General features: G+C 36.9%; 1 protein-coding gene and 1 long non-coding RNA gene across 3 annotated transcripts; both read right to left on the reverse strand.

Moving 5' to 3' along the window:
- Positions 1-16698: 16698 nt before the first annotated feature.
- On the reverse strand, positions 16699-27199 carry LOC123622677. Its single transcript, XR_006729588.1, has 5 exons — positions 27138-27199; positions 22359-22434; positions 21233-21428; positions 20070-20298; positions 16699-16777 (listed from the first exon to the last, which is right to left on the reverse strand). It is a non-coding gene; the product is annotated as an uncharacterized LOC123622677 (long non-coding RNA).
- A 257-nt stretch (positions 27200-27456) lies between these two features.
- LOC123622670 (putative coiled-coil domain-containing protein 144C) lies at positions 27457-45527 on the reverse strand. 2 transcript variants are annotated; one of them, XM_045529217.1, is made up of 4 exons: positions 45381-45527; positions 42131-42353; positions 39724-39766; positions 27457-27482 (listed from the first exon to the last, which is right to left on the reverse strand). In XM_045529217.1, the coding sequence occupies exons 1-4, from the start codon at positions 45515-45517 to the stop codon at positions 27472-27474; spliced, it is 414 nt and encodes a 137-aa protein (XP_045385173.1). In that variant the 5' UTR covers positions 45518-45527; the 3' UTR covers positions 27457-27471. The 2 variants fall into 2 exon arrangements, with proteins under 2 accessions (XP_045385173.1, XP_045385172.1); XM_045529216.1 differs by lacking the exon at positions 27457-27482 and adding an exon at positions 38308-38489.
- Positions 45528-72001: the final 26474 nt, after the last annotated feature.

The raw sequence follows: 72001 nt of genomic DNA on the forward strand, positions 1-72001 counted from the left end.
CAATCAACAAACTAAAGAGATCCTCTGCGACTCTTTACAAATTTTAAATTACTAGTAATAGGTACTGTGGTAGGCAGAATAATGATCCTCCAAATCCCTGGACCCTGAGAATGTTAACTTACATGGCAAAAGGGACTTTGCAAGATATGGGTCAAATGATACAAAATTTCAGTTAAGAGGAATAAGTTCAAGAGATCTAATGTACAACATGATGACTATAATTAATAACAATGTATCATATACTTGGAAATTACCAAGAGAGAGGATTTTAAGTTTTCTTAACACCAAAAGGAAAAAAAAGAAAACAAAACTATGGTGAGGTGATGCATATGTTAATTAGCTTGATTTGGACATTACACCATGTGGACATATATCAAAACCCATCATATTGTACACCATAAATATATACAAATTTTATTTCCAATTTAAATTGATTAATTAGTTAAAAATTTAAAGAGACTTTACACGGTAATTGAGGTTATTTTGAGATTATTCTGGATTATCCAGATGGTTGTAATCTATCATACAATTTCATAAAAACAGAGAACATTTCCTGGATGTAGTGAGCCAGAGATGTATGACTAAGGAAATATCACAGAGACATAGCATTGTTAGCTTTGAAGATGGAGGAAGAGGTCACTACCTAAGGAATCCGGGTAGCCTCTAGAAGCCGGAAAAGTTGAGGAAAGATTCTTCCCTAGAGACTTCAGAAAAGAACACAGCCCTGCTGACACCTTGACTTTAGCCTAATGAGACCCACGTCAGACTCTTGAACTACAGAATCTATGATGATAAATTTGTGTTGTTTTAGCAAGTAAATTTGTGATAATTTGTTATAGTAGCAATAGGATATGAATAAAAGCGCTGACCATTTAATTTTCATTTATCATCGCTTGCTAGCTAGAAACACAAAAAAGATTCTATCAAAGCATTAAGGAAAATCATAAGTCAGTTTTATTTTTTCTACAGATAAAGCACATGCTAAAAGGCTTTTGAGAGCCTGTTCGTCATTCAAAATATGTGGTGCTTTTATGACATTATAACTAAAATTAGTGACTTTCTTTCTCCAACTATGATTGTAGACACCCTCTTCTTATATATATATATATCCCACAAATCTTTCCTATGGAATACACAAGAGTACATATTTCCTGTCTCTCTCTGGAATTTATTGAGGCTTTACTCAATGAATGTGTCGAGTTTTTCTATTTGATGTATCTCTTAATCTTCAGAGCAATCTAATACTGATCATTCAAAAGACCCAATTGGACCTCTGATTAACAGTCTGATGGACTAACTGGGACTTGGTTGTCCTAGTTTAGGGTCCTGCAAACAGACTGTAAGACAAGGATTAGGGTGCAAGTAGTTTACTGTGAAGTGTTTTTAGGAAGAGTGGATAAGTTCAATGAGAAAGAGGAAAAGCTAATAATGGGTTTTTTTCATAAGAGTTTCTGCTGAGGGCAACAGAGCCACAATTCCATTGGGAACTCTTGAGAGATTAGACCTCAGAATTGCACCATAAATAGAAAAGACATGGGTGGTGTTTATTCTATAGATTCTGTTGAGGGATGCTCTCAGGGATGTAAACTCCCCAGCGTATCTGTCTCACACTGCACAGAGGACAACTCATGCTCAGAGAACCCGCTAAAGCATAGAGAGATACAGAAAGCGGCTAACACATCAGGGAACTCGGGGACCTCCCAGCTAAGCCAAGAGGGTATGGATGTACTTAGTCTGCTACGTGCGTATGATCTATTTCAGGGTAAAGGCATGTGATGTCAAATATGTACTATACATGGCTTTTCCAATCACAATAGTGCACAAAACCCAAAGGTATTAAAACTAAAATTAACTTGATCTTGATTAAGAGTGATAATTTCCACATGATATCAGACAATTGACATGGTCACTTTCTGGGTTTTCTCAGACAATTTCAAGGACTTCTTGGTCAATTCAGATTTAATATTTGGTCACATGTAGCTAGCCTTCTTGTGTCATTGTTTATAACCTACTGATGAGACAAATATTTGGAGCTGAATTGTTGCTACTAGGAGAATTTTTCCAGACTGAATTCTTCAAGAAATTTAAGTACTTCCATGTAGACCTGTCAGTACATATTGAGATGTCATGATTTTTTGTACCTATTTAATAGATTGCATAATTTTAATAGATCAGGAAGGCAAAATAAAATATTTGTATTGATTACTTGGTCAATTCAATGAAATCTCACAAAGCATAACAGTTCTTATTATTTCTTTTCTTGATGGTTCTCAAGTCAACAGCTGAAGGAGAGGTGTTACGGTGTTAGGGAAAGGGGACTCATGCTAGACCCAGAGATTCTTGAGTTCTTGACCTACTTCTGCCACATATTATTCTTGTGGCTTTGGAAAAGTCACTTAACCTGTTGTAACTTTAGTTTTGACATCGGCATCACCCTCTGTTAGATAGGTAAAAATTGGGACACTGAGAATGAATTTCTATACACTATACAATTTTTACCATTTGTTTTGGTTATATCTTCCCTTTCCTGCCAACTCTCTATCCCCAAGTGTTCCAATGGCTTTTTCAGAAAACATCAAGCATCTCAACATCCCTGTCTTGCTGACTTCTACCCTGCTACCTCCTTTGTGTTTGCTCTATCAAAAGAGGAGCTGAGAATTAGACCTGGCATCTGGGCAAAAACACCACTTCAGAGAACACCACAGGGCCATTGCTAACTAATTTTATCTTTTCCTTTAATGTATTAACAGACAGATGTATTTTTATCTTCGATAATGAGATATCTTGAGTAGAAGATACACAGGTTCTGCTCTTAGTTCTATGTGGGTGGAGACTATATTTTCTTCATTGCTATAGCCAAAGCCTTAGAAACTAAACTAACACATAGTAATAGTTATTCAAATATTTGTTGAGTTTGCCAGTTAACCTGAAATCTATTTAGTTATTCAGAGACACCAAATCTTGCTCGATATTTAGTCTGTGTTTTAGTACTGATCCAGTCTTTAAAGGTAAATCTAGCACTCACTCAAACTGAACTCCACATTTATTTCTACTGGAGATGATGTGAAGCAATGAGCCACTGCTGCCTATGAACACCAGCAGTGCCTGTGCTGAATGGTTGGTGCATTAGGATGATTTTGAGCACATGACAGCAATGCACATATCTCAATATGGCAAATAAAGCAGAAAAGCTTCGAGAGTGAGAACATGCAGCAGATATTTCCTGAAAGTCTACCTGTGATTATCTACCCTCGGCAATTGCAATTAGGGAGAAAAAGAAGTGAAGCAGAGTTCAACTGTGTTTTGAGATGTTTTGTCTACACACAGTTTTTGGGCCCTTTTAAAAAGAAAATACACAAGAAGAAAAAGAGGCCAAGGAATAACGGTGAGAGGAAAGAGAAAAAGAAAAATGTGAAAAGAGGAAATGGAAGAAGGAAGAAGAAAAGAAAAGGAGAAATAGAGGAAATATCTAATGTTCAGAATTTACTTAGTTTTCTCTCAAAATCCTTAATCCCAAAACAGCTTTGTATGGGGCAATAGGGCTTAATCAAAATAACATGGTGTCTTCAACTTGTCTTTCTAAGCAACATGAGGCATTCGGGCCAATAGTCATCAGTGCTGTCTCCTGCCTTTTCCACTCTCCACTCTGTAAGTCTTAGAAGGAAATACACATACACAGGTTTACGTCCCAACTGCCAATGTAATAGCCATGAAAGAGAAAGACCAGTGAAAAGCTATTAAATAGCGCTGCTTTGATGACAACTGACAACAGTTAAAAGAAATGTGGCAAAAATTTTGAGCTTGAGACACAGATTCGGCTGGGTGCACTTGGTATTAACTCCATCTCTTCACTTAGCCCAAGGACCTTGTCTTATTCCTCCAGCACTCCCTGGGATGGAAAATATGGAGACCCTCAATGTATGCAAATCATGGTTATGAGCAGCATTATCTTGTCCTCCTCTGAAAGCCACATCATTCTGGAGTGCAACCAAACCCTGCCCAAGGGAGCTGGGAACCAGGAAATGAGGCTCTGGAAATAGAGATCATTTCTGCCTTTTTGCTTTTGTGTGTTTGTTTGTTTTTGTCTATTACTCCAATAAATGGGTTTCTTTTCTGTGTGCCTGATGTTAAAGAAGTCTTGCTTCAGGAAAACCAGGTGGATGGGCTTGGGAAGACTCAACAGACTGCAAATGATTGACATTCTCCAATACAGCATGTCCCCACAGTGCCATTTGATGGTCATAAGATGAAACAGACCTCTGATGATCGGTTCATTGAGGAATAAGAGTCAATGAGTAAACCAGCCATGGTGGGTGAGGACTGGGACCCTGCAGTGGCCATCTGCATAACAGCACACGCCTCAGTAACAAACCCACACCACAGCATGACTTTCCTACCACCCCAGGAAACATCAGTCCACCAAAATGATTCGTCTCACTTTGTAGGTGGAAAAACTGAGGCATAAAGAGGGTAAATGGCTCCCCCAAAGTCACTTGATAAAGATAATGCAGTCACAATGAGAAACAAAATCCATGGTTTTACTGGAATTCTTGATGGGTTAGTAGCCCTCTTTGTATCAAACGTTATAATGTGAGTTGGGTTTTAAATGCTGTTTGTTATTTTATCATTTTTAAATCATGGAATCATTTTTAAATATCCAATGCAGCAGCATTAAGTACACTCACATTGTTGTGAAATGATCCATCACAGTAACTTTTTCATCTGCCCCAATTGAAACTCTGTACCCATTAAAAAATAACTTCGCTTTCCCCCACCCCTCTAGCCCCTGGATATTATCTTACAGCAAAATGATATCAGGGCTTCCGAGCTTGGCTTACAATAAAAAAACATAATTACATGCAACAGAGAATGAGCAGAGGAAGAGGTCAATCAGAACTGACTGTACTTAGAAAACTCTGTGTGTGTGTGTGTGTGTGTGTGTGTGTGTGTGTGTGTGTGTGTGTGTGTGTACAATCTCAATCATAAATCCAGATGTGAGGGCATCAGAGGTGCTAGTTCAGGACTCTTCAGGAGGAAAAGACCTCCTACTGTTTTATGGATTTTATTCATTCTGTTCTGGAGTTGGCTGCTGCGTGGAAGCTACAACATAGTCATTTTCCTAAGGAGTAATTATCACTCAGGGCCTTGGCAGGACACAGATGGATACTCGCTGTAGCAACAAAGGATGTTTAATCAAGGGACTATTCACAGATGTGGGGCCTGGTTGAAGGAAGCCAGTCAGGGTCAATGGAGCACCCCAGGCTTAGCAGCAGTGGGAAGCCACTGGAGAGGCTGGGGCAAGAGGGAACATTGTCAGGTGCTAGGGAGAACCATAGGAGAGAGGCCGCCCTGTTGTGGCTGTGGTGACCCCAGCCTCTCTCTTCCCACCCAATGATCTCACATCTCTAGTGGACCCAACAGGAAACCAATGAGCAACAGCGTCCAGAGGGTGTGTAATCTGTCAAGGTCAGCTTCCTAGGGTCAAGGTAGGGGAAATAATGGATCTGGAGGAACAAAGGAAACTCACTGGCTGCCTCAGGCTGGTTAATTCTCTGTCGGAATCATCAGACTTAGCTGACTAAAGGGGACGTGGTTGCCCGAGCAGCAGAGCTACAGAAATATATGAGGTCGTCACAGCGGCAAAGAGCAGGATGTAAGGGCAGAATGCTGGGGAACATAAACCCCCCTCCAGCAGTAATGCAAACTGCAAGACACTTGGCAATGCTGAAAACAGGCTGCAGCCATCTCTAAATTTTAAATAGCAATTCAGGATGGATGTTTCCTGTGCATTGATATAAACCGTCTTTCTCTTCTGCTCTAAAGCTGTAGAAGGCCCCAGGGAAATTGCAAAATAAAAAAAGTTTTAGGTTCTTGAGTCATCTGCCAATCTCCTGGCAGATACCTTTACATCTCAGAGTTGACCCAGAGCAGTAGCATTATTTATATACATGCATACATAAAGAGGCATAAAAGTAACACAAATATAGAAATAATGCCATGGTCCATCAGCAGTGTGGCTCATCTGTAGGGTTATTCCACCCACACTGTCCATCTGCACTGGCTCCCGTCTCAGAGGGAGCTTCCAGACATAAAGTGGACAAAGCAGCCTGAGATCTTCAGACTCTACACAACGGCTGTGACCTGCACAGGGAATAAGCCTTTCTCCCAGGTAAATTAAATGCTGTGAGAGACAAAGAAAATAATCTCCCCAGACCCATGAGGACAAATGAAAAGCACTTGAGGTGCTAATTATATAAATGTATGTATGTGTGTGTGTGTGTGTGTGTGTGTGTGTGTGTGTGTGTGTGTGTATGATATATATCTATGGTCCCCAACCTCCGGGCTGCAGACCAGTACCTGTCTGTGGCTTCTTAGGAACTGGGCCACACAGCAGGAGGTGAGTGGCAGGTATTTACAGCTTCTCCCCACTGCTCACATCACCGCCTCAGCTCCGCCTCCTGTCAGATCAGCAGCATCATTAGATTCTTACAGGAGCTCAAACCCTACTGCGAAGTGCACATGCGAAGGATCTAGGTTGCTGCCACTTATGAGAATCTAATGCCTGATGATCTGCAGTGGGGCTGAGGCTGTGATGCTAACGGTGGGAGCGGCTGCAAATACAGATTATCATTAGCAGAGAGGTTTGTATGATTATTTCATTATGTATTATAATGTAGTAAGTATAGAAATAAAGTACAGAATAAACGTAATGTGCTTGAATCATCCTGAAACCATCCCCCCTACCCCCTGTCCATGGAAAACTTGTCTTCCTTGAAACCAGTCCCTGGTGCCAAAAAGGGTGGGGACTGCTAATATATACTATATATTAACATACAGTTGTAGTATATGTAGACTGTACACACACACACACACACACACACACACACACATATGGAGAGAGAGAGAATTAAAATGCAGCATAATAAATGCCAAGAGGGGAAGTACAGAGTTCTCTGGGACATGTTACAGGGACCCCTAACCCTGCCTTCGAGGAATATATATACATGTGTGTGTGTGTGTGTGTGTGTGTGTGTGTGTGTATAAACATATAAAATAGGCTAGAAAACATATATACATAAGCTTGAAACAACAGGCTTTCAATAAATAATTGCTGGCTTGTTCATAGTTGTTGTTACATAAACTAAGTATAAAATAAAGTGCTAAACTGAAAATGCTCAGGTGTCAAATTCACAGAGTAGGAAACCTCCATTGCCTGTAATCCTGGGGCACAGAACAAGGAGGAGGCGACCTGGTAAAGTATGTCCAACACTTCTACAGAGACAGAGACAACTGACAGACACGAATGGTGGCCTTTCCCTAACAGCATTGCCACAGGTGGTGACCAGAAACGTGCCAGGCCTCTGCCATAAGATCAGGGTCCACCCAGGCCAGGACTCTGTCCTGCTCTAATGACAGTCCTTTGTTCCCAGGAGAACATGAAAGCCTCCTCCACTTTGATTGCATCCTATCACACTGATCACCCTGAACCGCAGATGCTCAGTGTTTTCCCAGGGCTACATGTCACTTTTCTTATTTATTTCCCCTTCTGTCTCCTCTGTGAACCATCTTCCATCTGTGGAAATGAAACCTGCATTGAGAGAATAAGGGAAGACTGGCTTTTCATTATATGTCTACTTTTTTTTAAGTTCTTTTTTTACTTTTTCCTGTGTGTTGTATAACATTTTCAGTTAAAAAAATGAGTTTGACAGAATAAAACTCTACATGTTGCCATCAACCATTCTTCCTGCCATCATTATAATATTAGCAGCAGCTAGACTCAAGCGAGACTTGCAGCTGGCCAGGAAGATTTGCTTTGATTCCAGCCTCTGACTCAATCCCATTTCTGCTGTAAAGTAGGGCAGTGAGATACAGCAGCAGGACTGGCCTCTTGCGCTCCATTTATTCCAGTGCTGCAAAACTATTTGACTTTCTTTAACTCCAGAAGGGCCAGTGCACAGGATGCAGCTCCCTGTGGCCTCCCTGGTGAGTTATTCTCTGAGCCCCTGTCAGAGGTTGGGTAAGAGAGAGAGACATGAAAAGGGGAAACCTACTGTGTAGTAATCCTCTTACCCAATATATTGGGTAGAAAGAAGCACAATGCTAACAGATAGTCAATTATTATACGATAACCCATTCTTTCATTGATCTAGAAGTTTCACAGTGGCTGACACTCACAGGACTCCAAATCCTTGCGTTATTCCTTCTTTGTGCTTTTACTAGGTGTCTCTGCCTCCTACTGTAAGTGCCTCTTCCCCTCCCCTAGCTCGTGACCTCTCTGCTCACTTGGCTTCTTTTCTCTCCAAAACCCAGCTCTGTTCTCTGCTTTGGTGCTTAGCTACCACCTCTGCACCGAGGACCACGGAATGAAAGAAAGCAGGATGGATGGTTTGGAATTGGTCACAGGAAGCCAGAAGAGAAAATGAAGGAAAACAAAACTGAAAGGAAGGGAAGCAAACATTCTCTCCCGCTGGCAAAATATATTTTAGGAAAATAGACTCTAATTTAGTTGTGTGAAGGCAGGTCTCACCTTTCACCGCAAAATCATGGCCATCTTCTGAGAGTCAAACCAATTGAAGTTGATTCCTCTGGTCATAAAGACCTCATACGGACTTGTTTTTATATAAATTTTTTTTTTTTTTTTGAGACCGAGTCTCACTCTGTTGCCTGGGCTAGAGTGCCGTGGTGTCAGTCTTGCTCACAGCCACCTCAGACTCCTGGGCTCAGGCAATCCTCCTGCCTCAGCCTCCCAAGTAGCTAGGACTGCTGGCATGTGCCACCATGCCCAGCTAATTTTTCTATATATATTTTTAGCTGTCCGCTTAATTTCTTTCTATGTTTAATAGGGATGAGGTCGCGCTGTTGCTCAGGTGGGTCTCGAACTCCTGAGCTCAAATGATCCGCCTGCCTCGACCTTCCAGAGTGCTAGGATTATAGGCATGAGCCACCTCACCTGGCCTATATAAATATTTTTAATTAATACATGCCTTCATCAAATACAAGAAGGATTAAGCTTTACCAGTCACCAGAGACCCTGAAATTAGATTGATTGTCTGCATCTTAATTTGCTTTTTCAACACCACTAATTCATTTTTACTAGGTCTCTAATTAGCTTTATCTATTTCTCATTCTGCTTGGCAGACTCAAATGCCTGCAGCTCACCAGTCAGCCTCTGCAACCTTTAGGTACTGCTCTCTGCACAGTATATTAATTTTTAAATTATCTAGCCCACTGTGAGGAAGAACATCAATTAATTTCCATATGAGAGCCAGGCTAACACCTCTTCTTCCTCCCCACCCCAAGAATGGTGAAATTTAAATGAAGGAAAGGGACAATATTAGGGAGAATTGAACCAAAGTCAAGAAGTTTTCACTCATATTACAGAATCTGCTGCCCTTGAAACACCTTCCATCGGAACCAGTAGCTTTGACATCATTACTGTAGTGAATAAATGCTCCCCTGATGGTACTTGTTAACCAGGGAGTGACCCATGAAACAGTGGTGAATGGAAGGCAGGAACATTTAATATCATGTTTCTTGATGTATCTCAGGCCGCAAGAACAGTACCTGGATGTGGTAGGCAATTGATAACAACTTGTTGAATGAATTTATTATAAACACTAGATTTTGCATAAGGCAAACACTGCTAATGCTCCCCAAACTGAAACGTGTAAAATAGAGACAGAAGACAGGATGGTTTGCAGCAAGTAGAAAAGACAAGCAAAGTCAGAGAAAACACTAGCTAAGTTGTCATGACAAATGATTGAGAAGCAGATAATTCTTACCTCCTTGCTGGGCAGCTGTTGTCTATCAAGAATATCGCTTCCATATAGACATATCCATATCACATAGCAGATGAGGTGATCAGAGACATAATACGATTTATGTGGAGAGAGTAATTGTGAGAGCCTATTCTAGGCAGACCACATGTAAAGAATTGGCTTAATTCTGAGCCCTACAATTTAGGCAGGACATTGACAAACAGGTGGCCTTCAGAGGGACAGATGGAAACGGGAGGGCATGTGAAGAAAGGCTGTAGTATCTGGGAATTTTTAATCTAAAGCAAGTATCTGAAGGGCTGGTAGCATCTGTATTAAACCAGACGGAAGAAGCGGATCAATGAAAACAGATACTTAGCTCAGCATAATAATATTTAAAGCAAATAAAGTGACCCCGGCTGCCATTCAAGCTTAGGCTTTCAGTATTTCTCACCTGTATAGGTGGACTAGTCTCTTTATTGAATTCCCTACCATCTGACTTCCCCATCCCAATCTGTCCCAATGCATCCCTGCCAATAATGCCAGCCTGGCATTTCTAAAGTGCAACATTCACTGCATCATATCTAAGCTCAAAATCTCTTTAGTGGCTTCCAACTTTTCCTGTTGTACCTGATTCAAATTTCTCAGTCAGGGAGGATGCCACAGTAAGGCACAATTTACCCTTCCAGGGATCTTCCATGTACCCCACAGGCACGCTATTCTCCCAGCTAAGCAAAGCCTCTCATTCTTCCTCAAACCAACATTACACTTGCAAATGTCAGTCCTGGTTAATCTCTCTCCATGTGACATGATTCCTGAGCATCTCTGTCTGCCAAAAATCTCACCACCTTTTAAAGGACCCTTACAATTCCTTCCCATTTTTGATGAGATGAACAATTTATTATTCAAAAAATATTCAAAATCTCCCTCAAAGAGAAAGTTGTCTTTGTTTTGGAAATCCCCTTAGTAACTTCATGAGATAGGAAGAAAATCGAAACAGCAGAATCCCAAACAAGAAAGAGGAATGGTTAAGTGTCTGCACATGGGGAAAAGAGGGGACAAAAAACAGAGTGTGTTTTTCCTTTTTGCTAATACAGAGGGGTGGATACAGGAGAAAGAATGGCATGGAAAGGATTTTTGTAGGGTGAAACAGAACTGTGAGATTCGCCTGCTAGGATCACCACTGCTGTGTGGAGCGTGGATTGAGGTATGAGAAGGGAGGGCAGTTGCATTGATCTAGATGATGATCATGATGGCGCCACAGCCAAGGGCATGGTAAGTAGAGACGGTGAGAAATGATCCGGTTGAAGACATTCACTGGGCAGATCCACCAGGATCACTGATGATCATATGTGGGGAGGGGACGAATCACAGTTAAGACCTCAACCTCTGACTTGAGCAACTGGGCGGTTGGTTGTTAGAGCCAATACTGAGATCAGCAACAGTGGGGTGGGGGAGGTGGAAAACAAACATTCCATTTTGGATGATTATGTCTCAGGTGTCTGTGAGATATACAAACGGAAATAGTAACTAGGCAATTGGATAAGTAAGATGAAAGGCCCAAAGGAAAGATCTAGCTTAGAGAGATAAGTTTGGGAGCTATCATTATGAGGTGGCATGTAAAATTATTAAAATTGATTAAATTACCTAGGGAAAGGAAAAAAATGGGAGAGAAAAGAGGCCGGCCTAGTTCCTGGTCTTTGGAAATCCCAAAATTGGGGTTGGATGAAAGAAAAGGAAACTTCAATGCGGACAGAGGAAAGGCAGCCCAAGGGGAAGGGGCACACACGAGGGGTAATGCATGTAGGCAAGATGACCGGAGACTCACCCAGGAGCAGAGAATGCTAACCACATCAGTGTTACAGAGAAACCAAATAACAGGTGAACATAAAGTCGATTTCACCTCCATAAAGCTGCTAATTCCTTTATTCCTACTGAATGCATGAAGAGATTGGATGCTGAACTTTTGAAGGCAGGAGACTTTGATAAGAGCGTGAACTCTTCCTCTACGATAGCAAGAGCAAGAAAAATATGGATACACTTAGAGATTCCCAAGTCTCCACAGAGCATAATGTCCCTGCAGGCAGCAGCTCTCTGAGAGAGGAAGCAGCTAATGATCTCACCTCCGCAGGACTCCAACACCTGCAGTCCCCTTAACTCTGAACTCCAGCAACACGACGTCAGTATGCCTTTCACAGCAGCAATTTGTGGATTTGCCTGCAAGAATATAAATTCCTTGAGGGTATAAACAATGCTTGTTTGCGTTCTGTGTGGCACCCAACACAGTATCTAGTTAGAAGTCTTCAATGTGTACTTTGCAATTAAGATCATAGGTTTTTTTCCTTTGAAACATTGCTGGAAAGTTCTTAGCATCACCAGTGTATTATAAAAGATAGAAGAACCTGACCCAGAAATTAGTAAAATCACAAATGACTTAATCTATAAATATATTACTTTTCCAATTTAAGAGAAAATCCTCACATGAGCTAAAGAAAAATAAAAAGGATTAATTACACAAGCGACAGGGCTATTTGATAACATATTAGGGATCGGGTAAGAGAAAAGCTCAAAGCTGAGTTCAGTATTTCTTCTGAACTGAAGATTGTAAGAGGAGCATGCCAGAAACAAAAGCCATAGTGTTTGCAGAAAATGTACTTTAAAATAATTTACTCCAGGGCTTCAAATTGCAATGTTCACTCACAACCCAAGGATCTGGAGTTCCAGGAGTGGGTTATGCCAGATGATGTTGCTTTTATGTCTCACACAGAGTAACCCACCATGGCCTTTCATTCAGAGCATATTACCCAGTTTACAGTCTTAAGAGACGGGAAAAGTAATCTTGGGATTTATAGAAGAGGCTTATGCAAAATAAGTGAGTCCAGAGGTAAGAGGAATTTTTAGGGAGAAGGCTAGAAAGAAATAAGAAAAAGCAGAGGTGAGGTTAAGCTATTTTTAAAAAGTCTTGAATAAAGTAGGATGCGGTACTCTGTGCAAGTAGGAAAGGGAGGTGGGTGCATCAGAGAGGTGACAGAGAAGTTACTTCCGTTGCTGACCACAAATCTCACATTTTTATGTTTTCTGCACGAAGTAACTTGCAATTAATTCCTTAACTCAATATTTTTGAAACAATGGTAATCTGAGCCCTCAGATTCTCCAACCAGAGCAGGACAAGTCTTTGCCACTATTCCCCCAGTTTTTAACAGAACTTCCAGATAACGCTATTGGTTTTCCAGGATGCTGGGGACCATCGGAACCTGCTCTGCCAGGTGGGTTTGCAGGCTCTGTGGACCACTTCAGCTGGTCTAATTTATCCATCTTGGAAAAGATCTCACAAACTACAGAAAATGCTTGAATATTAGAATCCAGAACCTTCCTTCCAGAACACACAAAAGCCTTAGTCCAACTTATTCATTTTAAAAAGGAGAAAAATGAGACACGGAGATACTATGTGAATTGCACAGCTAAGACAAGAACTCCAGCATGATACCATGAATAAGTTTCTGAACTTGCGCGTCAATTTTTTCATCTGTAAGTATGATGATGATCACTTTGCTGGGTGGTGAGAGACAAAATAACTGAGGTATGTAAAATACATAGCACAATGATCAGCTTGATTGACACACAGCAGATGCTGAATAAGTTGGTCTCTCTCTTTCACGCTGTCTTAGACCCAGGACATGATACTTTACCTAATGCTATCAGAAACAACCATTAAATCAAACACAAAACTTTTTCTAGTTTCAAGTGCACCTAGAGAAAGGAATTTTCAGGGTCCCCTTCTTATTCCAAAGGAAGCATGTTTTTTCATGTTGCACCCACAGTTAGATTATTAAATACCTTGGACTATTTAAAGAGATTTATGTTGCTTCTTAAATACTACCTTTATTTTTCCCCCTTTTTTTTTTATCTCAGCATATTATGAAGGTACAAAACTTTAGGTTAGGTATATTGCCCTTGCCCGCCGCCCCGCCCCCCCCAGAGTCCAAGGTTCAACCGTGTCCATCCCCTAGACAGTGTGGATCGCACTCATTATGTATGTATACACCCATACCCTCCCCTCACACATCTGCCCGACACCCGATTAATGTTATTCCCAAATGTGCTCTTAGGTGATGATCAGTGAAATCAATTTGATGGTGAGTACATGTGGTGCCTATTTTTCCATTCTTGGGATACTTCACTTAGTAGAATGGGTTCCAGCTCTATCCAGGAAAATACAAGAGGTGCTATTATCGTCATTGTTTCTTATACCTGAGTACTACTCCATGGTATACATATACCACATTTTATTAACCCACTCATGTATTGACGTGCACTTGGGTTGTTACCACCTCTTTGCAATCGTGAATTGTGCTGCTATAAACATTCGAGTGTAGATGTCTTTTTTTATAGAATGTCTTTTGTTCTTTTGGGTAGATGCCCAGTAATGGGATTGCTGGATCAAATGGTAGTTCTATTTGGATCTCTTTGAGATATCTCCATATTGCATTCCACAGAGATTGCACTAATTTGCAGTCCCACCAGCAGTGTATGAGTGTTCCTGTCTCTCTGCATCCACACCAACATTTATTGTTTTGGGACTTTTTGATAAACGCCATTCTCCCTGGAATTAAGTGATATCTCATTGTGGTTTTGATTTGCATTTCCCTGATGATTAGAGATGTTGAGCACTTTTTTATATGTTTGCTGGTCATTATTCTGTCTTCTTTTGAAAAATTTCTGTTCATGTCCTTTGCACATTTATTGATGTGGTTGTTTGATTTTCCCTTGTTGATTTTCTTAAGTTCTATATAGATTCTTGTTATCAGCCCTTTATTGCATGTATAGAAAGCAAATATTTTCTCCCATTTTGTAGGCTGTCTATTCACTCTAATGACAGTTTCCTTGGCTGTGCAAAAGCTTTTTTATTTGATCAGATCCAATGTGTTTATTTTGATTGCTGCTGTGATTGCTTTGGGGGTCTTCTTCATAAATCCTTTACCTAGGTCAATGTCTAAGAGACTTCCCAACACTTCTTCCAGAATTCTTAAGATTTTATACCTTAGGTTTAAGTCTTTTATCCAACGTGAGTTGGTTTTTGTGAGGAGTGGGGATCTAATTTTAATCTTCTATGTGTGGATATTCAGTTTTCCCAGCACCACTTATTGAATAGAGATTATTTTCCGTAATGTATGCTTTTGTATGCTTTGTCGAAGATTAGATGACAATATGAGGATGGTATTATAACTGGGATCTCCGTCCTATTCCAAAAGTCTGTATCTCTGTTCTTGTGCCAGTACTATACTGTTTTGGCTACTATAGCCTTGTAGTAAAGATTGAAGTCTGGCAGACTGATGCCTCCCAATTTGTTCTTTTTGCTTAAGATTGCTTTGGCTATACAAGGTCTTCTCTGGTTCCAGAAGCAGTGTAGAATTATTTTTCCTAAATCTGTAAAGAATGATGGTGGAATTTTGATATGGATTACATTAATTCTATAGATCACTTTAGGTAGAATGGACATTTTAACAATATTGATTCCACCAATCCATTAACATGGTAGGGATTTCCATCTGTGCACATCCTCTACACTTTCTCAGTGTTTCATAGGTTCACCCTATACATATCTCTCACATCCCTTGTTATATATATTTCTAAATATTTAATTTTCTTTGATGCTATTGTGAAAGGTGTTACATTTTTTATTTGATTTTTGGCTTGACTGCTATTGGCATATATGAACACCATTGATTTGTAGGCATTTAGTTTGTATCCTGAGACTTCACTGAATTTATATATCAATTCCAGGGGTCTCTTGTTTGAATCTTTGAGATTTTCTAGGTATAATAGCATATCATCAGCAAAGAGTGAGAGTTCGACTTCTTCTGCCCCTATTCAGACATGCTTAATTGCCTTCTCTTGTCTGATTGCTATGGCAAGCACTTCCAGCACTATGTTGAATAGAAGTGGAGATAGTGGGCAAACTTGTCTGGTTCCAGTGCTAAGTGGGAATGCTTTCAATTTTTCCCCATTCAGTATGATATTGGCTGTGGGTTTATCATATATGGCCTTGATAATTTTAAAGAATGTTCCATCTATGCCTATTTTGTTAAGGGTTTTTATCATAAAAGTGCACTGTATTTTATCAAATGTTTTTTCTGCATCTATTGAGAGAATCAGATAGTCTTTATTCTTGCTTTATTCATGTGGTAAATTACATTTATAGATTTGCATATGTTGAACCATCCCTGCATCCCAGGGATAAAGGGACCCCACCCCCTGGTCATGGTGAATTACTTTTTAAATGCTCTTGGATTTGGTTTGCTAAAATTTTGTGGAGGATTTTTGCATCTATATTCACAAGAGATTTTCATCTGTAGTTTTCTTTTTTTTTGCTACATCTTTTCCTGGCTTCGGCATCAAGGTGATATTGGCTTCACAGAATGAGGTGGGGAGGATATCATCCTTCTCAATGTTGTTGAATAATTTCTGCAGTATAGGCATGAGTTCTTCTTTGTAACTTTGGTAAAATTCAGGTTGAATCCATCTGGTCTGGGACATTTTGTTTTGTTGTTGGTGGAAGACTTTTAATTGCTGCTTCAATTTCTGTGCTTGATATTGGTCTGGTCAGGAATCCTATTTCTTTCTGATTGAGCCTATATATGTTCTGTGTAAGCATTTGGAACTTGAAACTTCTCTCTATCTTTAAGACTGTTTCCAAAAGTTAATCAGAAATAAACAAATGAAGGAATGAATGATCAGAAAAAGTGAAAAGCCTTAGGCAAATTTTATTTCTCCAAGAAGAAAGAGTCATATAAATCAGTGCTTAAAATTAAAATTATAAACAGCTGACATTTTGGCAGTCCAAGGATGTAAAACTGGCTTTCATTTGCAAGATCTACTTAAAAGTCTTTCACATTGTATACATTTTTTTAAAAAATTGGCACATATTTCCATGATGCTTTCTAAAGAATGTCTTCATTTAGATTTGACTCATCAGTGAATCTAGAGAGGAAGCTCTTCCACAGGAGAGTATCCAGCAGCACCTGGAAAGGAAAGACAGAGTATTCTTTACCTAACAGATTTCATTGGAACTAAGTGAAGGTGAGTAAAAAACAGTCAAGAAGTTTATCAGCATGTTAATAGCAAAAAATATGTATGCACAAATGTAATATAAAATTATTATTAAATATAATTTGCCTGTAGTTGCACATTGAATTAATTGTCATTGTGGTTAGGTATCAGAGCTTCTGCTTTTCTGAGTCTTCATTCACTTACTCAACAACCATATGCTAAGGTACTATGACAAGCACTGGTATACAAGGTAAGGATGATACAGCCACATCATTGACCTCAATAATCATATAGTATACTATGAAAAAGAAAACAGACAAATAGGCAATTTCCATGCAGAGTCATAGAGACTATAACAAGTTTAAAAGAAGGCACAATTGGAACATACAGAAGGGCCATATGACTAAGTCTTCTCTCCAACACTATAAACTTTGTGATGCAGTGATATGGAAGCTGATAGCTGAGAGATGAGGAAAATGTGTGCCAGATAGAGGGCAGCAGCAAATGCAAAGTGCTGGACGTGAGGAGGAATGCTGTAGAATTCTAAGTAGTGGAGTTTAGTGAGATGCTACGGCAAAGGGGCAGAGTAGGTACGTGGTAAGAGATAAGGCTGAATAAACTAACAAGAACCACATTAATATGGGTGCTTTCTCCCATGCTAAGAAATATGGAACTTTTTCTGAGGGCAAAAGTACACCAATGATATAGTGAATGACTCATTTACAATGTCACCCGTCAGGTGACTGCATGTGAACTGCAAGTGCTTGGCTAAATGTTGCTAGTGAATCTGGGGTCTTTTGGCCTGAAGTTGCTAACCTAAAGGTAGAAAGTTGATGATGCATTGGTTTTCTGAGAATAGTTCCAGTGTGCTGGCTGACACACTGACAGATTCATGGGGATGGCAGGAGTAAATAAAGTGTAGAGCCAGAAAAAAAAAGTTACATACACTTCATGAGATTTGTAAAAAGCTATGAAACATGGTGATGCAATCACGAGGCACAAGTATACTCTTCAGTATGAATGCTAGTGTTTTCACATCTTTAATTACATGTGTGGATCAGGAAATATTTAATGTAGTATCTATTAACCAAACAATGGAGAGGAAAGCCACTTGTTTTTTACAGTTGATCTCAGAAATCATTTTGTTAATCTCAATTTAATTCATAAAATTTAACAAGATACCTTCTTCCAATTCTATAGTTATTTCTTCATAATATTCCTGCCGCATCTCAAATAAGTCAAATACTATTTATAATATTTAGGTAAATCAGATATATTTTCATGAGACTATTGTCAAGACTAAACTTCACTTGAGAAGTGCTTAAATAGAAAAATACTCATAGAAATAAAATAAAATTCCTATTTATTTACATGCAGACAATAGAGAATATATATGTGTGATGCTACTTACATTAATCTAATAAAAAGCACAATTAATATTGGTCTATTGAATATACATCATTTCAAAAGGGTGACATTTTCTCTTATTAGTACAAAGGGTGGAGAATTCAAGTAACATTTTCACATGAATGTGTTACTTTGTAATTCTCAGAAAAATCCTGCCTTTTATATAAAAGTATGATGAGTTCTTCTCACTTTGATGGATTTTTCCTTAAAATTAAGTTGCTATAGTCCACTTCTAGAAAATTAAAATTTTAAAAAACGCTTTATGCTGCTAACTTTTTAGCTCAAAATCTTAAATACACACATGAGGAAAGTGGCACTATCATAATGTCATGTGAATATTGTGACAGAGATTAAGTAAAAATATTTTGCTGTCTGTATTATGACTAACGTTTTTTCATATGAACACAAAGAGTTTATACAATTTGCTTGAAAAAAGGATAAATATGCATTACAGGCAGTTTTCAAACCTAGTTTCTTTGATTCATGATTTTCTAGAATTAGAATAAGGCAAAAAATATGTAGTTCTTTAATTGTTACTTTGATTTATTTTCAGAAATTAGTACCAAGTTTTTGAAACATCTGACTACTTGTAGATGCAATTATCTACTTGTTTATGAAATGTGTGAAAACATTTCAAACTATATTGTAAATGTTCTCATCTAGAAGTTTCTTATTTAAATCTTTTATATAAAAGATATTGTCCCTCTATCCTCCTGCTTAAGCCTCCCAAGTAGCTGGCACTGCTGTATGCACTACCGTGCTGAGCCTTTAAAATTCTCCCCCTAGTCAAAAATGGTGAAACATTGGACAAATATCTTAAACTGGGTCAAGTATACTTGAACTATTTTTTTTTTCCTAAACAGCTCTACAATTACCATAGCTTTTCATTGTTGGATTCATTTTGAGATTTTCCAGAAATAGATTCTTTCGTGAAATCAAATTTTGGATTGGGATGCTCTTCTTACATCGTCAGGGGACATGGGCACCATGTTTGGCATTCCATGGAGTTCTGGGTAGGAAGAATATAATTGATTCTGTTTGGTCATCATTGGTGTTTAAAGACTCTTGATGGTCTTTGCAATCATAGTCACAATCATTCAAATGATACCAACACAGAGAGACAGAAGTGAATGCCATTTTAAAAATTCAGATGTTTGCTTGATTTCACTATTTAAAAAGTGCTGTGCAATTGCCCATCAACAGGCACATTTTACAGAATTGAGATAAAAATACTGTAATTTCCATGGGAATTAAAGATGTATTACTACTTATGTGTAAGAAAAAGAAAAATCTTTTAATTTAAAAAAAGAAGTTAATCTTTGTAGTTCTACAGGTTTATTTAATTCATAAAACTTATTTATCTTGGATTGTTATAAATAATAAACATCCAGATGTGGTTAAGTGTTTGGATGCCAATCATTCCCTTATGATTAAGGGCGGAAAATTTGATGTGGTAGAGGAAAACCTTAAAAGTGTTATGAATCACAACCACAGTCAAACTAAAATCAATTAGAAGGAAGCCAAAGCACCTCTCAATATACTTTCTGTTATTACGCAATAAGATTCAATCTCTAAAATTTAACTTAAATGCAGCTTTTAAAGAAATTTAAAAAGTGTCATTTTCATTACATATATTGAATAGCATTAATATTACTACATAGGTAACTCTTGAAAATGGGAGCTGCAGGGACTTTAAGAAAATGGAAAAATTTCCCTTTCCTCTCTTTATTAACACAGAGAATTATAACCTTTGCTTAGCATGCATAGGTCCTTTAAACAACTCAGTATTTCACCAAATAAAAACAAGTATTATATCAGAAATTGGAAACCCAAAGGAAAGAAGATAATATAACTAACCTCACTCAAGTTGTTCTTCATGCTGGTATGTGAAGTCCATGGGCAGGAAAGAGAGAACGTTGAGTATTCTTTTGAAGTAAATTCTCTGTGAAGACCTAAACCATTATTAAGATTGCCACCAGGACGTGACTATAGGACTGTCCATGAGTGGTAAAGAAAGTTCTGGTCTCCTGTCTCCACAAAAAGATTGCTACTGAATGCTGCTAGTCTCTCAGTAGTTCTGTGTAGACTGCAAAAGACAAAGCTTAGTAGTTCATTTTTTTCCGAAATGATTCCTCAATGATTATATTTTTTAAAAAGTGACCTTGAGAGTAAATGGAATTTCCCACTAAATAGTGTTTTAACTCGGAAAATGTGTCACAGCATGCCTACTCTGTGCAGTTATAGTTTTGCAATTGTTCTAAAGAAGTATAAGCATTCCTAGAGTAATGTCTAAAAATAGTAATTCAAATAAAGTAAGGAGTAGAGAGAAATCTCTGACAATAATGTGAGGCTTAACAGGTAACACTTGCTGCCTTCTGGAATGGGTCTATTTATAAGATTCTTGAGGGTGTCATTAGAAATACTTGTATTTAAAGGGTTAGTAAGTGAAACATTACTAACCTATTGGAAATATGTTATTTGCTTGACTATAATTGCCATTCACTATGTGTAAGTAGATCAAAACACAACATTGTATTTCTTAGATACATACAGTAAAATGCTTATCACTAAGAAAAGGTAGATATTATTGTATTTAGTAAGGCAGTATAAAGAAGTTAATGTACTGAGTGCCAGAAACAACCAAGAGTAGTTGCAGTAATTGACTCTTTTGGTTTACTTTGTAATCTTTCAAAAAGTAGTTAAACTCATTAATATTTCCATTTAGGGACTGGTAACAAGCAATTTTATAACAGCATCATGGTCTAAATTATAAGACTTCAAAAATATTTAGCTGAAAGCCTATTAGGTCAGGTTAATGACATGATAATATTAAGGGGAAAGAAAGTCATAATAAAACAAAAAATATGGAGAGATGTAAACTGTTCTGGACTACCATTAAAATTATAGTATGTACTTAGCTTTCACGTCCCACTAATGTCATAAACCTGTCTCACTAAAAAGCATGTTTTCAAGGCAAATTAATGAACTAAATTTATTTTCTATTCCATACTTTGACTTACTTTTTAATTTTGTTTGACAAGTATTTTCTAGCTTCCAATTCTAATTGATAGAGGTGCTTGTATTTTCCCAATTCAATATAATGAAAGTCTTCTCAAGAAGTTTTCCTGTTGGAGACTTCAGATTCAAGATCTTTCATTCTGAGTTCCATCTGACTTCTAAGTGAAGTTCTCTGTATTCTTCAGATGCTGCTTGTGCCTGAATCAAATTAAAAGGATACATTTTTAGCAGTGACAACCTGAACAATTCTTGCATATTTGTTTCCTTCACTTTTCAATCAGACAGCCATTTTATTTTATTTTATTTTATCTTAAATTTTCGAGACAATGTCTCCTGTCACCCAGATTGGAGTGCAGTGGCCCAATCATAGTTCACTGCAGCCTCAAATTCCTGAGCTCAACCTATCCTCCTGCCTCTACCTCCTGTGTAGCTGGGACTGCAGGTGTGCACCACCATGCCTGGCACATTTTATTACTTTTTGTAGAGATCGGGTCTCATTATGATGCCCAGGCTGGTATCAAACTCCTGGCCTCAAGTGATCCTCCCACCTCAACCACCCTGGGAGGCATGAGCCACTACACCCAACCTCAGAGAGCAATTTTAAATATGTGACAAAAGAAGCTGAGGTTTAAAACATTTAACATCAATTGTCAACTAAATTGATAATTTCATCTGGCTTATAAAGAATTGAATCATTCCTCAATTACTACTTATGTGATCTGATAGTCCAAAGAAAAATAGGTGTAATTTAAAATTTTAAAATTTGAACAATTTAACAGAAATACACTTCAAGAATATGGTACAATTTCTAAATCACAATCTTTTTCTTTTCCTAATAGTCTTCTTTTATGCTAACTGGCCTAAATAATCAAATGATTCTTTAAGGAGTATCAGCCTTCTCAAAGATCCATTTAGTTATAATGATGACAGAAACTAAAAAAGCTAAAGGGAGCAACAGAGGCAACCTTCCTTCTAGAAATCTACAAATCCAATTGCTGTAATGGAAACAGAGGAAACACACACAATGTACACATCAAAAATATAATGTGCAGTGAAATAAAGTAAGTGCATTTCACAATTAACTAACCTGTAAAAATATATTGACTTGTTTGAATTTTTCTACAATACCTTTCTTGTGCTTTCTTCAATCTCTCACTTATAGTGTTCAACTTCACCACATTGAAAGTGCAAAAATCCTGTGGTGCTGGATGAAGTTAGGAGATATCAGTATATAAAGAGATGAATATACAGATTACATAGAGATATAAGTATAACCGTGGGTTCATACACACACAGATTTTCTAGTTCTGACTGCCAAGAAGCAATGAAAATAAATCTTCGTTTCTATTTTTTTATCTTTCATTTTATTAGTTGTTTTTATTTCTTGGATTCTAAATAACATTTTCAACTATAAGGAATCAGGTCTTTGGAGAAATGATTGATTCTAGGACCAGGCCAATGAAAATACCAGATGATCCTGGAGCATCCTGTGGTGCCAAAAACAAATTTAAAAATGTGTCCAAGAACAAAACAACAGGGCACGTCAAAGAGGCATGGAGCTTACTTGAACAAGCTACCAATTGCCAAAGCTAGCACTATCTGAGCAACAACAAGAAATAGTGTTATATTGGGGGGTTATAATTCAGAGTGAAATATAAATATACATGAGTCATACTAATAAAAATAATATGATAAATAAATAAATGGGAGAGAGGAATCATCTTTCCTATGGAAGAGTTTCCAATAATTTATGTAGAAAACATGGGGAAATAGAAAATCACTATTAGAACACCACAGCAGTAGTCACTGCAGGCAAGATCCAAAGTCGGATCGATATTATTGGGTGAAACCTGAAAACAAGAGATTTGTAAAACCTCAATATATATTTAACCACATATTTACTACCTGCTGTGGTTAGTCTGATGCAATTATAACATACACAGTGTGGAAAGGGAAAGATAGTAAGTTCACACTGGAGAAACGTGGCAGACTCCACCTTAACCAGGTGATCATGGTTAATGTCAGCAGTGATATCTTGCCCCCGTATGATGTGAGGAAAAGGTTGCTTCACCTTTGTGTTATTCTCCCCACAAATCCATACCCCCAAACTATACAGAGAAGCATAAACTAGGGGAATTCTATAAATATATAATCTTTATTCATAAAAAGTGTCAAGGTCATGAAAAACAAGGAAAAAGTGAGAAACTGTCAAGATTTGGGAAGACTACAGAATCATAATGACTAAACACAACACTGTATCTAGTACTGGATCCTGGAACAGACAAAAATAGGAATGGGAAAATGGTAAAATTCTAATGAATTATACAATATATTTAATAGTATCATAGCAATGTTATTTATTTTTTTTTTTAGTTTTGTTAAATGTATTATAGTTAAATAATATGTAAACCTTAGGGGAAGTTAAGAAAAGGACATGTGGAAATTCTGTGCAGTCTCTGGAATTCTTCCTTAAATCTAAAATTATTTCAAAATATATTTTTAAATAAAGCATGGAGGAGAATAAACTCTGCAAAGTATGGAGGAGAGCAGTAGGATTTTTGTTTTCATAGGGAGGTCAGAGAAGTTCTGACACCATTGTCATATTGTATCTCCAGCAAAGAGGAAGCCAAGCCTGGGCCATGTCTACAAAACCCTGACGACAGAGTGAACAGCAGATAGAGGGGAACTGAGGCAAGACGCTGGCATGTTCAGGGAAAAGCATAACAGCAAAACCAACAAGGCAGGTAAGACAGGGAGGAGGTCAGAGAGGTGCACTGGGAGTGGCAGGAGGGATCTGTTAGCCCTGGGGAAGAATCTGGGCTTTGCTGTGTCACCTGAAACCATCTTAGGTGTTTGAACTGAGGGGTGGCTTGCACTGTCTTGAAGGCAAGACCCTCTTCTGGTTTCTGAGAATAAAATGTGGATGGGCAAGGACTAAGGCAGCAGAGGCCATCTGAGATAGAAAAGGACAATAAAAACTACAGCAAAAGATGATGCTATTGGGGTGAGAGCAGTGGTGGACAGGCAGTGAGGCCTCACAGATACCAGATAAAAGGATAATTTAGGGCCCCAGCACTGGTGGATATATGACATATGGGTTTAAGTGAAAGAGAGACAACAGGGATGACAGCAAGAACACTTTCCTAAGCTACTGGTATGATGTGGTTGCCATTAACTGAAAAACAGAAAGATTGGAGAAGGAGAAGATTGCAAAGCAGAAGAATGGGAGAATAGTGATTCCAAATGACTCCCAGGTACAAAGGCTAAGTGACCCCACAGGCAACTGGACATCCCAGACTGTAGATCAGGAGTGTGGGTCCAGGCTGGATATATAAACTCTTGAGCCATCAGCACAGTGATGTTATTTAAAGTCATCAGACTATATAAACTTCCCTCTGAAATAAGTTTAGAAAAGAAAAACAAAGCAGAATAAAAACAAACTATCAAAGGAGTCTGCAAAGGAATGGTTCCTGAGGTAGGAGGGTAAATGAGAGAATGTGGTGTTCTAGAAGCCAAATGAAGACAGATTTAGAACTAGACAAGAGTGGGGATGAACAAGGCCAATGATTACTCCAATATTAAATTAAGATGAAGGCTAAGAATTAAACTTTGGATCTAGGAAGAGGCCAATGATGACTGACCATGGCAAAGTTGGTAGAAGGGGAAGATGGCTTGTATGAGTTCTATATAGAATTGGAGGAGAAGAATTGAAAACTGTAAATATTGATATAAATTGGAAAAGAGAAATAGAGTGGCTTGAGGAGAATATATGGTAAAAAAATAGGTATTATATATTTATATTCAATAAGCAAAAATTACAAAATAATAGTGAGGAGAAATTCTCAGTGCGTGAGGGGGCGTTGGTCAATGTCTAGAGGTATATCCATGTGTAGAAGATGGTAGATAGATTCTAGTGCAAGGGGGAGGGTTTGGTGTGAAAGGAGCATGGGCAGTGAGCATGCCTATGGCATCAGGAGAGAAGGCAAGGGCATAGACACACACAGCATGCAGGTGGACAGGTGTGGAGGAAATATGGAAGATCCCTTCTGATTGTTTCTGTTTTCTCAGTCTCAGTAGGAAGAAGGACCTCGACCAAAGAGAGAGCACTGGAGGTTTTGGAGGTTTGCAGGAAGAAAAGCTGTGAAATATTTTTAAAAAATACCATGGGAGCATCACCAGACTAGAGAACATGTTAGAATTTGGGGGCAACACTGAATGCCTTCATGAAGTTACTGGTCATGTGTCAAAGTGACACCAAAGCTTAGATACCCTAGCAGAAATCTTGTCTGGATGAGATGCTGGTGGTTGATCATTAGATTCTTCACCTAGCCCAGGGCTGTTGGTTGAGGCCTGAGACCCATGGAGGAAGGGACAAAGAATCATATGTAAAAAAGCAAAAGAAAACACTGCACCACTAAAAGCTTTGAAATATTAACATTACTTTAAAGCACGTAAACAAAAGATGAGAAGATGACCATCTCTCCCCATCCCATCCCTCATCATGGAGCACCTCAAAGAATCTCCTGCTTTGGCACTGGTGGAATTTTCAGCCTTACCAGGTGAAAGTGGTGGCGACCTGAGGAGGATTATGGGACCTGTGAGTGTGCACAAGCAGGAGGACACTGCTGGACCCAAGAAGAGGAAAAAGATCAAGATGTGAACACCATGTGGTGACTGACTAGAACGTCTCACCACGAAGGTCCCTCTGAGAGTTCCCAGAAGGACCTGAATGTAGACTCTGTCGATAAAAGATTCATGAAGATTTGCTGTGGGAGGAGGAATTCTAAACACAAACCTTGCTCTGGCTGGTACAGAAGGGAAAGTCAAAAAGATTTGAAGCACAAGAAGACCTGACACATCACTGCTTGCTTGAAGACAGAAGAAAACCCATGAGATGGAGTGCAGATAGTTATAAGATGCCATGATTGGACCTTGGCTAACACCCAGCAAAGTAATAGACCCCATCCCTAAAACTGTGAGGAACTGAATTCTAGCAACCTGAATGAGCTTGGATGCAGACTTCTCCATAGAGCCTGCAGACAAAAAACCCACCTGGATAACACTTTGATTTCAGTCTTCTGATACCCTGAGCAGAGAATCCACCCAAACTGGGAGCTTTTTGTTAATAAATGAGTGTTGTTTTAAGCCCCTAAATTTGTGGTAGTTTGTTATGCAACAACAGAAAACTAGTACACTAGTCTTTATACATCTTTAGCGCAGGACCTCATGAGTTTTAGAACTAGGCCATTCGTGTCTGGTCGGTGGCACTCCGGGAACTCAGTGAACTGGGGCCATGGGACATCAGGTTCTCTCAAAGGCATCAACGTATTTGGAAAATTGTGCTCATCTCCACAGTGATGGAGTTAGTTCCTGAGATCTTTCCCCCAAACTTGTTGGGTTAACCTTTGACCATGATTCAGTTTTAAAGCCATTATATTATATAGCATAATTCTATCCACAGACTCCCATTTACTTATAGAAGAATAGTAGGACTTTAATAGGCTGTGAAACAGTTTTACTATGTTGATAATCACAAATGAGACCCTATTAACACTCATTATATCTGTGCCTCCAGTTCATTATTTGTTAGGATAATCAAATGAAGTTGTCACATGGGAGGACTATTGTTTTACTTGTGGAAATGACAGTTTTTTCCCCCAGGTGGAATGCTAATTCTCTCCAACCTAATCACCAGAAGATTCAAGGATTTAAAAAGGAATAAAATACACACACACACACACACACACAAATTCTAACTTTAAGACAATTAAAATCTGGTTCTAGCCAAGTTGGAGAAGCCTCAGCATTACCATGTCTGCCCTGTTCCAACTAAAACCCTGGACCCTGGATATAACACAACAAGCAAGCATAGGAAGAATCTGAAAGGTGAAAAGAAGATGCACTTACTGGGGAATAACACAATGATGAGTTCCTTGGGTCTTCATTTTCTTCGCATATGCTCTGGAGAGAGTGCTGCAGAAGCCTCCAATCAGGACCACTAATAGGCACAGACAAAACAAAACAAGAAGCCTGCTCTCCCAACCAAAGGATTGGAAAAGAATGGCCTAACAGCAGAAAACCTTGCTGGCAATACCCACCCAACTCCAATGAAATACAAGGAGGGTTTCAGTGGAGTCCATTGGGGAGCAGATTATCTACTTCGTATCCACTGAACAGAAGCAGCCATGCTTTGATGTTCTTGCCTGCTGGTATTACTGGCACCAACGAAGGAGCTCATCTTCTATTTCCCATCTGGCAAAAGTAGGCATTATGATTTTCACTTTGGAGTGGTAGCAACAGACAAAGTAGGAAGCTGTTCTCCATCCCCTGCCTGACAAAAAGAAATAATTTTACAGTTCCCTTGACAATGTAGTATCAATGGGGTCCAGAGGCAACCTGAGCCCCCACACCCACCCAGGATGAAAAAGACTTACCAAGACAGTGTGAGGCAGAGCTAGTGTCATCTTTGCAGCCCTGATGGCACTGGAGTTCAGCAGGAAGCTGAGCCTCCACCTCAACTCAATAATAAAAAGTCCCACACACTGAGAGGCAAGGCTAGTGTCACCTTCCCTACCCTGGAGTCACTGGAGACAAGTAGGAAGCTGAGCCACCACTGCAAGCCAGAATCAACACACTGACAAGATAGTAGAGTCCAGGCTAATCTGCACTTCCATTTCCCATACTTCTTTTGTCAGCAGGGCCCAGCAGGCACCTGAACCTCTACGCTGCCCCAGCTACAATGAGACTGAGTGAGGTCATGCCAATAAGCAATTAGGAATTGTCTGGAAACAAATGAAAACCTTAAAAAATTCAGGAAAGGAAAAGAATTTATGAGAAACAAACAAATGGTTATGGGGGGTAAGATGGTGGACCGAAGGCACCACCAGCCAGAGCATCTCTATAGAAGGAGAAGTTTTAGATGAAAGAGAAAAAACAGACAGACAAATGTAGATCAGAAAGGGGGCTTAAGGAAGGGTTCCTGAACCCACAGGAGACTCCAGGGGAAGAGGAAGAGCAAGACTGGAAGGAGAAAGGCACCGGCAGGGAATTAAGCCCAGAGAGGCTAGGAGTCCAGGCGGAAGGGTACCTGGATCCAGTACCATACCCCTCCCTTGTTCTCTCAGACTCTTCCTGGGCTCTTGAGGTGCTGGAGAGACATTCTGTTGATGCAAGCCCAGACAACGCTGCTCCCAGTGAGTGGAGAGCTGCTTTCAAAAAGGCCACCAGACTCCCAGCACCGCTTAGTGCATCTCATGCCGCACAGACCCAAGCAAGATGGGAGATTCCACATTGCTTTTTGACACACCTGCTGCCTTTGTCTTCACCAGGGTGCCCCAAACATTCTGGTTCCATCTTCCTCATCCCAACACAGACATTTCTCAACTCTGGCCCAGACTGCAGGAGCCACATGAGTGCAGTGGGTCCTGGATGATGAGAGTGATTCCACACACCCGTCATTCTGGGTGGACTGCCTCCCAGAGAGAGGTTTGAAGAAGACGAGAGAGTGGACTTTCCTCCACCTAGACTCTTTTTCTTCCCTTCCTCTCCCCCTCCCATGGCTACTGAGAGAAAAAATTGAGCCACCACACAGAGGCTCCCACAGGGAATGGAGCTCATACCTTTTCTCTGGAGGTCCTGTAGCAGAAAAAAGAGGTGCTTGGACTGTGAGTGCACTGCCTGCTGGCCATCCCTGGTACTGTTGCTGGTGACTTCAGCAGAGTGGGACACAGCCCGAAGTGGAGGGACATTGATCCAGCTTGAGCATCCCAGGAGGGACTTGGGAACAGTATGCTTCTCCCTGCTATGTTCAGGGATTGATCTCCAGGGCCCAGAGGATGGGCCCACATGTCAGATCCAGTACACTCAGGTCCCAATCACAAAACCCAGGGGCAAGAGGGGATATTTGTGAATAATTCTCATGAGCTGTGGATGCCTGCAGGGGCAGATTGGGAGAGAGTGCAGTTTGGGTTCACACCTATGGTGTACATGTGGGGGCACCCCTCCTCCCCCAGAAGGGCCCCATTCCCAGCTCTGGCTGGGATCCTGGACAGGGAAACTCTCAGTCCCCATCACAGTCATAGTACAACAAGGCTGGCTTGAGGTCCTGCCTGCCAGCAGAGGCTTGGAAGAAACCACAGAATAGGGGAGGGTGGAAAGAAGTGAAGTTTGTTCCAGACTACCTGATTCAGGGTCTCAGACAGCCCTGCCTCCACACACAGACTTTCTGGCTCAGTAGGCCCTACTTCAGCCCATCCCTGGCAGCTTTGCCCAAAGGCAGGTAGCAGAAATTTGACCCCTGCTAAAACTTCTGTGGAATTTTAGTGCAGGTTCACGAAACCAAGCCACACCCAGCCTCACTCCCCTACCTGGACCTGCTGAAGTGTAAAATAAGGACACACCTGCCAGTTCCAGAGCCCCACCCACCACCTGGGACACTAGAGTTCTTCTGAGTAACTAGACGAGGTCACAGGAACCAAAAACAACACTGAAGCTTGTTCTTCCCAGCAAGCAACACCTACGGATAGGGAGGTCAGTTTACATGCCCTTTTACTACATTTACTGACTCACCATACAGGGTGTGGTCAGTTCTCACACAGAAGCATGACCTCAGGGCTCAGATATTAAACTTGGTATATGTCATTATGGAAACAAAAGAAAATCGAAAGGTTTTACCTCCAAAGAGGTAAAAATTGCTCCATACGAGAAAGAATCAGCAAAAGAACTCTAGAAGTATGGAAAATAAAAGCTAAAGAACACCCAGGAAAGGCTTCACCAGCACTCTAGCAATGGATACCAACCAAAATCATAACACTGAAATGACTGGTGAATAATTTTGAACATGGATTGTAAGAAACCTCAATGCAATTCAATAAAATATGGAAATACAACACACAAAAAAAGCCAAAGTGCAGGAAATGAATGAAAAATTCACTAAAGCAGTTCAAGTATTAAAGAAAAATCAAACAGAACTTCTGGAGATGAAAAATTCATTCAAGGAATTACAAAACACAGTAAGAAGCCTTAAGAACAGGTTAGGTCAGGCAGAAGAAAGAATCCCAGAGCTTGATGATACCACCTTTCAATTAAATCAGTCAGTCACAGAGAGAGAACAGAGAAATAAGGGAAATAAACAAAGCATACAAAAATATGGAACTATGATAAGAGGCCTAACATAGGAATCATAGGCATTCCTGAGGCGGCAGAAGAAAATACACAACGGTTAGATAATTTAATTGAGTGAATGATTGAGGAAAATTTCCTTGACCTTGCTAGAATTCTAGATATCCAGGTACAAGAACCTCCTAGGACCCCTGGCGGAGCCATGATGAAGAGGAAAACACAACACATAGTCATCAGAGTGGAGAAATTAAACATGACAGAGGTGCTCTTATGAGCTGTAAGGGGAAAGCAGTAAGTAGCTTACCCAGGGAAACACATCACACTAACTGCAGACTGCTCAAGTGACACCTTACAACTGGGGCTCTATTCTCACTCTTCTCAAAGGAAATAAGGCCCAACTAGAATTTTGTATCCTGGAGAACTAAGTTTCATATATGACGGAGAAATAAAATTGTTCTCAGATAAGCAATCTCTGAGGGAGTTGTTCAAGACAAGACCTGCCATGCAGGAAGTACTCAGAACTGCATTAGTCATGGATCAGCACAATAGAACTCATCAGTGTAAAATTACCCAAAAGCTAAAGGTTAAAGGCCAGATACCACAATGGCACAGAGATAAAACAAAGCAACAGAAATCTAATCAACAGGATGAACAGATCTGACCCACTTATCAAATATTTCAATAAATATGAATGACTTGAACTGCCCACTGACGAGACATAAATTAGGTGAATGAATACATATACATATGCCAAGTAACATCTATCCTCAGGAAATACATCTAACTCACAAAGACTCATTCAGACTCAAACTGAAGACATGGAAAACAATATTCCATGGAAAGGAAAACCAAAAGAAAGCTGGTGTAGCAGCTCTCATATCGAATAACTTAGTCTTCAAATCAACAAAAGTAATGAAAGACAAAGATGGTCATAATATAATGGTAAAAGGAACAATTCAACAAGAAGACATAACAATTCTAAATATTTACATGGTCAACAGAGCTGCACTCATATTCATGAAACAAATACTACTTCATCTAAGCAAAATGATAAATGGCAGCACCATAATAACTGGGGTCTTCAAAACCCCTTTCACAGAACAGAACAAATCCTCCAAATAAAATATAAACAAAGAAACAATGGACTTAAAGTGAACTCTATGAGAAATGATCCTAACAGACATTTACAGAACATTTTACCCAAAAACTGCTGAGTATACATTCTTCTCATCAGCTACTGGGACATTCTCTAAGCTTCACTATATCCTAAGCAATAAAACATGTCTCAACAATTTTTTTTAAAAAATGCAAATTATACCATGTATCCACTCAGACCACAATGGAATAAAATTAGAAATCAGCTCCAACAGAAACAATCATCTCTACACAAATTCATGGAAACAAAACAACATACTTCTGAATGATACTCAGGTCAAGGAGGAAATTAAGATGGAAATCAAAAGATTCTTTGACCTAAATGATAACAGGGACACAAGTTATCAAAAATCTGTGGGACACAGCTACTGCTGTGAGGAAATTTTCCTGAGAGGAAAATTATAGTCATACATTCTTTTTTCTAAAATACAGAAAGATCACAAACCAACAATCTAATGAATCATCTCAAAGAACTGGAAAAGGATGAGCAAACCAATTCCAAACCCAACAGATGAAATAAGAAGGATCACAGCAGAACTAAATGAAATCAATAATAAAAGACCTATACAAAAGATTTATGAAACAGAAAGTTCATTCTTTGAAAAGAAAAGAAAATTGGCATGATCCTGACTAGATTGGCAAGATCCTCACTAGAACCAGAAGCACAAAAGTCAGGGTGCTAATAAGCCCAGTCAGGAATGAAAAAGGAGAAATTACAACTCATACCATGGAAATACATAATATCATGTACGAATACTATGAAAATGTCTATGCAGGTAAACTTGTAAGTGTGGAGGAAATGGACAAATTCTTAGAATGACAATGCTTCCCTAGGCTCAATCAGGAAGAAATAGAATTCCTGAACAGACCAATATCAAGTACTGAAATTGAAGCAGCAATAAAAACTTTCCTAAAAATAAAAGTCTCAGACCAGACGGCCTCACAGCTTAATTTTATCAGACCTACGAAGAAGAACTGGTGCCTATACAGCAGAAATTATTCCACAATATTGAGAAGGTAGGATTCCTCCCCAACACAGTTTACAAAGCCAACACCACTCTGATCCCAAAGCCATGAAAGGACTCGCCAAAAATAGAAAATTACAGACCAATATCCATTATGAATATACACTCAAAAAATGTCAAGAAAATCCTAGCAAATCTAATTCAGCTACTCATCAAATAAATAATCTATCATGATTAAGAGGGCTTCATCCCAAAAATGCAGGGATGTTTCAACATACACAAATCTATAAATGTAATTCACCACATAAACAGAAGTGTAAGCTAAGACCATATGATCCTCGCAGTAGATGCACAGAAAGCATTTGATAAAATTTGGAACACTTTTATGATAAGAACGCTTAATAAAATAAGCATAGATGGGACTTACCTCAAAATGATAAAAGCCGTATAGGACAAACTCTCTGCCAACATTATACAGCATGAGGAAAATTTGAAAGATTTCCTGCTCAGAACTGGAACCAAACAATATTGCCTTCTATCACCAGTTCTGTTCAACATAGTGCTTGGGTTCCTAGCCAGGGCAATTAGATAAGAGAAAGAAAGCAAGCCAATACAAATGGGGGCAGAAGATGTCAAACTACTGTGCTTTGCTGACAATATGATATTTTATCTAGACCCCAAAGATTCAGCCAAGAGATTATTGCAATTGATAAGTTCAGCAAAGTCTCAGGTTACAAGATTAATGTACATAAATTGGTAGCATTCATATACGCAAACAACAGTCAAACAGAGATCCAAATCAAAGACTCCATACTTTTCACAATGGCAACAAGGTAAATAAAATACCCAGGAATATATTCACCTAAGCTGGTGAAAGACCTCTACAGGGAAAACTACAAAACACTGAGCGAGGAAATAGCAGAGGACATAAACAGATGGAAAGCCACACCATGCTCATGGTCATACTGCTCAAACTGATCTACAGATTCAATGCAATCTCTATTACAATACCAACAACGTTTTTTGCATATCTCAAAAAAATAAATGAACACTTTATATCAAACAAGAGAAGACCCCCGTATAGAAAAAGCAACCTTAAGCATAAAGAAAAAAATGGAAGGCACCAATTTAGCAGTCTTCAAGCTATCCTACAAGGCTAGAGTATCCAAAACAGCATGGTACTTGCACAAGAACAGAGACATAGACCAGTGGAACAGGACTAAAAACCCAGATACAAAACCATCCAGATAGAGCTATCTGCTCTTTGATAAACAAGAAACATACACACAGTGGGGAAAAGAATACCTATTCAATAAGTGGTACTAGGAAATTTGGATAGCCACATGCAGAAGACTCAAACAGGAACTGCCCTTTTTGCCTCTCACAAAAATCAATTCACAATGGAGTACAGACTTACACCCAAGGCATGAAACCTTAAGAATTCTAGAAGAAAATGTTGGAAAAACTCTCACAGACATCAGCCTAGGCAAAGAATTAATAAAGAAGACCCCAAAAGCAATCATGGCATCAGTGAAAACAAACAAATGGGACCTTATCAAATTAACAAGGTTCTGCACAGCCAAGGAAACTCCCATGAGAGCAAACAGACAATCTAGAGAATGGGAGAAAATATTCACATGCTACACATCCAATAAAGGGCTGATAACCAGAATCTATATGGAACTCATCAAACAAATCCATACAAAGTGGTCAATGACATGAACAGAAACTTTTCAAAAGAAAAGACTAATGGCAGACTAATGGCCAACACACATCTTTAAAAAGTGGTGAACATCTCTTATCCTCAGGGACATGCAAATAAAAACCACCATGAGATATCACTTAACTCCAGTGAGAACGGCTTTTATCAAAAAGTCCCAAAACAACGAATGTTGGTGTGGATACCAAGAGATAGGAACACTCATATACTGCTGCTGGGACTGGAAACTGACACTACCCTCTATGGAAAGTACCATAGTGATAACTCAGAGAACTAAAAGTAGAACTATCATTTGATCCAGCAGTCCCACTATTGGGCATCTACCCAAAGGAAAAGATATTCTATGAAAAAGACATCTGCACTCGAATGTTTATAGCAGCATGGTTCACAACTGCAAAAATATGAAAACAATACAAGTGCCCATCAATACATGAGCAGATTTAAAAAATGTGGCAGATGTGTACCGTGGAGTACTAGTCAGCCGTATAAAAAAATTAAAAATGATTAACTACCTATTCTATTATATTGGATGGAGCTAGAGTCCATTTTTTTAAGTCAAATATCATAAGAATGGAAAAACACCACAGGCACTCACCATTAAATTCGTACCAAATGATCAACACTAATGTGCACATATGGGAAGAAACATTGATAGGGTGTTGAGCAGGTAGGAATGGGGAAGAGGGATTAGGTAAATCCACAAATAGCGGCTATGGTGCATACTCCCTAGTGAATGGGCACTGTTTTGGGACAGGGCAAAGGCAATTATGTAATCAAAGCCTTTGTAACCCTATAATACTCCGACATACAAAATAAAAACAAGGAACCAAATGGAAATTGTAGATTTTAAAACTATAATAACTAAGTTAAAATTTGGGGGATAAACTCAATAGTAAAAGGGAGAAGATAGAATAAATGAACTTCAAAGCAAATCAATAGAATTTCCCTATTTTGAACAATAAAGGAAAAAACAGATATAAAACAGAACAAACAAGACAGCCGCGGGGACCCATCAGACAGCATCTGTATCATCAGAGACCCAGGGAAAAAAAGAAAGTCGAAAGAGACAGTAGGACTGAAAAAATATTCAATGAAGTAATATCTGAAAATATCACAAATTTGGCAGACAAAACCCTACAGATTCAAGTATCTAAGTGAATTCTACATAAGATAAACCCAAAGAAGTCCAGATCAAGACATGTCCTTTAAAACCTTCTGAAAACTGAAAAATGAAGACAGATTAAAAACTCTTCAAAGCATGCCCAAGAGAAATGATGTAGACTGATGGAGAGATATGGATTCAAATGACAGATTTCTCATTCAAAACCATGGAGGATGGGAGGAAGAGGCCTAACATTTTTAAATTGCTGAAAGAAAAGAACTATCAGCCACTAAATCTGCATCCAGCAAAATTCACACTCAGAAAGGAAGGGCAAATGAAGGCATCCTCAGATGGAGGAAACTAAGACAAGTTGTGCTTAGCAAACCTCCTCTTACCAATGTATACAGTGAGTTCTCTAAACAGAAAGGAGCTGGTATCAGAAGAATGCTTGGAACCTCAAAAAGAAGAACATCAGAATGGGAAAATAGGGGAGGATAAAATATGCTTCTTCCCATACGTTTTTGAATGATATTTGATGTGGCATCCAGTGCAACAGGGGCGTCACTTAGCACCATTCCATTTTAAAAAGTAAAAAGCTGAAGGAAGCTAAATGGAAATAAGGTTTCTACATTTCACTTCAAATGGTAAAACATCCACACCAGTGGACTCTGATAAGTTGTGCATGTATAATAATAATTAAAGTCACCACTAAGAAAATTATAAAAGATATATTATCAAAAACACTGTAAAAAAAATCAATATCTAATCCTAAAACTCCTGAAGTATCCAACAGGAGGGTAAGGAAAGAGATGCAGAGGAAAGAGCAAGATAATTAACAAACAGAAAACAAATCAAAAAGTAGCACACACCTGACCCTTAAGCATATAACAATTCCCTTGAATGCAAATAGTGGGCATGTGTCAATTAAAAGACAATACCAAAGTGGAGGGGGAAAGAGCATGATTCAACAAAATTTATACTGCCTGTTAATGAATGCACTTCAAATTTAACAGCATAGTTACAGCGAATGTAAAAGAATGGAAGTGATAAACTACGCAACCTCAGTTCTCTCTAAAAACTAATATGGCTATGTTAACATGAGATAAAGTAGACTTCAGAGCAAAAACAATTACTAGACATAAAGAGGTACATCACACAATAATGGAAAGGCCAACAAACAAGAAAGACATAAGAGCTGTTTAAATGTGTACACAATATGGCCTCTGTACACATGAAGTACAAACTGACAGAACTAAAAAGAGAAACAGATAAATGCACAATTTTACCTGAGGACTTCACCACCCCACTCTAGTAATCTACAGACAGAAGATCAGCACAGGCGTAGAACAAGTGAATAACACTCTCAGCCCCCACAAGTGGGTAGTCATAGAACAGTCCACCCAATAATAGCAGATGAAACTTTTTTTCCAATAATCCATGATGAATTCACAAAAATAATCCATATTCTAAGTCACAAAATAAACTTCAAGAAATTTAAAACCATTGAAATCATACAAGTACGTTCACTTAAAATAATTGAATACACCTGGAAATTAATGAGAAAGGTAACAGAAATTCTCCAAACCGTTGAGAATTAAATAGTACCCATCAAAGAAAGCCATGGGTCTAAGAAGAAAGCTGAAAGGAATATAGAATACATGAAACTGGATGAAAATAAAAATATAACTAATGAAATTATGTGAAAGCCACTTAAACAGTGCTGAAGATGACATTTATTGCACTAAGTACCTACATTATTATAAAAGGAAAAGTTCAAATCAATAGTCCTAGTTTAAGAAACTAAAAAAGAGCAAGAGAAACTGAAAATAAGAATGACGAGGAAATAGTGAATATAAGAAGAAAAATAATTATATGAAAAACCAGAAAAATAATAAGAAATCAAGAAAAGAAGTAGCTAGTTCTTTAAAAAAATAAATAAAATCAACAAAAATCTGACAAGACCGAGAAAGATAAAAACAGAGAAGATACAGATCACTAATATCAGACATGAGCAGCAAAAAAGGCAGATGTTACAGCCATTAAAATGATAACTAATGAATGCTACAAAAAATGTCATGCTCATCAACTTAACTATGTATAACAAATGGAGCAATTTCTCAAGAACCACAAATTATCCAAACTGAGCCAATATTAAATAGATAACCTGAATAGCTCCGTAACTATTTAAGAAACAAATGGCATTTGGAATAAAACAGCTCCCTCTCCCCAAAGTCTCTAGGCCTAGAGGGTTTCACTGGAGAATTTTAACCAACATTCAAGGAATTAACACCAGGGTTATACAAACTCTCCTAAAAAATTGAAGAAGACAATTACTTACCAAATAGTTTTATAAAGCCAGTATCACCTTCACATCAAAACCAGACAAAGACAGCAAAAGAAAAAAAGAGAACAACAGACCAAAGGATGTCACTAATTTAGAAATAAAATCTGCACCAAAATATGAGGAAATTGAAGCAAGTAAGGTTAGTGTAAAAAGAATTACACACCTGACTGAGTTAGATTTATTTCAGGTACTATGCTTGGCTCATTCAGCAAGTCAAATCTCAAACACAGCAGATACCACCATTAGCGGTCAATGCTAACATCATCAGGAATAAGACAAATCAGATGTAGATCCCATGTTAGGATGCAAAGAGAAGATCCACAGGATCACTTCTGTGATACACTTGTCAAAACACACATGATCTAAATCTGAATGAACAGAAAAAATCAAAAGAGTTAGGCAAACTTTTTGTCTCTAGGAAGAAAGAGCCATATAAATCTGTGCTGAAAATTAAAATTACATAAGTCTGATGGCACTGTAACAATTGTAACACCTCCAAACATTGACAATGACCACAGTACCTGAACCAAAATGATGTCTGTCTAAATGTAAATTTATCATTATGTATAGTGATGAAAATGGTAAAAGACGAATGAGAAATCAAGTAACTTCACTAAAGTATTCATGAAAACTTGCGTGTTTGGTTATTGAAAGAGCTCACACTTTGACAGTTTGAGGATATAAAATTGGCTTTCATTGGCAAGATCCAATTAAAAGTCTTTCACATCATATAATTTAAAAAAAAATTGGCATATATTGTTGAGATGCCTTCCAAAGAATATATTCATTTAGACTTGACTCATTAATGTATCCTAGAGGAGAAACTCTTCTAGAGGACTGTATCCAGCAGCACCTGGAAATAAAAGTAAAGAATTATATTCTTTACCTAAAAGATTTTGTAGGAAATAAGTGTAAGCTAGTAAGAAAGAGGCAAGAACTTTATTGGTGTTAATAAGAATGATAAATATATATGTAAACAGGCAATACAAAACTCGTATTGTAATATTAATATTATATTATCATATTATTATTATTATATTAAATATTATTGCCCATAGTTGCACATTAAATTAATTATCATTGTGGTTCAGCATCTGGTTTTCTCAGCTCCCTTCACTCATTCAACAACCACATGCGAAGGAACTATGACAAGCACTGGAATGACAAGGTGAAGATGACACAGTCCACATGACCGACCTCAACAATCGTATACTGTAATATGCAAAGAGGAGAAGCAGGGAACACCCTGCAGAGTCAGAGAGACCATAACAAGTATAAAATGGGCACTCTTTTAACACAGACAAGGGCCATCTGTCCAAGTTTTCTATCAGTAGAGTACACTTTTTGGTAGGAGTGATACATAACTTGATAGCTGAGGGACCATTATCAGATAGAGGGAAGAAGTAAAGGAAAACAGGTGGCAGTGAGGAGGTACATTGTGGAATTCTAAGTAGTCTAGTTTTTGAGATGCTAGAACAGAGGGGCAGTGTAGGGTATGTGGCAAGATATGAAGTTGAAAAAATTGACAAGAACCACATTGATGTGGGTGATGTTTCCATGCTAAGAAATATGGAACCTTTTCTGAGGGCAAAAGTATGCCAGTGAAAAAGTAGATGATGGATTTAAAAGGTCACAGGTCAAGTGACTGCTTATGAACTATAATTGCTTGGCTTAGTGTCACTAGATGAGTCTGGGGGTTTTGGCCTTAAATCATTATCATAAACGTAGAAAGCTGATGATGCCTTCGTTTTCTGAGAATAGTTCCAGTGTGCTGCCTGACGCATGAATAGGTTCATAGGGATGGTAGAGTGAATAAAGTGCAGATCCAGAAAATAACAAAAGAAAACATAAATTTCATGAGATTTCTCTGAAGCTATGGAATATGATAATGAAATCATGAAGCATAAGTATACTGTTCAGTATGAATGTTAGTGTTTTCACATCTTTCACTAGATTCACGTAAGAGGAAATATTTAATGTAGTATCTATTAACCAAATAATAGAGAGGGATGCCACTTCTTACTTACAGTTGATTTCAGAAATCAAATCATTACTCTCAATTTAATTCATAAAATTTGACAGCATACCTACTTCTAGTCCTACAGTTATTTCTTCCAACTCCTGCTGCATCTGAAATAAGTCAAATATTATTTATAATCTTCAGGTAAACCAGAGACATTTTCATGGCATTGCTAGAGAGACTAGACTTAACTTGAGGATTGCTTAAATAGAGAAATAATCACATAATAAAATAAAATTCCTATTTATTTCACATTTAGATAACAGAGTGTGTATGTGTGATGCTGTCTACAATCATCTAATAAAAAAGTACAATTAATATTGGTCTACTGAATATACCTGACTCCAAAAAGGGTGACATTTTCTCTTATCAGTACAAAGGTTGGACAATTCAAATCACATTTTCACATGAATGTGTTACTTTGAAATTCTTAGAAAAACTCTACCCTTTATAAAACATGATGAGGTTTTTTCACTGTAATTGATTTTTCCTTAAAATAAAATTTTTATTTTCCACTTCTAATAAAACTAAAATATTAAAGTATGTTCTATGCTACTAACATTTTAGCACAGAATCATGAATACACACATGAAGAAAATGGCACTGTCATAATGTCATGTGAATATTCTACTGGCTAAGATTAGGTAAAAATATTGTGCTGCCTGTCTTATGACTGACATTTTGTCATATGAACACTAAGATCTCCCAAAATTTGCTTGAAATAAGGATAAATATAGGTTAGAGCCAGTTTTCAAACTTAGTTTCTTTGATTCACGATGTTCTAGAATTAGAAAAGAGGTCAAAAATATATAGCTCATGAATTGTAATTTTTATTTCTTTTCAGAAATTAGTACCAGGTTTTGGAAACATCTGGCTGCTTATAGTTGCAATTTTTAGTTATTTCTAAAAATGTGTGAAAACATTTCTAACTCTTAATGTATTGTAAATGTTCTCATATAGAGGATTCTTGTTTAACTCCTTTGTATAAAAGGTATTCTCCCTCTAAATGCCCAAAACGGGGCCTGAAAGAGTATATTCAAGCTAATAAATATATTGTGGTAATAATCATAATATGACATCTGATGCCTTCACAAATGTCTGACTAACACTTTTCCCAGTATTTTGAGAGACTGTTTTCCAGAACACTTTTGTGAGAACACCACCATAGAAAGGCATGAACAAATGAATAATCTGATAACAGTATTACCAGCCAGGTGTTGTCAAAGTACAACTCAATACCAGATAAAGGGAGAAGGCTTTATCAACAGAATCTTACGTTACCATTAATAAACACTATGTAAAATGTACATCGCAACGTGACTTGAACTAAGGGCCTATTAATGTAATAATCTTTTCCCAGGTTACATATGAAAGCTCAGAAGGGAAAGGGACGGACCCAGATCCCAGCAAGAGAGCTGCTCTGGGAGGGGCACCCAGAGGCTTAGGAAAAGGGTCTGGAGTATTGATGCTTCTAGTTTTGTCCTGGCTGGTGGGAGGCTTGAGTGATTTTATCTATATTGACAAGTGAGACTGTCAAATATTAAATGTTTTAAAAGACTCTTTCATTTTATTCTTACTTTCCCCTTAAATCACACATTTTCCTCATATTTCCCTTACTAGAAATTCAGAATTGTTGTCGTCTGAAGGGCAATACAGTGCCTGGCACCGATTATAGAAGGAAAAAAGACAGCAAAATGTCTTGATAGATTTTCCATCTTAGTCATCAATCATTCAAGTGATGGCAAGACAGAGAGACAAAAGTGAATGCCATTTTAAAAGTTCAAGTACATGCCTCATTTAACTAAAAAGTGCTGTGCAATTGCCCACCAATAGGCATATTTTACAAAACTTGAGATTAAAAGGCTGTAATTACCTTAGCAATTAAACATGTACTTTTATGTAAGGAAATGACAAATCTTTTAATTTAAAAAGAGAAGTTAATCTTTGTAGTACTACAGGTTTATTTAATTCATAAAACTTACCTCTCTTGGACTGCTATAAATAATAAATATCCAGATGTGGTTAAGTGTTTGGATGCCAATCATTCCCTTGTGACTAAGGGTGGAAACTTTGAGATGGTAGAGGAAAACTTCAAAAGTGTTATGAACCACAACCACAGCCAAACTAAAATCAATTGGAAGGAAGCCAAAGGACCTCTCAATATACTTCCTGTTATTACAGAAAATTCAATCTCTAACATCTAACTTAAATGCAGCCTTTAAACAAATCTAAAATGTGTCATTTTACTTACATGTATTGAATAACATTACTATCTGGGTATCTCTTGAAAATGAGAGCTGCAGGGAATTTAAGAAAATAGAAAACTTTCTCTTTCCTCTCTTTATTAACTCAGATAATTATAACCGTTACTAATCATGCATAGGTCATTTAAACAACTCAGTATTTCACCAAACTAAAAACAGTAATTATATCAGAAATCTGAAACCCAAAGGAAAGAAGATCATATAACTAACCTCACTCAAGTTATTCTTCAAGCTGGTATCTAAAGTCCATGGGCAGGAAGAAGAAAACAGTGAGTATTCTCTTCCAGGAAATTCTCTGTGAAGACCTAACCCATCAACAACAGTTCCAGCAGAAGCTGACTCTGTGCTCATTGTACAAGGGCCAGAGAAACTTCTGGTCTCCTGTGTCTCTGCAACAAGACTGCTACTGAACGCTGCTGGCCTCTCAGTAGCTCTGTGAAGATTGCAAAAAGACAAATGTTTAGTATTTCATTTTTTCTTAAATGATTCCTAAATGATTACATTTTCAAAAAGTGACCATAAGAGTAAATGGAACTTCCCAGTAAATAGTGTTTTAACTTTGAAGATGTGTCAAAGCATGCCTACTCTGTGCAGTTACGCTTTCACAATTGTTCCAAAGAAGTGAGTGAGTGTGTGTGTGTGTGTGTGTGTGTGTGTGTGTGTGTGTGTGTGTGTGTGTATATATATATATATATATATATTCCTAGGGGAATTGCTGAAAAAGAAGTAATTTAAATAAAGTAAGGAGGGTAGAGAAATGTCTATCAATGATGCAGCAATGTATGGCTTAACAAGTAATAATTCCTGCCTTCTGCAATGGCTCTATTTATAAGATTCTTGTGGATGCCATAAGAAACACTTGTATTGAAAGGAATAGTAAGTGAAAATGAACAATGTGAATTTATCAGTTTGGTGCAATATAATGGCTATTTCACTATGTACAAACATATCAAAACATCATTTTATACTCCTTAAATACACACAACAAAATGATTATCCCTATGAAAAGGTAGATTAGTAGTATTCCATAGTTACATATCTGAAATTTTACTAATCCACTCATGTATTGATGTGCATTTGGGTTATTTCCACATCTTTGCAATTGTGAATTGTGCTGCTATAAACATTGGAGTGCAGATGTCTTTATGAAAGAATGTCTTTTTGTTTGTTTGTTTGTTTTCTGAGACAAAGTCTCACTCTGTTGCCCAGGCTAGAGTGCTATGGCATCATCCTAGCTTGCAGCAACCTCAAACTCTTGGGCTGAAGCAATCCTTTTGCCTCAGCCTCCTGAATAGCTGGGACAACAGGCATGTGCCACCATGTCTGGCTAATTTTTTCTGTCTATGTTTAGTTGTCCAGATAATTTCTTTGTGTTTTTAGTAGAGACAGGGTCTTGCTCTCGCTCAGGCTATTGCTCAGTCTCGAACTTCTGAGCTCAAATGATCCACCTGCCCCGGTCTCCCAGAGTCCTAGCATTACAGGTGGAAGCCACCATGCCTGGCCCTAGAACATCTTTTTTTCCTTTGTTTAGATGCCCTGTAGTGGGATTACTGGCTCAAATGGTATTTCTACTTTTAGCTCTTTGAGGTATCTCCAAATTACTTTCCACAGGGGTTGTGCTAATTGGCAGTCCCACCAGCAGTGTAAAAAGTGTTCCTATCTCTCCGTATCCAGGCCAGCATTTGTTGTTTTGGAACTTTTTGATAAGGGCCATTCTCACTGGAGTTAGGTGATATCTTGTAGTTTTGAGTTGCATTTGCCTAATGAGTACAAATATTGAGCACTTTTTTATATTTGCTGGCCATTATTCTGTCTTCTTTTGAAAAGTTTCTGTTCCTGTCCTTTGCCCATGTATTGATGGGGTTGATTGTTTCTTGTTGTTTTCTTAAGTTCTATATAGATTCTTATTATCAGCCCTTTATCAGATGTGTAGAAAGCAAATATTTTCTCCCATTCTGCAGGTTGTCTATTCACGCTAATGATAGTTTCCTTGGCTGTGCAAAAGTTTTTTAATTTGATCAGGTCCCATGTGTTTATTTTTGTTGATGCTGTGATTGCTTTGGGGTTCTTCTTCATAAATTTTTTGCCTAGGCTGATGTCTGAAAGAGCCTTGCACCTCTTATATTATCCTGGACAGAGATCGAGCCCGTCCTTTGATGTGAGTTATCACAAGGGTTGAAAACATGCACCACATGTACTCGCCATCAAATTGGTACTAACTGACCAACACTATGGTGTTCACATGGTAGTAATACTGAGTGGGTGCTGGTCAGGGGGAAGGGTAGAGGGTAAACCCACAACTAATGGAAGCAGAGCACACTGTATGGGGAAGGGACATGCTTGTAGCCCAAGCTTGGGCAGGGCAAACAGCATTGTATGCAACCGTTAGGTTTATTACAGGTAGAAACCCAAAAAGGATGTATAAGACAGAATGTGGTTAATGCAAAGCTTAGGCTCATAAAACAATAGCCACAGCAGTCTGGGGAGACCCCGGACTTTGTAGATCAGACAGCTGCAGCCAGCATTCCTTCCCGCTCCCTCCCTGATGGAGACCAAGGCTATCCCTCCCTAGGTCTCCTGATAAGGACTATGTCAGAACAGAAGGATGGATGCGACTGGGGAAAGGGGCCATAGGACTTGGTCATTTTAAGAAAAATGTACTACAAACAACTGTTGTGCCCACTGTCCTCTGCTGCCCATAGCAGGAAGCAATTCTCCACCTGCCAGTGTGGCCCAGAAACAAAGAACTGAACACAGCTGGTGGGAGGGGGTCAGCTATCCCGGTTTATAAAAAACCTGATTGAACTCCCTTCTGTGTTGACACTTCTGACTCAGCCCACCCACACCCGGGTGAATAAACCAGCCACATTGCTCTCACATAACCTGTGTGTGAAATGTGTCCTTTAGGTCATTCATTCACCCTTTCAGTAAACAAAATGTTTGTACCCCCATAACATCCTGAATAAATAAAAAAAAAGAAAATGTAGAAATTATTTTTTTTGGTAAACCAATATAAACAAGATAATTTACTGAGTGCCAGAATGCACCAGAAGTAGTTGCAGTACTTGGCTATTTGGTTCGGGCTGTAGTCTTCCGAAAAGGAGTCAAACTCATTAATATTTTCATTTAGGGGGATGGTGACAAGCAGTTTTATGACAGTATCCCTCTCTAAATCATAAAGCTTCCAAAATACTTAGCTCAAGGACTATCAGGTCAGGTTAACTACGTGAGACTATTAAGGAGAAACAAAGCCAGATAAAACAAGAAAAGAGGGAGAGATGTAAACTGTCCTGCACTCCCATTTTAAAGGCAAGTTTATTTATTAATATAATTTTCCAAAATTATATTATCTAGCTAGCTTTCACTTCCCAGTAATCTCATGAACCTGTCTTAATAAAAGGCGTGCTTTCAAGGCAAATTAATGATCTTTACTTATTTTCCATTCCATATTTTGACTTACATTTTTAGTTTCTTTGGCAAGTATTTTCTGTCTTCTAACTCTAATTGATAGAAGTGTTTATATTTTTCCAGTTCAATACAATGAAAATCTTCTGGAGCAGTTGTCATATTGGAGACTTGGGATTCAAGATTACTCATTCTGAATTCCCTCTGACTGCTTATTGCAGCCAGATGATTCTCTCTCAAATGTCTTCTGTATTCTTCCGATGCTGCTTGTGCCTGAAACAAATTAAAAGGATACATTTTTAGCAGTGACAACCTAAACAATTCTTGCATATTTGTTTCCTTCACTTTTGAATCAGACGGTGATTTTATTTGATTTTGCTTTATCTTAGTTTTTAGAGAAAGTATCTCCCTGTCACACAGGCTGGAGTGCAGTGGCCCAGTCGCAGTTCACGGCAGCCTCCAATTCTTGGGCCCAAGCGATCCTCCTGCCTCTACATCCCGACTAGCTGGGACTGCAGGTGTGCACCACCATGCCTGGCACATTTTATTATTTTTGGAGAGACGGGGTCTCATTATGATGCCAACGTTGGTGTCGAACTCCTGTTCCCAAGTGATACTCCCATCTCCACCACCCAAAGTGCTGGCAGGCATAAGCCACCACACCCATCCTCAGAGAGCAATTTTAAATACATGACAAAAGAAGATGAGGTTTAAAATATTTATCAGCAATTATCAACTAAATCGATCATTCAATTTGGGTTTTAAAAAATTGAATCATTCATAAATTAGTACTCAAGGAATCTAATAATCTAAAGAATAGAAATAATTTACAATTTTAAAAACTGAACATTGTAACACAAGTACAATTCAAGAGTATGGTAGAATTTCTAAATCCCATTTTTTTTTTCTTTTCCTAGTACTATTGTTTTATGCTAACTGCATGCTAACTGGCCTAAATATACAAATGATTCTCTAAGGTGCATCACTACTCTCAAAGATCGATTTAGTTGTAATGACGATAGAAACTGAAAAAGTTAAAGGGAGAAACAAACGCCACCCTAATTCTAGAAATCTACAAAACCAATTGCTAAAAGTGTAGTAGAAAAAACACACACAATGTACATATGACAATATAATCTGCAGGGAAATGAATGCAAGTGCAGTTCACACTTAACCTGTAAAAATAGGTTGACTTCTCCTAATTTTTCTGCAATAAACTGTGTGGCTTTTTCTTGAATTTCCTGCTCCTACTGTTGAACCTGACCACGGTCTACCATGTTCTGTTCCAACCTAAGTGCCCGTCAATTCATGACTGGATTACTAAAATTTGGTATATGTATACAAAGAATATTACACAATTGTGTATGACAATAAGAAATGACAGTGGTCTAGCACCACTTATACTTTTCCTGGATTGAGCTTGAGCTCATTATCCACAATAAGGTATCACAGGATCAGAGGAATAGCCTCCACATGTACTCACCATCAAATTGGCACTGACTGATCAACACTATGGCGCTCACACGGTAGTAATATTTTCCAGGAATTAGGGGTTTGGGGAGGGCATAAACTCACAACTAATGGACATGGTGAGCATGGTAGAGGGGAAGAGCGTGCCTCTAAACCCTGCCTGGGTGAGGCAAAGACATAAAATGTAACCAAAACGTGTGTACCCTCATAATATCCTGAAATAAAATATAAATTTAAAAAAAGTATTTTTTATGTATAACTTTTATTAGCTGGAAACAAGGTATGTTTCTAGCCTGATATTGCAAATACATTTATCATCTAGATATGTTTATATTCAACTAGATTCAACATATGGTCACAAACAAAGATTACTTTAAATTTTCTTTCAGGAACTTTGAAAAAGATTTATGTTTCTTGATACTTACTTCTTCTGGTTTCCCTTTTTCATTTTGATACAGCCTTTCTTTCAACTGATTGCATTCACCGATTAACTGCTTAATTCTATCTTCTAGCAGACGGGTTTGCTTTCCGTTCTCAGCTAGAAGGTTTTTCACAGTATCTTGAAATTGCTCTCGCATATTCATCAGTGTCTCCTCTTTATGCTCTGCTCTGCTGTGAGCGTACACCAGTTGCTCTCGAAGCAACATATTTCCTCTTTCTAGTTCAGATATTCTCTTCTCTAGATATTCCTGTTGTCCAATGTATTTCTTCACTTGATATTGTTCATTTTCATACATTTGATTGATCTTTTCCATTTGACATTCTGTTTGGTAGAGGTGTCTTTGGACACATTCCAAAGACAGAGTCTTATCTCTCAGAACATTTCTTGTGCTAGGGAGCTCATCTTCCAGGCTACCGATTTGACTTTGAGCCTTAGAACAGTTTTGACCAAAAATCTCATGGTTTTCTTTGAGATCAGACACAGGTACATTTATTTCATTCCGTAAGCAAAACCACTCATGTCCTGCTCTCTGGAAAGACATTTCGACGTCTCTTCCTGACATCAGAATTTGATCAACGTATTGATCATGTATTGCAGCAGTCAGTCTAGAACTGCAGGATTCAAGTTCTGCTTGCAGTTGTTCCTTGCTCTCTTTTTCATTTTGTAGTTGAGCATTTAGCAAGGCATTCTCACATGCCAGAGCATTAAGCTGGTCACTATACTGAGATACTGTGTCTGTTAACTTTTCCACATTCTTTTTCATGGTCATTTGAAGGTTCTCATTCACTTCTTCCACAATTTTAATGTGGTTGATATACTTATTTTCTTTTTCCTCATTCTGATATTTTATTGTGGCTATTTCCACTTGTAGCATGGCTATTTCTTCATGCAACATGTCATTTGTACGCATGAGAAATCGTTCTTTTTCATAACTCTGATAAATCTAAGTACAACAAAGGGAACTTTTAGTTAGCACTCAATGAAATGACATATGATTTCTTCTTAAAATAAAGGAGAACCTATCCATTTATACATTGAAAATGACGCAATGAGAGGATATCCAACTGGAAATAGAAGATGGATCAAAACCTCACACTGTATAATAGAGCATAAATTCTCAAAACATCAAACATTCATTTCTGGAAAATGAATCCATGAAAGGAAAAAGGAACCATTAGAGAATTTTTAAGAATCTCAGAATTGGAAAAGCCTTTCCCTGAATTACAACAAAATCAAAGGCATAAGAAGAAAGATTTATAGATTTGACTACATTAAAAAATTGGGTTTACACTGTAACAGCTAACCTCTGCGTTACCCATAGGAAGAGACTTAGCTTTGCATATATTTGGACAGATAAAATTTCCTTATAGATATTCTACCTTCCTAGCTATTTGTAGTCAGTGTGTATGGTACATTGGTGGACAAATGATGTATCTAGGCTTTGTCCTACACCATTTCTACATACATCAACAAACTCATTTAGTTATCACAGTTCTGAAAAGGAGAGGTTAACAATGTAGGCAAGCTGTAGAATTTCCCCCAGGTCTTCTGATTCTACCTCTACCAAATCACAGTTACTTCTCTTGTGTAAGCATATAAACACAAAGGAAGCCTTTCATTTCAAAACACCAACCATAACTAAGATAACATTGATTGAGCTCTTCTTAAGAAAATCATGAATTGCCATCACAATGGCTCTTATTTTCTCCTGGTTACAATGTTTGAAACCGTAATCAGTGTGAACAGGGGAAAATGCACTCAATCATTTTACTAGGAACAAAACACTTATCAAAAAATTCTCACTAAGTCTATGTTATGGCATACTATTGTTTGCAAAACCTCTTTGTACTGAAATAAGACACTACTTGGAGCAAATTGTAACTCCGCTCCACAGTGAGGAGCATGGCATCCCAAATATGGTCTCTGAACTGGCTGTCCTTTTCCTCCTTAACCATCAGTGCAAGTAATAAACTAACCTCTCCATTAATATATCAAGGGAATGGAATCACTTCCCAAAACTAGAACATCTATTCTTAGTAGCAAGGGATTTCAGATTATGAAAATACCATCAATTCCTACAGAAAACATTAAAAGCCTCTGATTTGGATGAGGCCATTGTGACTATAACTACTGGACTATGGCAGAGAAATGTAACTGAATTGAGAACAATATTTTATCCAATGGGCCAAAAATGCCACCACCATCACTGCCATAGATGTATAAATACACAGACACGCAGCTTAAAATACTTTATACTTTCCAAGATGCATATAGTTTGTGTTTTACATATTAATATATACACATACAAGCACACACAAACACGTATGTGAAAATGACTAAAGAAAATACCTGAGATTCCATTTCCCTCAGAGTCATTTCTGTTTCAGTTTGTGTGTAAAGTTGATTGGCCAGAATCCAACCTTGTAACTGTCTGGCATTCCACTCTCCATATAGCTGCCTCTGACTCTTGTTGTACTTTTCTGCAAGCTAGAGATATAGTAAAGGTTTTGGTCTAATAGCATCAGGGAAAAAAGTCCAAAAAGTTAATTAAGAGTATAACCTTTAACAAAGCTGTGAAAAGCAAGAGCTTATGGAAGACAAGGACTTTTATGTCTCAAGAATTACTCCAATTTTAATTGAATAAATGACAGCTAAATTCATCAAAGAACAACAATTTTAAATACACACATATATAGTACTGTGAAAAAAAATTTACAGAACATTAAACTAGTTTCATTAGAGTTTCAAAGCTATAGACCTTACTGTAATATAAAAATGCCTAAATTAACATTTTTATTAGTGATTAAACTCAACTTTCCCTTCATTGCTCCATGCAGAACACATATACTGAACACTTATCAGATGCCAATATTTATAATAAGGAATTTTAGCTAAAAATGCCATAATTCATTTTTAAGATAACATTTTTCTTGTGTTTTAATCCTACATAACATATATTTTACCAAATTGATGTAAGCAATATTGTTGACATAAAGTTAATCTGGGGAAAGGACATGGTTGAAGTTCTGACTCGGGGGTGGGGGGGGGTGATGGGCGGGACATGGCAATATATATAACCTGGACTTTTATACTCACATAATAAGCTGAAATATAAAAAAAATAGAAAGTTTTACCGAAGATCAATTTACCTCAGACAAATAGTTTCTTAATATATTCATTTCTGCATTCAGTGTTTTGACAGACTCTTCAGCTTGTTGTTTCATTTCAACTTCTTTCCTGCATTCCTCTTCCTTTTTTCTTATCTCTTCTCGAGTGTTTTCATATAACAGATCAGCATTTCTTCTCTTCTCTCCTTCTTCTTTTAAGGTACATCTGCAATTAAATACACTTATCTTTTAAAATTAGTTTTTTGTAGAAAATACAAAGTCCACTTTATGATCTGCCTCTTCATATGTTGGTCTATTATCCTAATAAAATTTCCATGCTCTTGAATATTTTTCCTACTTCTCAGGTTTTTAATTTCTCATTTCAGTCTCTTCCAAAAGATATAAAGAGTACTGATGAAAGAACTATCTGCTAACTGATAAGTTTGTGTTACTAGTACCTCTGGTAAATATTATGGAAAAGAATACTGGCAATGATCCACTAAAGATACAAGTTGAAAGTTTCCTTGTTTTCACACAGTCATAATTACCCCTCAATTAGGGCAGATCATTTCAAGTTAACTAAGTTTTAAAAAGTCACTGTTTATAAACAAGCTTAGACATTCAGTAGAAATAAATTGTCAACTTCATGACATATTGCAGGTATCCCTAACAATAATTTACCGTGTAGGAGAGCACCTTCCCATGTCTTTCACAGAACATGTATCTACAGATTACCATGATCCAGGAACAGCCTAAGGAGTCCAGTATCTATTACCCCACACCTTTTGCATTTCTTTGTTTGGTAACATGTTCAGTGTATCTTGCTCATTATTTTATATTTCATAAAAAATTTTAAAATCTGCTTTGGAACAAGAGAAGATCTAATATTTAATTAAATAACATAGGATAATATGTATTTTAACATAGAACTTTGAATTAACTTTATCTCTGTATGAGAGAGTGATGTTGAAGAAACAAATCCGTAATTATGTTCCATGTTACTTTTTGTTCCATGCATATTCAGAATAAAAGCATATAAAATTTTTAAAATTCATTCTGGGTTGAGAAAAATGGCCATTTCACATTCTGTTCAATTGTAAATTAATATGAAGTTTCTTGAGAAAAAAATATCAATATTGATCAAAGATCTTTCTTTAAAAGTTCCTATACTTTCACCAAAAATTCTACATTGAAGAATTTATTCAAAGTAAATAGTTAGAAATGTAGGAAAATATTTATATCAAAGCTGTTCCTTGTAGCATTGATTATAATACAGAAAATTTTAAAATTCAAAATATAATTTCTGGAATAATGAGATTGCCAAATTTTAGACTTCTATGTAGCCATTAGCATTAAGTAGTAAAAGAATATGCATTTGTTTATTAGTAGACATATTCACAGTTTATAACTTACTGTCTTACTTTGAAGAATTTCACACTCTACAACATCACAGATTTTACCCCTGTTAAACCCCAGAATGGAAGTAGCAATTACTCAAATTTTGCTGTAGATCTTTAGTGTGAAGTAAACAGTACATGCAAACATTTCTTTAAAACTAGGATGTCATACCTCAAAGTAGAGAGTTCACATTCCCATACGGCTTTTTCATAATTTAACTGTGACATTATTTTTTTGGCTTCATAGAGCTCATCTTGCAGAACGCTAACCTCGTTTTCCATTTTTCCAATTTTTATTGTGAGTCTTTCACACTCATTGCTTTTAAGTTCTACTAATCTTTGCTGGGAAAAAATGGCATCTTGCATTTTCAATAGGATAACAAAATCTGTATTAGGGAGAAAACAATAAAGATATAAAATACATGAGTACTTTTGGGATATAAAGGACTGCACATTTAACAGTCACTCATTCATACAATGAACAAATATATAGCGAGGGCCTGCAATGTGGAGGACCTTACACCCAGCTCTGAAGATAAAACAGATAAGACCTCTGTTCTTATTTAAATACTTTAAGTGTGGTCAGGAACAAAGACAATTATAAATTCAGATAGATGCTATAAGTAAAGAGAGTTCTATGAGCACTTAAGAAAAACTGATCTACACTGAGCCCAGCGAACTGTCTCTGAGGAAGGGATGGCAACACTGAAAAACAGAAGATGAAAGGAAGCAGTTGAGCAAAGAGAGAAGGAAAACATTCCAGCCACTCTACAGCCTGGGCTGAAGCTCCACTGCAATCTGCTTCCAGCCAAGTTGGAGGAACAGGTGCTGATTGACCTTCTTACCTGAAACAACCAAAACAAAATAGACAAGGCACATTAAACAACGATTTTCAGGACAGTGGACTTCAAGCAATGGAGACCATGATCCCCGAAAGAAAGGAAACAAGTGAGGTAAGCCTTATGAATGCCTCAGCTCTCTGCCTTGACAGACGTTCCAGGCCATGACTGAGGGAGGAAAAACCTCAGGTAGAGTCTCCCAGACTCCCCGAGTTGAGGTGATGAAGCTGAGAGTCTGGTAAAACCAAGGCAGAGAGAGATCACAGGACAGAACACTGGATAGGAGAGAATAGCACAGGGAAAGAAACCTGAAGACCTGCAGAGATCCCCTGTCGGGTATTTAGTAGAGTAACGAACAGTGCATGTATGCTAGGAAACTACCTAAACCAAGGGTGGGGGGTGGGGAAAAGCTAAAAGAAATAGAGGAAACCATGCCTGGTGTTCACACAGAGCCAGGAAGAGTGGCCATTCCCATGAGCCAGGCTGGGAAAAAAATCATACTAGCAAAAAACAAGCAAATTAAAATTTTAAAAATATTTACGACTTCATCAAACAATGAAATACAGATAAAACTGGTAAAATCAAGAAAACCTATACACTGAAAACTATACAATATCACTGAAATAATTAAATTCCATTATATAATTGGAAAGATACCGTCTGGTGCCAGAACAATTGAATATCAATAACCAAAAATGAACTCAAAATGAAACCACAGATCCAAATATTAATATAAGCCCTAAAACTAGAAAACTTCCAGAAGAAAGCACAGGAGAAAGTCTTTGAGATCTTATGCTGGGCAAAGACATTTTAGACATGCTATGAAAATCAAAATCCATAATTGAACAAATAGATAAATTGGACTTCATTAAAACTATAAACTTTTTCTCTTTATAAGATACTACCAACAGAAAGAAAAGTTAAACCACAAACTGGGACAAAGTCCTTGCAGAAAAAAAAAAACAAAAACATTGTTAATAAAGTAAAAGTATCCAAAATATATTTTAAAAAACCTCCAAAAAGATAGTTCACAAAGAAGTCATACAGATGGCAAGTAAGCATATGGGAAGATGCTCAAGGTTATTAGTTATTAGGATAATGTAAATTGAAACCATTATGATATGCACAATACACACCCACCAGAATGCCTAAAATTTAAAAATTCTAAAAAATGGCACAACATGGTGTTTGTGGCAATACAGCGCAACCGGAACTGTCAGATACTGCTGATGGCAATGAAAAACTGTACAAATACTTTGGAAAACAATTGAGTAGTTTCTTAATAAAGGAATATAAAGGGGCATGAGGAGACTTTTGTGAGTGATGGATGTTAACTATCTTGACAGTGGTGATGGTTTAATGTCTCCATATGTGTCCAAAATTATCAAAATGTATATTTTATCTATGTCTTTATCATATATTAATTATGCTTCATGAAAGCCATTGATTAGAGTGACAAGCATCTAAGATGGTGGCTGGAACACAGAGAGAAGGAAGGGTAGAAAATTATGCAGTATAATGCTGGAGAATTGAGATCTTTAACCTTATAGCAATGAAAGGTGATAGCTGCGTTTTAAGCAAGGGAGGACCATGATGAGATCTGGAGTTTTCAAAATATATAATTATGGTTGAAGAGTAGACCACAGTTTGGGCAGCTAGGGTAGAAGGGAAAACAGTTTTAAGTGTATTCCAATATTCTAGGTGGGAGTTAATGGCAACCTGCCCTTGGCTATAGGTAGGAGGAGAAGCAGAGTCAACAAAAAGACTGGGCATGCCATTCACACAGAGAAAAACACAGTGGAATTATCATAACTCTTCAGCTGACAGTGCACAATATACATTAGTTCTAATTGTACATTAACATAAAGTATATTTCTGGGATGAACTCGTGACTATAGCACATCAGTGCTGTATGGTGCAGTGCTAAGCAATGGGTACATATATGTTACTTAGGATACGTAAGAAGGTCTTACATTTATACAATGGTTCTACCTTTACAATACATTCCAAGCTGTTCAACAAGCAAGATAAAATGCTGATAGTAAGAGGAAGGCAACTCACAATCCTCTGGGGCTGTTGCAGATGACCAAGTTAAGTCATCATGGTCACTCATAGACTGTATTTGTTCTTTCACCTACAAAATAAATAACACTGCTTCAATATGTCTCCAAATACTCATAGCATAAAAAAATGTACAGAAGTGCTAGTTATCCAACTTTTATATGAATAAAATCATAGGTTCTTCTAAAAGAAATGGATTTTTGTTCGAAGGATACCTTTATCGATGCCTATTGCTTCTTACCACTTTTTCAAAGCAAATGAATTTACAACAAAATGTCGACTATTTTCTTATTTTATGTTGTATAATACATATTCTAACAATATTTTTGATAATTTATTTTTAAATACCTTGTTCTTTTCATTAGGTGTTTTCTTTGCAGGCCTGGAAAAACACAAACAATTTCTTTCAGACAAACAATAAATATATGAAATACAAAGAATAGCTAAAACTTTTGTATATATAAAATGTCTAATTTTTATATGATAAAATTCATATGTAAATTTATTTCTCCTCTTCAAAATGTTACAGGTAATTATATTTACAGGCAATATAAAATATAATAATTTTTACAAGGAAGTTTAAATGATAGAAAGTAATATGAAGAGATACAGAAAATATATTAATAATATAACAAAGAATTAAATTTAGATCAAGCTTTCTGATATTCAAAACAAAAGGAAACACATCTTAGCTACATTATTTGATAGAAAGAAATCTATCAGGGTATTTTTATTGTGATTATTCTCCTTTTCACTAAAAACAAGCTTTTACTGGCACTGAAACCTATTTGGGAAATCATACTTATGTCCTTATATGAGGGAAACGTTTTTCTCATGATGGTATTAGCTAGCTCATTCCGAACTTATTATGCAGATACTATGCATTATTTTAAGCACTGTGCATGTGGTAAACTCATTTTTGTCCTCACCATAATCCTGTGAGGTAGGTGACACATTAGGTATTTTATAAAGGAAGAAGCTAAGCACAGAAAGGCCACAGAACTTGCTCAAGCCCATAAAGCTTGTCCGTAGCAGACCCAGCATTCAAACCCAGGTTTCTGACTCCAAAGCATGGGTTTCCCCATGTGATGTGAAAGTAACATTTATTTTTAAGTGTTTTAAGTGAGATGATAGCAGAGGAAACAATATTATCATTCCATTTCTTTCCAAAATCATACATAATAATTTCTAAACCTTACAAATGTTTTCTTAAAAGGTTTTATACTCAACCAATTTTGGAAACCTATTTTAATAAACTAAACATTTATTTTTTCTACAGAACGTCATCAGCAAGCATTCATTTATCTAATCAACTGTTCATTCATGCATTCAACAAATACTTATTCAGCATGTAATACATGTGAATGACATTGTTGGTACAATGAAACTTTATTTTATACTTTAGAACTTTGTAATCCAGAAGTAATAATCTGTGGTAGATCATAATAGTTTGCTTTTTTATTGTACATGAAGAAAGCCCTCACCACAATCTAAATAATTATAAAGTTGACACATACACCTGATACTTTAGAGCACCTTACCAAATCATAGGTATTTATTATGCTACTGGCAAAGGTACTGTAATATATACATGGTCAAAAAGGAATGTTTAAACTGTAATAAATATGCCTTAAGTGTCTTTGTGTTTTTACTACACTTTTTAAAAATCCTATCTATTACAGTTTAATTTTTAAGTCATCATTGGCATCTTTAATTCAATTAGACAATTTCATTTCTGAACCAGTTCTGAAGAAATAACATCCTACTATAAAATCATACATGAATAGAACTTCTAAGGACAATTAGTTTACTACAAATGCTTAAAACGTAATGTATGAAGGTTACTAGTGCTCAGACATGTAAACAAAATTAAATTTCCTTCTCTACTTGGTCATTCCCAACAGCATACAAATATATTCTCTAAAATCTTCTAATTTAAAATAAAGAAATAAAACTCCCTTGAATCCCACATTCTTCTTCAGTTATTACCCATTTCTCCATTGCCTTTCCCAGGAAAATGTCACTCAAGAGCTGTCCATGCTGTCCACTACAGTCAGGGTTCCATGGTAACCATTTATTGAAACTGCTCCTTTCTTGAGCTACTTCACTTAGGACAATGGTCTCTAGTTCCATCCACTCTATAATAAATTACAACTAGCTAAGGGGCACACACAGACACACAGGGAACTGAAAGTCATTGGAAATCAAGCAGGGGGAAATAGGGAAAGGGGCACAGACCGCCCTGAAGGGTATACTGAACACTGCTCAGAGGATACGGGCACACTCACAGCCCTGACTCAAGTTTTACAAAACCCACCCATGTAACAAAAACATTTGTACTCTCTTAATATTTTGAAATGAAAAATAATAATACTTAGCTTAAAATACAAAAAAAAAAAAAAAAAGAAACTACTGCTCTACTCCTTGTCCAAGTTCACTTGTCCTCATCTTAATCAATCATTTCACAGCATGGATACAGTTGAGCATTCTCTAGTTTTGGCAGACAACACTATTATATTTCCAGTAAAAGTAATCACTGCTGACATTCTTTCACAAGGACATAAAGGACTTAGAGATTTTATGTTCCTTCATTCTATTTCACTTCAGCCACTGTCATCATTCACACCTCCAGGTACTAAACTGGCCTTCTCATACACTGCTCATCACAGATTCGTTTGAGGTCTGTTTTTCATTTTCATTTTTCTTTACTTGCCTTATATGCAATGCAGGACCAGTACTTTAAAAAAAACACATAAAAGAGATAATGTTTTCTAATAATTCTATTGACAATATATAAAAGGGAATATTTTATAAACTTCTACATCTTCTCCATTTCAATTCACTTATTAATTTAAAAAAATATTATGAAGCACCAACAATATGCAAAGAAATACATATTCCTTGCTTCAAAAAAAAGGTCAAATGCAATTATGATACAATGTGATACACAAGAGTGAATCTTTTTGAAAAGTTCTACATGAGCCCAGGGAAGGCTTCACAGAACAGACAAAATACATAAAAGAAGCTCACCAGGCAAAAAGTAGGAGAAAGCCAACCAACTTAAGGAAAGAATGTGAGTACCAAAATGAGGCACAGGGTTGCTAGGTGTTTCTTAGGAACTTGAAAGGAAAAGTGTAAAATACATAGAAGCAAATGCTGAGAGGTGAACGCTACGCTGACCTTGAATCCTACACTGAAAGCTGGGAGCTCACTGCCTACAAGAAATGATTCTTAGGCATAGGAGCAATAATTAGATTTGTGCTATATTTTTGGTTTTCTGTTTAAATATGACAATGTTTCACTTCAAAAGTTATAAAATAGCATGAAGCACACATAACATGAATGTAAGAAATCGGCAAATATCTTAGGGGAAATCCTTACTTTTAGAATACCTATATATCATTCTATATAGGATTTATAAATGGTAATATTGTGATGAATTATAATTTTGTTTGAAAATAAAATAATTTTTTGACTTTTATCTACTTTTAGCCTAGCGAATTCTAATGTAAATAGTAAGATATACCAACAGAAAAGTGTATTTACTTTTTTGTGGAATAAACACATGTGTAAGAAAATCACTATCATATACGTATATGAATTTACAAAGAAACCAAAATTTCCCACAGGAGATTATATTAGGAGTTGAGCATGAGCCTTTAAATATATCAAAAACAAAAACAAAAGTAACAGCTATAAAATGAATCATGTAGATAACTGTTCTGTTTAAGACTAAGCAGGCCAGAAAGAAAAGGAGGTTGGGGAGAAATCTTCCTGAGAGCAATTATCAAACAACTGCTCTTGACTCAAACTGCAAAATAAGTTTACAATTCTAGAATAACAAATAGTTTTCATTTTGAACATAGTTGATAGAAGGCTGATTACAACACAAAATGTCTGGTCCTCACACTTAGAAAATGACTGATCTGTAGCCATGGTAACAAATAGCCACCCCCAAGTAGTTTTAAATCTAGTCAATCCATCAGTGACCACTGGCCTCATTCACCAATCAGTATCAGCCACTTGCTTCTGAGAGACAGCCAGTCAGACACAAACTCATTCCAATAAACATGCCTGGGAGTGCCCAGCACTCAACCACTGTGTCACTCAAATAACCGTGCTAGTACAGATGATGTCAACCCATGTATTCCTCTGAAAGGCTGCCAGTCCTTAAATGCCACTCTTCCCAAAACCCTGTGTAAGATCAGCAACTACTCTGTCAGAAGAAACTGCCTCACCAGCATAGCTCTCTTACTAGAGAAAGCAATAAATTCCAACTTCATCTTCTTATTTCAGATATTGAAGGCTCACCATTCTTTGGAAAGAATTGTTAAGTCCATTAAATTTACCTCACTTATATTTTACTTTTCTTAATAAACACAAATGAAGTTTGCAATTCCTTTGATCTGTCTTACCATATGTAAAACAATCATCATTACAGTAAAAGAGTAAATACTGAGTAAACACATTATTGGGCTTTTCTCCCTAAATGAAAACAAATAAATATACAGAATATAGCTTATTAAAGTGTACATAAGAATTCAAAAATGCATAATCGCTAGGTAAAGTTGTCACAATGAACCCATGTCACACTTTTAAATGAGATTTAGTCTAATGATTAAAACAATACCCACAGGGTAAACTCCATACACTCAGTTAATACAAGTGTATGGAGTAGGTCCTTATGACATTACATGCTAGGCTGTTTTCCAGACACAGGGGTATGGCAGTGAACATGCAAAAGTCCTATCATGAGAGTGAAGGAAACACACAATGACAGTAAACAGAACAGCTGGGCAAACTGCATCATATGTTAGAGGAGAAAAGGTAAAGCAGGATAATGAAATGTTTATGTGTTGGAGAAGAGGCATGGTGGAAATGTTAGCATGTCTAGAAAAAGCCTTGCTGAGAAAACAGTTGTTAAGGAAAGAACTGAAGAAATAGACAAAAGGAGGCCAGAAAGATTTCTGAGGAAAACCATTTAAAATAGACAGAACTGCCAAGTACAGAGGTGTGCCTGTAGAGTTTAAGGAATAGTGAGAAGTTCAATGAGGCAGTAGCAGAGCTAAAGGGATTAAAAAAAATGGAAAATTAAGGCAGAGGGACTAAAGATCAGATCATGTGCTTCCTTTTAGGTATTAAGAAGAATGGTGACATATACTCTGACTGAAATGGGAGGCAATTGGGATCTTCTGAGCAGAGGAATGACATCCTCTGACTTGTTTTAATATGAGCACTGGGTTAAGCACTGATGGAAAGAGGACTAGAAAAAAAAGACCATTTAGGAGTGCGTTACACTCACCTAGACAGCAGATGGTGGTGGCTTAGACATTGGTGGTGGCTTCACCAATCTGTGAATGGTTTCTGCATCTATTTTGAAGGAAGACCTGACAAGATTTGCTGACAGATTTGGTATGAGATGTCAGAGACAGAGAGGGAGAAAAAAAGAGAGAATGAGAGAGAGAGAGATGTCAAGGATTACACCAAGGTTTTTGCCAGAGTAACTGAAAGGGTTCCCATTAACTCCGGTAGGAAAGACTCCATGATGAGGGTGAGGTATAAGAAAGAACATCAATAGCTCAATTTTGGACCTCGTAAGCTGTGATACCTAATAGCTAACCAAAGAGGGAGGTCAAGTAGGCAGTTTTGTCTATAGGTCTGGAATTAAGAAAATCATTAGCACACACAAGGTAGTAAAAGTCATGAGAAAGAAGCCTGAGGACTGAGCCCTGGGACACTTCAATGTGCGAAAGGTGGGGTGTGAGGATGAACACACAAAACAGACTAAGATGGATGAACTAGAAAAGAAGGAGGAAAAACCAGGTGAGTGAGTGATATCCTGAAAGTCAAGGGTAAAAGGGATTATGGAGGAAAGAGTTTTTCACTGGAGAAAAGATTGCTGACAGAGTGAGTAAAATGAGGTCTCAGAAATTATATCTAGATTTATTAAAGTGAAAATCAGTGGGAACTTTGAGAAAACCAATTTTGCACTAGAGGTGGGAGTGAAAATTGCTGGAATGAGTTCAAGAGTGAATGGCAAAGAAATTCAAGTCCATGTGCAGACACTAGGCAGTTTTTTCAAGGTCATCATACCTAAGTGGCATGATCATGGACACTCTAATGTTCTTCTTGTTTAGCTATATATTTCAATCACTATAAAATAATTATATAGTATATTTTCACACTTTAAATGTTTCCAAATTGTATACATATGGCATTTTAAAAAACGCCAGACCAAGGTATTAAAGAATAAATTCACAAAAATTATAGAATTACAAGATCCTATGAACATTTCTAGATCATATAAGCTGATTTTTGCTTATACTTTTGCCCATACTTATAAAAAAGACCACAGAAACACCAAAACATTCAAAAGTAGTATTTTTGCCTTTAGAAACATCATCCAATTGCAGGATATTTTATACTCATCAAATATAGAAAGCAATCACTCATACTAAAATACTGATTCAAGGACAGGAATAAAAGGGGTAAATGCACAAAATAATCTCATTTTTAAACTGAATGTTTGTAACATATAAAGTCACTGTATAAAATACGGTATGATGCATACTGACATACATTGAAAAGGAAGGTTAATGCCATGAATTCAGGCTATCTTTACAAAGAAGATTCACCACATTAGCAGCACCGTGGTGTTGGCACGGGGGTCAGCAAATTAGTGTCTTGGGGCCAAGTCAAGCCCGCTGTCTGTTTTCATAAGTAAAGTTTAATTGGGACACCACCGTGTCTATTTATTTACTGTCTATCACAGTTTGTCGACTACAATGAACAGAGGCCCTGTGGTTCACAAAGCCTAAATCATTTACTATCTGGCTTTCTACAGAATGAGGTGGCCAATACCTGGTTAGGAGATTAAAGATCCTTTGATGTATTTTAGTAAGTTTTACCCAAAATATGAAAATGTTTATATGGGATATGGATATGCAATCCCTTGGCAATATCTGGATTAATGTGAGGATCCAGCAGGTGAGCACTCATGCATTGAGAACAAAACCCCAACAAATCAATAATTAGCAATTCTGTTGGGAACAAGGTAGAGCTGCAGTGTAGCATGCAGCACCCTTTTGAACCTCAGCAGATATTACAAGAATTCTAACATAATTTGCTTAAGATGTGTCATCAAACTATATGCTTTAAATATCCGTCAATTGTGAAGTAATCAGTACACTACAGATCTAACTTTGTTGTTTAAATGGTTGCATATGACATTATTATATGGACATGACAATGTAACTATTTCCTTCTTGATTGGTATGTAGACTACCTCGAAGTTTTTGAGATGATGATGTTACAGTAACTATCTTTAACATGCATATACATGTATGCACGTAACACACTTGTATAAATATGCTGAACACACATATATTATAGATCTTTGACATACATAAGCTATCTATTTTATGAATATATTGGCTTCTTGTATGTTATATATAATATAGAATAAATGTCCTTAACTCGTATGTGTTTACATGTGTTTCTACAAGTCATGTTTTCCTGCAGCATCTAGTCCCAGATCCTAAGTTCCTGGTAGGCCAAAGGAGTGACATATTTGAAGTGTTGATACATGCTACTAAATTACACTTCAAAAAGGATTTGTCAATTTTATTTACCAACAGTGTATCAAAATGCATTTTCCTCACATTTGCCAACACTGCTAATCTTTTAATAAAATGCCAGTATCATTGGAAAATATGTTACATCATTAATGTGCATTTTTCTGATCACCGAGCAAGGCTGAATATACCTACGGAAAGCATAAAATTTGTTAATCATGAATATTAGTCCAATTAGAATTAATTGTATAGCACAATAAAATTATCTACTGTTAAATATTGCTACAGGCTTACCTATCACACACTTCATTCTCCATCCTAGGAAATTGCCAACTGTCAGTTTTTCTACTCTTTCTTTCTTGAAGTAATGCGTCATCGTCACTGTCATCACCAGCACCATCACATAGGTTTTCTGATGCTGCCATTTTATTGCTTTTGTGCTTCTCCTTTTCTTCAACCTTTAATGAAAGCTTGATAGTACGAATAATTGTTATTACCTTATCAATAAAAATAACTTTTTCTCTTTTCATTGATTTTATCCCTTGACTCACCTTAACTGTCATATTTTTAATCATTAAATATTTTGTGCTTACTTGAATATTATTGTACATAATTATCATATAATTATAATTATTATGGTATTATTGAAATTTTTATAAAGTCTACTTCATTTCTGTTTGAGTGAATGAAACGGAATTTTCCCAAATTTCTAAAAGGGCCCTTCTTAATTTTTTGCTGTTATTCACATCCACTCTTTTCTGGATAATAGGAATTTCCACCCCCATTTGACTGGCAGAGACAGAAAGAAAAAGACAAAGACAAATCACGTCTTCTTCTGTCTTATCACCTGGATTTTACGTTAAATGGCCAGATTTAGAGGATGCAATATTGTAAGGCTTCAGGAACAGAGAGAAAGCTTTCCCTTTTCTGCACCAAGTTAATCTTTTGCCGCTGTCATTTATCATTCTTTTTTCATTTGGATAGAGAAATATCAAAAGATGAAGATACACACAAATGTATATGAACCAAGTTTGTCACCACACAAGGAGCAGAGTGCAAGTGCTCAGTTGCTGGTGTGGAGTCCTGAAACATGAGATGCTTCCCAAATTTCACATTCAGTAGCCATACAATTTTACAGTTGGAGGATGTACAGTATAAAGTAATTATCTATTTTAGCTCCTTCACCTACTGATAACAGGAGTAAAACCGAGAGAGATTAAATGATTCATTCAAAGCTCCTAAAGTGGCATTACCTAGCAATTTCTGACAAAAAAAGAAAAAGAGATAGTGGAATTGCATCATGCTGAATCAGGTAAATTACGAGATTAAACTAGTCAAAAACTAGTCAGATAAATTAACTGTCTGACTTTGGCAAAATAACTAAATGCCTTAATTGGGGGGCAGGCCTCATCTACATTGACATTTAAAAAAGAGTATCTCTAGATTTTTGTGTAGCTTTAAAACTCAACGTACAGAACTCACCTTTCCATTTTGGAGTCAAATACTGTATTTTTGGCTGGGGATTTTTCTACTCATATGATCAAATCATACTTGTCAAATCTTATACCATATTTGCAACATAATGTAAATTCTGATTTCACAAACATTTGAGAGTGGCGATTTTAAAAGCTATGTGGAACTATATATGTTTCTGGTCAATAATATTTAAAGTGGTTATGATGGAATTTTAAGTTCCAACAGTTTGAATCAAATAGATGAATCTTGCACACATAAAAGCACATTAAACAGATTCACTTGGCTGGGCATATTTGTTGCAAATCTCAAGGTTAGACACATATTTATCTCTTCTCAGTCACTGCTTCCTTCCCACTGTATTTTCATTTTATTGTTCAAATCAATGCAATTCATGTTTAAGTCACTAGGGGGTGAAAAAATCCTAGACCTTACTACATACTTTTATTAACTTATTTTACATTTATTCTTGTTGAGATGATATGGCATATGAATGAATTAGCTTCCCAGTCCTTAGGCCACTTGGAAGACTGGTGATGGAGAAACAGGTTGATTAAGGAATAATGATTATGAAAAAAATATTCTGAACTCCTATCATTTACATAACAGATAAAATCTATTTCTATATACAATTATATCTTTAGATAACTCCATCTTACCCATGAACTTTTATAAGTAGAAAATCAGAATGGATCAGGCAATTGATGAAGAGAAAGTAGAAAGGGTAGCACTTAAGTAATTTTTCTAAAGATTGCTAACTGGAGAGTGTCACACTTCTAATTATTAGGATCCAAAATCAACACACCAATTAGAAAGAAAAGGAATTTCTTAAATGTTAATTCAAATGATATACCATAAGATGACAATGTCACGAATCTAGATGGACAATCTCCTTAAGACTGGTTCTAATATAGTCTTGTTAGAAGAGAAGTTTCAGAGACAGGGCTGAGATCACATGTGGGGACTTGCAAAGTGGGAGCAGATGTTAAAGTAAATAACCCTTAGACAGGAGCTGACTACAGGGGCTGTTAACCATAGGCAAGAACCAGCTTCAGCTGGCTTGTCATTATGGTTTCTCTCATTTTACATGAACTTAGGCCAATTATTACTGGAGTTTTACAATTGCTCCACCCTTGAAATCACCATGATGGCTCAAAGACAGCCATATACAGTATTAAAATGAGAGCAAACCCAATTTTAGGAATTACTACCCAAATTCATAGCAAAAGTCAGCCCCTTACTCATAAATACTCCTCCCCTCGATTAATAAGACTTCAAAACACCAAAAACCTCTTCCTCCTGATGCAGATGCTCTTTTCAAAGCCTGCCCACTCTCTTACTCTTGAGAGAGTGCACTGTTGCTTTCAATCATTCAATATAAAGCTTCCTGCTTGACTTTCATGGTCCATCATAAAATTCTTTTCCTGATTAACACCAAGAACTTGGAAAAAACCTCCATTCAGAGGCCACTAACAGTCTAAAGTCTTCTAATGACAGTGAATTTAAAAATATAATAACATTTCCTGATTTCCCACATTAAAACAAGTTAGAAAGTTGTTTGTACCCTAACACCAAAGGACCCCTTCTTAAAGATATGAGTCCCTTAACAGACAGTACAGATGACTTTATGACCCTATTCTCACCCTGGACATAGACGATGAAGTGAATTAGAGACCACAAGGCAGAAGAAATCTTTAACCATGCCATTAATGATTGATAACATAAAACTGAAAATTCTGAACCACTGGCAGTGGTTACTCCTTTGACATGAATACAACTCAGTGGTCATCACTCTTAAATTTCTCATAATTTCTATTGCTTATAATTCAATATTTGATGTCACCCTCTTTATCATGTAAGGAAGTTGTAAAAATGGAAGAGTAAACAAAATTTGGAAAAACATATGCCTCAACTCCAAGGTAAACATCAGCTATAAGTTACTAGAGATTGTAAGAATATTTTCAGTTTCATAACTACTTTAAATGGGGGTAGGTAAACTCATAACTAATGAGCGCATAGCACACTGTATGGGGGATGGGCACACTTGTAGCTCTGGCTTGGGCAATGCAAAGGCATTACACATAACCAAAATGTTTGTAGACCTATAATATTCTGAAATTTTTTTGAAAAATGAAAATAAATAAATAAATTGGAAAAATAAAAATATAAATAAATAAAATTATAAAATAGTAAATGATTATTTACTCTAACAGGTTAGTGCAAAATGATGTTATTAAAATGAAGAAAATTATGTTAAACCAGAAATTTAAATTTAAATTTTTACATACCGGTGGCTGGTTATTTTCACTTCCTTCATGACTCTCTTGCTCATTCTCTGATGTCACTTCTAGGTCTTCTTCTGCTAAAAAATCCATACATTGAATTAAATTGGATTAGTTAGAAGAGTGAGGTAAAAGACAGTCTTTATAGAAATAGATAGAAAATAAAATTTTCATTGTATAAATTTAGAGTTTAAATGAAGCCAAATCTATGATGAAATACTTACTTCTTTAAGAAATATTTCTAATTAAAAAAAGAAAAAAAACCCAAGCTTCAAGAAACCACTTGGGGAGACACCTGGTCCAAGGCATACAACATCTCAAAGATTCACTCACAAATTCTATTAACTATTAGCTATGTCTGTTAACTGAAGCGGAAAGTGGCCATAGATCTGTGTGAACATGCTGATTGATGAGGGGAAAAGGGATCATTAATCAGCGGAGAAAGTCATGACCCTGAGGGGGTAACCATCAAAACTGATGGGAGAATGCTACAGCATATCTGTAACACAACCCAGCAGAATTATTTGTACCATTATACTATAATTAGTTATCATGTTCTTCAATTTGTCCCACGATTTAGAAGTACTCAGCTGCAATGCAGTTGAGAGCATAATTCATCTTTCATCGGAAAAACTATTCTGAACTGATCAGCTTGGATTCATTTGTAGAATGCTAGTTAATGAATATATTCACCTTTTTCATTAGTTATATGGGCTATTGGTATGCCTACGTTTCTTGTATCCACTGGGTTAGTCATCTTAAACTTTCTTGATACACACACATACAAAAAGCCTTAACACCACATCTAAGAAACAATGTATAATAAATTTTCTATATTGAAATAACAATTTTAGTATTCAAGGATGAACTCTGTAATTTTTTTTCTTTTTAAAATTAGTTTGGTTACCAAGTAGTCTTTAAAAGACTTTTATGAAACAATTACCTTACCAAAAATTTAGCTATCTTAAAAAAGCGGCTGATGCATCTATATTCAAATTAATCTCATTTGATTAACTAATATTAATGCAACATGTATATTTGCTGTCTGACAGCTATGGGGAGGAAAAATAAACTACTATTGTTCACCCCAATTCTAGCACTCCCTCCTGCTTCTACTAACCTTTAAAGTAGCAAGAATCTAAGCTTCTGTTTGAGTGTAAATATAATGAAGTCATCTGAAGTGCTCCCAAGTTTCCTCATCAACTCCAAAATCACCTTCCTAACTTGTTTCATTCCTCCCTCCTTCACCCCTCACAATCTTTCTTCCTTTACAGCAGTCATGTAGAGATCTGTGCCCCTTATTCTCCTCCTTCAACATCTTTGATTTATTATTCCCACCACATCTTTCCTCTTCATTTAGCAGTAGTACCTTACATCTCTAATTTCTCCTTCCTCATCACTTGGCTCCTTCCCCTCTGGCTACAAACATGCTCAGAAATGATAACAAAATAATGTTTTCCCCTGATCCTGTAACGTCTTAAACTGTTATCCAATGGCTCTTCTTCCAGATTTCTCTAAAAAGAAGTCTATACCCAAGGCCCACCAGCAGGAGCATCAGCTGGGAAGTTACTAGAAATGCAGAATCCCAGAGCTGCTGACTCAGAATGTGCATTTTTAACACAGCTGATTGATGAAAGTTTGAGACGCTCTGGTCTACACTGAGTGTACTTCCACATTCCTCTACCTGAACTGACGCTTTTGGAATCTAGCCTCATGTTCCTCCCTATCATGTCCCTACAAATGAAATTGTATTACAAGTCATAATGTTTCTAATGGGCTGCTTATCAGCCTCTATCTTCCCTCATCTCTCAATAACTGACCCTATTCTCTTCTTCTCTCCAAAGTTTTTATCTTGAGCAGTGCTAATTCTACCCTATGAAGTAAGAACATTTCAAACCACATTAAATTATGCATGTGTACAGCTGACCACATATGCTTCTATTCCTCTATGGTATAGAAAAGATAGTGCTGCAGGCTTAGGTGCCTCAATCCTTAGTGCCTTCCCAACAGTGAGGGAGATAAGAAGAGTGAGAAATGTTTGCTATACTTCTCTGACACACTCTGGTATTGGAAGCTCACTTTATATGCTTCCCACATTTCAAACACTCTGCTCTTCCTTTTTCTGAAGAATTATTTTATTTGACCATCCTCCATTACATATGCCTGCTTCCTGAGGCTTGATGATATTCTTTGGATTTTAGAATGTATCAGTGTACATGTTTTTAAATAAACAGTCTGTTAAATGATTTTCTTTTAATAAAATATGGTTCTTACCTTCTACTTGTCCATTTACGGTGTATTCTTGTTTGTGAACTGCAGCCCACCGTAAATCACCACCATACTTCTGTGGGAGATTCGTGGAGACATTCTGTTAAAATTAATAGCAATAATAAGTTTCAATTAAAAAATGAAAATAATGAATTCCATCAAAATTTTCCAATCATATTCTTAAAACTACCTGAATTTCCTATTGTAAAGGCAATTAGACTTAAAAATAAGAGAAGTATGTATTGAAAAACCAAAACATTTGTACAGGGAACTTCACATATGTTATCCAGCTCAAGGTTACCTTTTATCTATTTCTGGCTATTGACTCTGAAAACCAAGAATGGAGGAAAAAGGCAATATAGTCACAGACAAAATATTAATGGGTATGCACATTTCAACAAGGAAGTAACTTCAAAATACCTGATTGTACTTTACAATCCCCAGCAAAAATAAGAAGAGTATTTAATATATATACATACATACAATACACCTACTATAATAATTACATAATTAAATATTTAGAATAATTTTAACCTTCGAAATGTTTAGTGTTAAAATAAGATACCTAGCATGATAACAAATATCAGAGCATGTCAAGTTCAGGAAGAACAGCACATTTAACAAGCTGCATCATTTTGGAAACAAGGGTTTGCAAATATCTAAATATTTTTTAATAAAGTTTTTACTGATAGTATAAACGGATCAATAAAATGATGGAGTAGTAAAAAAACATATCTTTATGTCATATTTCAATAAAACCAAGGAAATGTTACACATGTACAAGGTAAAGCAAACAAATATTAGAGACACACAAAGTAAAGTATATGTAACTCTTTCCCAATTAAAAAGAAAACTGCAAAAAAGAATAGCAAACCTTAATGAAGAGAGAATTATAAGAATATTTATTCTTAAGGCATCTAAATGGTGCTGGACACTTATTTGTACATTTTTTCTATACTTAATAATAATTGAGTAGGATGGTGGTTGTCCCATTTCCTGCTTCCTGGTCATTCCAGGATGTTAAGGGTAAAATGAAGAGATGTGATCCACTCATCTCTCCATCCAGAATGTCCTCCTCCTAGACTTTCACGTGGCTTGCTCATTCCTAGTCATGTGAAAGTCGGCGATGTAAATGTCACCCTCAGAAAGATATTCTCTGACTACAGAATTCTATTCACATTTCCATCCCCATCCTAACTACAAACTACCTCAATATTTTCTAACCAGTCTCTGTTTTCCTTATATGCAGAACTTATAATGACCTATAGCTCTTTGTTGTTTACTTATTTTTCTCTTCCTACCCCTATAGAATATTCCCTCATCTTGTATATTCAGTGTCTTACTTCCCAGCATGTAGTTGGTACTCAATAACAGACATTTAATCAACGTCAAAACATGTAAAATCCCATCAGGAAGGTCTCAAGCATCAAATCACTATATTCCCACAGGACATCTCTGGTAATAGTCTGCTGGGAAACTGAACATAACCAAAATTAGGAATCCATATGCTTGCTATAACTTCCATTCTTTTCTTAGGACTACTGCCTTCTGGTTTGCAAAAAGTACCTTCAGCATTCATTAAGTTAGTGAATATCAGTGTAATCATTTGGTCCCTCATTTGTATAAACACTCTCTCCAGTTTACAAAATGTTTTTATGTTCCTTACCACATTTGTTCATTGCGCGTACTTAAGGAATAGATGTTAGTACCATATTTATGAAGAAGGTCACTGATATCTGAATAGGATAAATCATTCATTTTTTTCAAGATTGCATGACTACTAAGCGACAGCACCAGGACACTAACATGTCTTCTGGCTTCCACTCAGTGCTGGTACCACTGTGCAGCAGCTGTTCTATCATCAGACCCTTCCCATATCTTTCCACAGTTGTCACTTCAATGTACCCTGTCATTATATTATGCTGACACTAGTACAAACATGGATGCCACAAAAATATCCAATGGCTTCTATTTTTAAAAATGAATTCTACTTATTAAAACACCACTAAACTGAACTGTTGTTACTATAGTCCTACATATTTACTGTTCCCATACTTTTCCTTGTCTGGAAATGTTGTTTGCAGATCTATACTTAACAACCCAATTATACGAACACCTTCAAGTTGCAGATATTATCTTTTTAAGTTCCACGTTGGAAAAGACAATCGTTCAAACAGTTTCTCTCTGAGTATCATTAGGACTTTTACACACCCACATATAACATAGAATGATTCATTTGATCATAAGTTGACCTGGAATAATTCTTTTGTTCTAGAAAAACCTAAGTTGAGAACCCAAACTGATTCCTTTTCTAAGCTTTATTTTGTTGCACTATACTATAGTAGCTTCTTAAATGAATCCCACAGGTGAGAAGAATTGTACTATGCAATAACCAATTTGTTAATTGTGAGCTGAAAATACAAGAAACTAACTCTTTACGGGCATAAACAGAGGTGAGAACATAAAGTCTAAACATTTCCTTTTAGGTTCTAACATCATTTGATACTTATATTTTAAAATAACAACAACAATAGACAGTACCTCCAAATCCTGAGGTGATTCTGCATCTTCATTTTTTCCAGGCTTTAATGCAGACATCTTGTCTATAAAATGGTATTCACAGATACACTCATGAGAACATTTTTATCGTACATTTTAAATACATATACAAGTCTATCACCATTCATTTTTATCTCAATAAAATAAAACTAATAGCAAAAATAATTTCAAGGTTGAACCAGTTTTAGGAAGAAAAAAGTAGACAGTATCAAGAAAGACAGCAAAAGAAATATATTTAAAAGAAATGGATAATATATTTGGGTCTGCATACTTTAAATGTTTTTTTTGTGTGTGTGATGGCATTTAAGGATTAAAGAGTATCATAGATATTCGCTAACTTACCACTTCTGTTATTTTTGTGCACATAAATAAAATTGACATTACTTTTTGCTCTCGTGGAGCATGTTCAATAATACCAATACCATTTTCCTTTTGTCCAGATGCTGGCTTTGTTGCTCCTTCCTATTAAAAAAAAAAAAAAATCCCAACTTCAGAAAACATTGCATTTATTCCCTCACTCACTCACTCAATTAGTCTATAAGACAATGAACATTACTCTGTCTATCAAAGTACAGGCACTATTCTGGCAGAAGCTGATAATATAAAAAAAGGATGGATTTTGCCCTAGATTCAAGAGGAGTATGAGATGTATGAAAGAAAGATGGAAAAGAATAATTCACTGCTTCTACAATTAAAGTGAATAAAGGGCAGTAAGGGCACAAAGGAGAGAGCAGTGAGTTCTGCCTGGGAAGGTCAGGAAATACTGCAAAGATATATGGCCACATTATGAAAGATAGAAAAAGTGCTGAGAATGGGTGTGAAGCATTTCAAGACAGGGCAATGTGAGAAAAAGGATGAGTATTTGTAAGGTATATGAAAATGGTAGAATTAAATAATGAAATTCTATACAGAACTCAGAAATTTTGAAAATGAGAACAAGAGGAGGAAAAATATGGTTCAATTGTTTCAACTATACCTTTAAAAATTTGAAGAATGTGAGATATAATAGTACTAATATATGAAAATATTTATTTCTGGAATATTTTCATAACATACATTTTTAAATTGAATAAAAAGATTTAATTCTAAAGTACCAATTAAAGATGCTGCAAGAAGACTATTTTTTAAATTAATCTTAAGTTCCATCTGGATCTCTCCTTTGACCCAGTAATCATTCAGCAAGAGATTGTTTAATTTCCATGAC

This window comes from Lemur catta, chromosome 17 (genome assembly GCF_020740605.2).
Source record: "Lemur catta isolate mLemCat1 chromosome 17, mLemCat1.pri, whole genome shotgun sequence".
NCBI classification, from domain to species: domain Eukaryota; kingdom Metazoa; phylum Chordata; class Mammalia; order Primates; family Lemuridae; genus Lemur; species Lemur catta.

Coding starts and splice junctions, on each gene's coding strand:
- LOC123622670 (XM_045529216.1), bottom strand. CDS start 45,517: ATGAGTAATCTTGAATCCCAAGTCTCCAATATGACAACTGCTCCAGAA. Junction 42,354..45,380: donor TTGCCAAAGAAACTAAAAAT/GTAAGTCAAAAT, acceptor CAATCTTCACAG/AGCTACTGAGAGGCCAGCAG. Junction 39,767..42,130: donor TGAAGAATAACTTGAGTGAG/GTTAGTTATATG, acceptor GACTTATTTCAG/ATGCAGCAGGAGTTGGAAGA.